General features: G+C 35.0%; 1 protein-coding gene across 1 annotated transcript; it reads left to right on the top strand.

Annotated features, from left to right (window-relative positions):
- Positions 1-19,950: 19,950 nt before the first annotated feature.
- Positions 19,951-53,876, top strand: OSTN (osteocrin). Its single transcript, XM_024556364.3, has 4 exons — positions 19,951-20,049; positions 22,574-22,788; positions 48,390-48,486; positions 52,224-53,876. Exons 1-3 carry the CDS (start codon positions 19,951-19,953, stop codon positions 48,472-48,474), a joined length of 399 nt encoding a protein of 132 aa, XP_024412132.2. The 3' UTR covers positions 48,475-48,486; positions 52,224-53,876.
- The last annotated feature ends 18,213 nt before the right edge of the window (positions 53,877-72,089 follow it).

Consider the following 72,089-nt stretch of genomic DNA (forward strand, 5'->3'; position numbering starts at 1 on the left):
TTAAGCCTGAAGATCCTTTGCAGTGTGAATTCATAGAGGTGAATTTAAGGGATGTGTAATTCAGATACTACTTCTCCTCAATGATGGGAGTTGATGGCCTAAATGCCTCCCAGAAATGTCAGGGACACCCAGCGTTGTCAGGGTGACTTCTCCGTATCATTCGCATGGAACAGCGGAAAGCAGTGATGAGGAAGGTTTACTGAAAAGGTTTGGGGCCGTTTTTCACGCACACAGATCCTAGCTCTCACATTTATACGTGCATGACTTTGAACGCATTCCAAACCTAGTTTCCCCGTGATTTAATTTTGGAGAAGACCTACCTCGTAGATGTTTCTAGGATTAGATGGAGAGAGATAGAGTATTGTTAAAAGCATAGCTTTAAGTTCAGAAAAGTCTGATTGAAATCTTGGCTTTACCATTCACTAGTTTATTGACTTTAGCTAAGTTTCAATTGTTTCTTCTCTAAAATGAACATAGTAATTATAATTTCTCTGTCACTGTATAGAAGTAAGGATTTAATAATAATGCTGTCACATTATAAATTTGCTATGCATGATATTGATTGTCATGGCTGTAAGGAAACCTAATGTAGTACCTGTCTCATAGAAGATAATCAATAAATGATAATTCTCATTATTCAGGGTCTTCCCCTATAATGTCCTCTAACCTTAACTCAAAAGAAATAGCTCCTGACTCAACAGGAGAGAAAAACATACTTGATAAAATAATTGGTGAAAAATTTTCCACAGTATCAGTTATCCATTAGGAAAAGAAACCCTATAAAAATGATGTAAAATAAGAGCAAAACATCGAGGGGTTGTTATCTTCACAGAATAATGTGGAGACCATCCTGGATTTAGTTGCATTTCAACTCTGTCTTCCCTATTAGAATATAAGCTCCGAGAAAGCAGGGTCACAACTTCCAGAGACCCAGCAAGATTTCTTGTTCATCAAATGAGACAGGTAAATATCATCCTTTAAGCATCAGTTTTTTTCTTCTGTATAATGGTGTTATTAATATTGCTCTATTATTTATGGGTACTGTTGTATCAAGAGAACAGTTACTATAGCAGTACTCTAAGTTATAAAGACATTTGTAAATTTGGAAGTGCTATATGTTCATAGGTTATTATTAGATTAATACCTCACCTTGGGCAAATGATGTTTTCCTAGAGGGTCATGTGTGTTTGTGTGTGCCTGTGTGTGTGAGAGAGGGAGGGAGGGAGAGAGAAAATTGAGGAGATATATATATGGCAGTTGATCTTCTAGTGTGGCTTCTGGTGTCCCAGCATTTCCATATTTTTAAACTGATAAAGTCAGTGATTTCAATTGTTAGAATGTAGCAGCTAGAATCCTGTACCTAATGTAACCAATAAGGGTGATCTTAATGAGGGAAGGGTTTAAAGGTTGGAGGTATCAAATGGCAAAGACATTCTATCACGGTTAGCAAACTGTGTAGCTATGAAAACAGTTCTTGAAATAAGGCCAACAAAACTAACTGAGGTGCTAGTCCTATACAGGAAAAAGGAAAGCTAATGTGCTTTGGTCCAAAGGTGACCTGTAAACCTCCAGTGTGCTATGAAATTCTGTCCCCAGCAACTACACAGGCTCAGTGTGCCCTAAACAGTCAACACATCAAAAATGCTACAAAGCCAGAGTTCTACAGAAGTCCAGAGGCAGAAATCAGTTTTCTGACCTGGGAGATCAAAATGAAATGAAAATGTAGCGTTTCAGAGTCCACTTCAGTATAAATACAGTGGAAAATATGAGAAGGTTTATGAATGCAGTTCTTGTACCTCTAAATTCTATTATTAAAGGAATAATTTACACCATTCTCATACCTCTAAATTTCATTATTAGAGGAAAAATATGATGGAAAGGCAGAACTTAGATAAGAGGCATACTTTACATCTTATTTCTACAACGGTAAGTGCTTTCAAATGTATTTTCACATCTACAAAATAGGAATCATAATAAAAACAATATTTTCAGAAAAAACAAAATGGAAAGGGATTACTGAAATATTTTTATACTATAAAACAAGCATAAAAATGTAAGAAAGGAGATTTGTGTTTCCATCTAGCGTGTAAGTTGCAAGACAACATCGCTTTCACAAAGGCATGCAAAGCCTTTTTTTTTTTTTTTTAACCCATCAGGGAGTCGAAGTCAATAAACAACCAGGGGTAGCAAAATCCAAATGGTCACAGCTTATCTTAGGAGAGAGAGGGCACACACATTGTTTCACCTTTGGTAGAACATTTAAGAAAGAGCCCACCGTAAAATTAATTAAGAAAATAAAAAGTTAAAATTCTAACAAATTTTGTAAGTGCAGGTAACTATAAGTTTTAAAAAGGTTTTATGTCATTAAAAATAACCGTGTAAATCAAAAATAGAAAAAAATTGTGGGATGTATAACAAGTAAAATTTAAATGTGTGATAATAATACCATAGGGGATGAGAAGGATTAAACAAAAGCATATTGCCGAAACTCTGTTACATTTCACATGAAGTGAAAAGATATTATTTAAAGGAAGGTTGGCAATATAACAATGCTTACTATAAACTTGTAGCATCATCTTAAAAATAAATAATAATTCAAAATAAAGTACAGTGAAAGGAAATGAAACAGAGCACAGATGAGAACAAAAGAAAATTAAGATGGTAGTCTTAAATACATCAATAATTGCAATGAATGCACATGGCCAAAATACACTAATTGAAATTTAAGGTTAACAGATTGGGGGATAAAAGCAGAACCAGTTCTATGTTCTCTACAGGAACCCATTTCTAATGTAATGGCACAAACTGATTATAAGTAAAAGGATGTGGGGGAAAGATACACCGTGCCAACAATAATCAAAAGAAAGCTATAATAAATGTATTAATGTGAGAAAAAGTAAACTTCAAAACAAAGAATTGTATTAGGAATAAAAAGATAAATTGCATAGTGATGGAGGGCTATATAAAGAGCTTAAACTAATTAATAAGGCAAACACTAATAGAACTGAAAGCAAGAATAAAATTTAACAATTGTTCTTGAAGACATCAGCAATTCTTCCTCAGTAATTGAAAGAACAAGTAGACAAAAATCATTAAAATATAGATTTGATCATTATCAGCCAATTTAACTTCTTTGAGATTTATAGGACACTCCACATAATAACAATAGAATGCACATTATTTTTTAAGTCTACATGAAATTTCACCAAAGTAGACAACTATATTGTCTGCTCTAAAACAAATCTTGACAGATTTAAAATAACTGAACGAATCCAAAGTATGTTTCTTAACTATAAAACAATTAAATTAGAAATCAACAATAGAAAAACATATAGAAAATTACCAAAAATTTGACAATTAAATGATATAATTGCAAATAACCCCTAGTCAAATATTTTAAAGAAAATCAGAAAATGTTCCAAATTATATAAAACATGAAAACAGAGCATGTTAAAATGCATAGGAAATAGCTAGAGCAGTGTTTGGAGGAAAATATATAGCACTAAATGCTTATATGAAGAAATGTCTATAATCAATAATCTAAACATCTATGTTAAAAAAATTGAAAAAGGTCAACAAATTAAATCCAAATCATATAAAAGGAAGGAAACAATACAAAATAGAAATCAGTAAAATAAAATGACAAAAATAGTAGAGAAAATCAATGAAACCAACTGTTAATTATTTGAACAGATAAATAAAGTTGATAAAATTCTAGAATGACTGACCAAGAAAAAGGATTGGAAAAAAAAGAATTCCAGAATTGGTAATGAATTTGGAATGTCACCATAGATCATACAAATATTAGAAAGAAAAAGAGAGAGTAGTACAATTTTAATTTAATAATTTATTGAAATGGACATATTATTTGAAAGATGCCAGCTATTAGAATTCACTTGGAAAAAATAGCTAAAATGATTAACCCTGTATCTATAAAAGAACTTGAAGTTTTAGTTAAAAACTTTCCCACTAAGGTAATTAATGGCATGGGTAACTTCCCTGGTAAATTCTATCAAACATTTCAGGAGGAAATAATACAAATTCTACACAAATTCTTGAGAAAATAGATGTGGGTCATTATAGATTGAATATTGTGCCTGCCAAATTAATGTGTTGATGTTCTCCTCCTGGATGTGATGGTTTACCAAGATCACAGAATACAAGATCAATATACAATAATCAATTTATTTTTATATACTCAGAATGTTCAGTCAGGAATTTAAGTTTTAAAAAATACCATTTATCACAGCATCAAAAAATAATTACATATAAATTTAACAAAATATGTGCAAGACTTATATCTTTTGAAAATGAAAATATTGTTAATAGAAATCAAAGATCTAAGTAAAAGAGCAATGAATATCCTGTGTTCGCACATCAGAAGACTCAATACTCCTGATGTCAATTTCCTCTAAATTGATCTTTAGATTTACTGAAATTTCAATAAAATCTCAGTAAGCTCTTTTGTGTACAGTGACAAGCTGGTCCTAAAGTTTATATAAAGCCAAAAGAATTTTGAAAAGCTCATAGAAGGGAACATAAGAGAATATTTTTGCAAACTTTGGTGAGGGAATGATTTTTGTGTCCTTTTTCTGAGGACACAGAAATCGTGGTCCATTTTTTAAAAAATGGCTAATGGGACTTCATCAAAATTAAAAATGCCTATTCCGTGAAAGAAACGGTTATGAGAATGAAAAGACACATCACAGTGTTGAAAAAATTACAAAACACAAGTCTTATAAAAATCTTTTATCCAGAATATTTCAATAAAGCATTTTCACAACTGGATATTAGAGGAAGATCTGAACAGACACTTCACCAAAGATATACGGATGGGAAACAAGGACATAAATAGATTCTCAACATCGTTAATCATTAGGAAAAAGCAAATCAAAACACGGCAAAGTAACAATATACATTTCTTAGAATGGCAAAATTTTTGAAAATGGTAATGAATGTCAAATGCTAGCAAGGATGCCTAACTCCCATTCATTTCAGGTGGGAATGCAAAATGGTAGAGCCGTTTCAGAAATCAGTTTTGCTATTTCCTATTAAGCTAACATACAATCACCACATGATCTAAGAATCCCAAATCTATGTATTTTGCCCCAGTGAAATGAAAACATATATCCACTCAAAGACCTCTACGTCAATGGTTATGGCAGCTTTATTCGTAATGACCCCAAACTGGAAAAAACACATTTCCACCAACTGGTGAATGAGTAAGCACATTGTTGTACATCCTTCCAATAGAACACGCTCATTAAAAAGGAATCAAGGTGCTGATACGTTTATCGACAGAGATAAATCTCAGAAGCAGCAATCTAAGTAAAAGAATCCAAACACCAAAGACCACATGCTGTAGAATTCCCTGCTGCCTTCTGGATAAGACAAAATTACAGGGACAGAAATCAGATCAGTAGTTACCAGGACCTAGAGGGTAGGGTAGGGGTTTGACTGCAAAGGGGCATGAAGGAAATTTGGGGTGAGGCCTGTTATGGACATGTTCTATATCTTGATTGCAGTGGAGGCTACATGCTTTGTACATTTGTCAAAGTTTATCAAACTGGACACCTTAAAAGGGTGAATTTTATGTATGTAAATTAAATGTCAATAAACTGGAAAAAAATGTTAGAAAATATGAGATAATAGTACAGATAATTGTACGTGCAGACATGTTGGTCTTGGCACAATTTTGAGTAAATAATGTGCTAGGTGTTTTATCTCCTCCTTTTGAATCCCTTTGTCAGCTGGATTTGACCAAAGGTAAACTTGAAAGGAAATTGCATCAAGGAGGCAGAGTGAAACCTCAGTGTCCCTCCCCTTTAGATCTCTCTTGATTGCCTGTGTTCCTCCGTGAAAGGTCACACTTCTGCCAGCCAACTTTCTCTACACACACACCTCTCTCTGTGTCCTGTAATCAGCTTTAACCCTTCAGGATTCGGTATAGTGGACTATTATTGGTTCAGAGGACCACACTATTCTTTCCAGTTCCTCTACATGCTCCCCACATTAAATTCTCCCCAAATTACTCAGTTTGAATGTGCCATGTCTTTCCTCCCAGAATCCCGACTGAGAGAATAACATCCAACACCTGGTTCCATCATTTTTAAGCTGTGAGCACCTAGACTATCCATTTCACATTTTTGAGCTTTAGTTTTCTTATCTGTTGTGTGTGAATAATAATACCCCTTTGGCAAGATTGTTATGGGAGTGAAATAATGCTATACTAAGTGAAAAACTTTTCCTTAATATTTCTCATCTCATTCTCTCCCATCCGTTACTGTTGTTTCTCTTTCTGTTTCTTCACATGGCTACATTTCTACTCTTTTTTTTTTTTTTTTTTAGATAGCACAGTTTCTCTGTTACATACAAATGCCTAAATAACTTGCATAGAAGTATATAATGTGCAGAAGCCTGTATAAATGGCTTAAATGTACCATGGTTATATTCCTGGAATAAACTGTTGCTATTTCTACTGCTACAGAACAGTTAAGTCAAACTTTTGAATTAGGTCAACAAAATCCACAAATAGGGTGGAATCTTTGGACTGTCTAGGCAGGGACAGATCTGGAATAAATCAGCCACAGATATCACTTGTCAGCATGCTGAGGGAGGCATTTCAAATAAGGGTAGAAGGTACGTCAAGAATATTGGCTTCTGCTAGCGTTATGATGCATCCGTTAAATCTATATTGAGAGTTTTCCATCATGTGGATTCAAGCTAACATAATCGTTTTATGGCAGTAATGTCTAAACAAGAGTCCACAATTAGGCTGTATTTTTATCTTGACTTGTGAACTATCGCTGCCAACTACTCAAATTTCAAGCTTGTTGAGACATATGTTATCCCTGGAAACCCTTCATAAAAATGAAGCATTTTACTGTCCCACCAATTCAAGTGTGCTCTGGTCAGTTCTCCATCTAGATCCAAATTAACCATGTAACTGTTCCTATACTACTGAGTAGTATTTTAAATGGCTTTTAAAGCAAAACCAAAGAGAACAAATTTATTTCTATTTGTGCAAAAACACAATATGGTTTGGATTCTCTTTTCTAGCTTTTTAAATACTGGGGCAGAATGAAGTTGTGGGAAAAGAACTGGATGTGGAATTACGAAGATCTTTATTTGAAATCTGGGTCTGTTACTACTTCTAGCTGTTTGATCTCATAAAGTCACTTATTTTATCTAGCCTCAGTTTCTTTATCTGGCAAATGGGGAGCTATTCATGAAGCAAATGGGCGAATAATGATCTAACAAATTAGCACACTACCTTTAGGACCTAATGACACCATTTTACAATTTGTGTATGCAAAGTTGTCATGATTAGTAGAAAATGAGAACGAGAAAACTTCCAGATAGAGGCAGGAATATTTTGGTTAAAAGGAAATTAAAATACTAGAGAACAAGAGCAAGATAAAAACGATCACAACATCTGCATTTATAGCCTGCATGTCACTCTTCAGTATTTATAGGTTTGTTGGTGACAGCCTTCCCAGGATAGCAATGTTAACTACGAAGGAGCTGTTGGTTCCACGGACACAGAGCTGTTCACCTGACCGCGGCTGGAACCACTCACCATTTCCATAGATGATCATTTAATTTAAGGGTCCAAAAATATACAACAATAAATCAGTTTGGGTTTCTGATTATAATATCACAAAATCTTACTTTGAAATACCCTAGTGATTTTTTTAAAACGAATCTTAGTACCTTTTATTTCCCTAATATGATTTGTAATTATCTGAGCTGGACTAAAACCTCAGAAAGAGGTGATGGGTCTAAGGCTGAACACAATATTAAATGTTTACTTAAATTTTCCAGAGCCCAAAACTCCTGTTTTTACTAAAATGCCATGATCAAAGCAATAGATATAATAAATATGAAGAGAAAGAATAAGAAAGGGCAAGAGAGGGAGAGAGAGAGAGAGGAATATTGAAGAGAGGCTTGGGGAAATGTTCAGTGGAAAATCTGTAGAAATGATGTAAGAGAGAGCAAAGGCAGGGATTGGAGTAAGGGGTGTATAACTGAGACTATAAAAACTCAGAGAGAAAACTCACCATCAGGGCTGAGTTTGAGAGAAACTGTACAGACAGGACTCTAACGTTAGAATCTCCTGATTTTTCACAAGGTAAGTTAAATATAAAAGCTGATAACAATTTAGTATTTTTCCTTTTAACTATTTTTATACATTTTTACATACTTTTAATGTTTTAGTTGTATTTTGATTTTGTTAAATTTAGAAATGCTTTTGGGAGGTAATATTTCCATCTCTAAAATGAGTAGAAAACCTAAGAAGATGATTTTGTAATGCAAACTATGGGCGCAGCTAATTGTTTACTCAGACATTTCATATTTATTACATTATTTTTTAGCTGTTATTTTCCATTCCAAAACAAAGATGATGATTCTATATGTGTATTAATAGCATTAGTTTACTTCAATCAAAGATGATCAATGTGAAAAAAGTTGTTAATGTACAAAAGAGATCCACTTATGAAAACCTAGGTAGGAAGGAAAGTTTTCCTATCTTTATTTCTATCAAAATTGGAGCCAAAGAGCATCCTAAATTAATCCAATGCTATGTTCTTTAAATCTAAATTATCCTGTTTTTCTTCTTATGAAACTCAAATATGCAAGTATGATATTAATAACAGTTTATACGGATCATATTCTTTGGTATTTAATGAAGTGCTTTTGCTGTTAAATGATTGAATTGAAAGTTAATCTGAAACATAGATTTGAGTTCTGTTTAAGAACAAATTTAATATTTTGTTTCAGGTTTTGTTCTGTGGAAAGAGGGTACACTCAATAAATCCAGCTTAGCAAGTGAATATTGTTCCTTTGAGTTACAACAATAAATTCTATCAATTTAGAACTGTGATTACTTTTTCTGACTTATTTTCCTAGAAATTAAATAATTTTAACAATGATTTATGATTATTTTAATGCCCACTTAGGCTATAGAATTGAAAAGGTTATATTAATTTTCTCCCCCCAAACCAGGCACATTTTGTGTCTCTTCTTTAGGTTGGTGCTTATCCTTCATCAATCACAGAATTTTTCTGTGATTGCTTTATACCTTCTCCCTTCTGGCAGCCTCATCAACTCAGACCTCAGCACCAAGCACTGGCTCCCCCTGCTCCCTCTCCCTCTTCATCCATTTTATATCTCCCTTTCCTCTCCTCTCGGACAAGTTAATTTTATCCTGTAGCTATGAATTCAAGTCTCCTCTTTGTCAGTGAGTTGCACTATGGTTTCATTCAATAAATTATTTAAGGTTGTTGCTTTCTCCCCCTTATTTCTTAGGGTTTTGAATTGATTCTTCTATACTGAGTCATAGTGGGAAGCGAAACAGTAGAGAAGCAGATATGTTTGGTAGACTTTGGGACATCAGAGCTAAAATTTTACTTTCTTGGTCAAATATCAATGACTTGAACATTTGTATAATAAAATTAGATTAACTGAGCTTGTCTTAAAGGAATAGACTCAAAGCAAGCAGTCCCCAAATATTACCCCAATTCTGTCTCTATGCTGCTGTGCAACTTCAGGCAAGCATCAAGCATAGAGTGCGGTTCAATAATATTCTGTTATCATTGAAAGAGAAGAAAAGAACCAGAAGTGCCAGGGAGACTGAGTGTGTGACTGATCTGGGGAAGCTCCATTCCAGCCATTTTCCTTGTATTAAAAATGGGCACCCAGTATAAGAGTATCTTGTGGCTAATCTTCAGACACCCTCTAATTTAACCTCCTTACCAACATTTCATCTTCAGTGGCCCTTACCCACCAGACAACTTTTGCTTAGATTCAATGGTGCCATCAGAGAACACAAGCTTTGGAGTCAGGGAACCAGACTTCGAACCTCAGTTCTGACTTGAGCAGCTTTCACTCAGCGGAGGAGGGATTCCTTTCTCCCTCAGTACAGGAGGGTACAAGAGGTGAGCCTCAAGTTCTCCCCTAGCCTTGGGTACATCCCTACCTAGGCCAACTCCCTTGTGCCTGAAGATCTCTCTGATTAGAGGCATTTTGAAGCTGAGCCCTCCTCTCCTTTCTCTAAATAACCCTCAGAGTACCTCTCTGCAGCAGGGGTTAGCATCACCTGCCAGTAACTGCCCGTTGGTTTGAACTGGCTGTGGCCCAGCTTACGCCTTCTCCCTTATGGCAGCCTCATCAGCTCAGACCTCAGCACCGAGCACCGGCTCCTCTTCCCCCTTCCCTCTTCATCCATTTTACATCTCCCCTTCACCTCCTCTCCCTTGGGCAAGTTAATTGTCTCTGAGTCTCACTCTCTTTATCTACCGAGGGTTTTAATTTGACAATTGCTAATGAGTGGCCCCTTCCTTTCTAAAGTTCTATATTCCTATAACATAAGTCTGTATATGTGTGGGAAAAAATGCATTTTTAAAATGTCATCCAGCCCACCACTGGCACCTTGGCCGCTGACCTGCCAAGTCACAGCTGCGGCTTCCCATGGACCTCTCCCTGGGCTTCTACAGGCCCCATGGTGGTGGCTGCATTTCCCTGCAAGCTCTGGCTTCTCCGTCCCTGCCAGCACTCTCAGAAAAAGTGACGTCATCTCTTCCCTGACCTTCTTCATAGACCGTCCCTTCCCAGCTGCCTCCTTGCTTCTGTCACCTGTAGCTCCTGTCACAAGGTCCTTAATTTCCATGGCACCCATGGAGGCTCTGCTTCCATGACACACACCTGACTATGCCATACTGTCAGTATTACAAAAATTATGTGAAAAAATCATGATTTTTAACAACAAAAATAGTGACTTCAAAATGAGGTCAATAAAGATATAATGAACTATAAAACAAAAATGTTTTTCATATTATATTAAAATTCAACTAAATATTCATTTTGTTAATTAGAGCTTGAAGAATAATTATGTTCTGAGTATAACTGAGATTTCTCCCCTTTGTTTTCTTCCCATTATGATATTCTTTATAGTTGTATGCTATATTTTCATGGAAATATCATGGCTGAAATTAATGATAATGTGTAGCATATGGTAATATCAAATGTTAGAGTTATTGCCACTTATAAGTCTTTTTAGTGAAATTTCCTTCTCTCACTCAGTATTACTTTATTAAATGTAAATTTCTATCACTCTGCTATAATTCTAGATTCCAAGGACTAATTTTTTTCCTTATAATAAACAAGGATAACAAAGGGGATTTTTTTTCATAAAGATAATATTTTGAAAAATTACCATATTTAGAAGGCAATGCAAGATAATAACTATTATTTATTGAGTAACTATTTTGCACCAGTCACTTTACCTATATTATTTATAATCCTTATAATAAACCTACAAACTAAGTCTTTGCCCCATTTTCCCAATGAAGATATTAAACCAGAGAGGCTAAGTGACATGCTCAGTCAGGAATCATACCCAGGTCTCTATAACTTAAGGGCCAACCAAATTCTTTCTACTAATTCAATTTGTTTTCTTAGAAAGTGTACACACACTACTAGAAGTTAGGAGACCAGAGTTTTAAAGTATCCCAGGTTGTATCAGTTAATCCATTCAAACAATAGAATTATAATATCTTCCATGTAGATTTAACACAACCGTCATTAGGGTGAAAGGAGATGGGTGAATTCATAATAATAAAGTACTTGCAAATGTTAAAATAAAAGGTTATATACAAAAATTGTACTTGAAGGAGATGAAAGCATTCCACAAAGAGTATGCTATGGGTGGACGAAGCTCCTGGCCCGGCAATGGCTGAGGGGCCTCTGTCCCCACCAGGCTGTGAGCACTGCGGACAGGGAGAGTGTCGTACTTACCTTTTCATTGCTGGTATCTGACGGACAGTGTCTGCCTAACGAATGCATCCTGTTGTTGTTATTAAATTTATGTTTTCAGCCCTTTGTTTATATTTTAAAGAGTATTTTTCATTGATGATATTGGCTAGTTTAGCATAATTAAAATTTAAGTCAATATTTAATTAAATGTTATATATAAGTACAAAGTGGGATAAAGGGTGAAGGAAGTGATGATATTCCACATTATCCTGAAGCTTATTATGCCATATTTAACTGCATTTTTCCAACTTAACCTTTCAAAAGCCTTTTAATACCACGTAGAAGTTGCCTGTGCATTAAGTGGCCAAACAGCCTGTCAAGTGCAGCTCTGCCAGCTTTTTCCTGGCCGTAGTTTTAAAGACTCAAACCTGTTATTAAATATTAGAATTAAATAACAAATGCCCTTACCAGAGTTGTATACAATCACAACACAAAGTTCTCTGCTACTTCTAGGTGACAGTAATAATTCAGGGATCTCAACATAAATTAACGTTTGATGAGGATTAACCTTAAGCCATACTGTAATAATTATTGGAGAATATTGATGCAAGTCCCTTGCATTACAATGAGAATCTGAGATGTGAAACTTAATGGACATACTGGAATTTTGCATGATCTTTGGCACATATTGTTGTAGATGTAAAACTTGGGCAAATCTGTCCCCTTCTCTAAGCTTTAGTTTCCATCTCAATAGAAGTGGAATGTTAATATCTGCCCTGCATTTCTATTTACTGCCACGTACTATTTATTGCTCCATGCATTCATTTCAACACATAATGGTGACCCTATGCACATTCTGTTGGGTGCTAAGATACACTGGTAAACGTGACATAATTCCTACCCTCAAGGAGTTTACATTCACAGCTAAATACTTTGTTAAACATACATGCCTAAGCTTTTTAATAATGGGATCTTCCTTTACAGCATCATGTAGCTTTCTGCCTTCTTAAATTTTTGCAAGAAAGATACTAGTAGTATGATTGAAAATTCCAAATAGAAAGAAAACACACAAAATTTTACAATTCTGGAAGGTTATAGTGTCCAGAATAGAATGGAAATGGTGCCAAATAGAAAAAAATCAGTTAACATATATAACAGTAAATTATCATTCTTCCTGATTTGTAGCATTCAGGGAAAGTCATTTGAAAATGCAGGTGTCTTCCACATGAGGAACACCTCACCCATAAATACTTTACTTCTAAGCAATTTGTTTTTGAGATGGAAAGATGTTTTGTACTTCCACAAATAGGTTATACTTGGAGGAGCATGAAACTGAGTGTCTGAAAACGCAAGTTGTTGTTCTGGCTCCTCTAACTGGCTTTGCGACTTTGGAAAACACTACTGTCAACTGAAGAGTAATGAGAAATGGGAAAGAAATCCCTGATCTGTTCATTTTTTTTAAATAGGAAATGTTAAATTTATCAGTGTCAATTTGGACCTTCCATTCAGGATCATACTCAAAACATACAGCAAGATGACTATCACACAATTTACAGAAAATAACACATTTTACAGAGATTTTTAAATAAATTACTAAGCCCCATGATTATTTCTCAGATAGATTTTCATGAGGATGATAGAGGTGATGTACATGTTAGTGCAGAAGATACAAGTTGTAATTCAATGGCTCTTTGAGGAAACCTTCTGTGATTTTAAATTTCTTATTTGCGTTCATGAGGATCTGAAACTAACCCCCCACTTCTAGAGTTCTAAGTGCCATAGCCACATAGTTCTCTTGGTGGTGAGCCGTTCACTAAAGCAGTGGAATAGCAGCGCCAGTGAAGAAGAGACGCGAAACCCTCACCTCTGCTTTCCAGCAGGCAAGTGTCTCGAGCACCTGGTGCTTCACTCATCAAAGAAAACTAGAAACAACTATCTTTCACACCATGTTTAAATGTCATTCATTGAAATACCAAGACTGTCTGTATAATGTCAAATTGTAATGTATCCTCTTGGTTGTTTAACATGTGTTTTGCGGATTGTCTCTATAAATGGCCCCAAATCCCCTAGATGGTTGTTGAGTATAAGCTTTATGTTCCCTGGAAGGACTTGGCTTCAAAGACCAGCCTTCAGCTCAGTAATAATTACTTTTATAACATGTCATTAATCTTTCCACATTGCCTTATAGTTTACAAAATGTGTTCATGCACAATTTAGAGTTCACACTGAAAAGTTTTACCTATGATAAAATAAGAAAAAAGTAGAATGCAGTGTTTTTATACAGATGATGTATATCTTTATATATTTTAGTAAATAATATTAAATATAAATTAAATCTTTTCATTGCTCTTATTTGTAAAACCTAAGCCAAATCCATAATAATTTATGCTAATTATAAATTAATCACATAATTTTAAATTAACTATAATTAATTAATTAAAATTTTGTGAATTCATAAAGTGAGTTTTATTAGATATTTTTAACAGTTTTTGCCTCTTGTTCAAGGTCACCAGACCAGTAAATAGCACAGCAAAGACACTTACCCCTATCCTTCCACTCAATTCTGAGATTTTTTCACCATCACAGAAATAATTTTATGTTGAATACCTACGCATCGACTAAAAGAGCTTTACTTTTAAAGTACTTATTAATTCATCTAAAGAAGTTTTTGGAGTAACATTATCTGTAAAATATATGTACATATGTGGGTATATATGCAATATTGGTGGAGGTTTCAGATAGCTGAAAATTCCTTTTATCAAAAATTCCTATTTTGTATCAACTAATACCATTATTGGTGATTACTGTATAAATATTTAAATGATTATTTTACCTCAATAGACAGACTGTCAACTCTAAGTGCAGGGGAATAGCAATTCAATTAAATCTCTAAAAATTTTAATGTTCTTATGTTCTTTTTAAAATTTTTATGTGATAATATGTTAGTTATTGTTCCATTGTCTTTTTCTTTGAGGGTTACAATTGCACACTGTGACATCTGGCTTCTCAGCTCGAACAAATTTTGTTTTGAAAGTGTGGGAGATTGAGCACAATGACTTAAGCATGATGACAAAAACATGTAACAAGAAGCAAATAAACATTCGAAAATAGATACACCATATTTCATTCATTCTTATGTATATTTCATATTTCTGAAATTAGAATGAGTCTAGTAGAGTCCTACATTTGATAGCATGTCATAATTTAATTGGTAGCACTTTCTTTTCTTAAATTTATTTTTTAAAATGGACTTTCTTACCAAAAATGATATTTTACACTAAAAATTTGGAAGTCCTTTCTTGCCAGGTGGAATATTCAAGAGGAACCTATTTATGTCAAAACCTAGAAGCAATGTTAAACATAGATGCAGCTGATGTGAGGGGCAGCAGAAAGGTCTTCCTAGGTAAACATTCACCTACGATTATCATTACCTATGGTGTCTGCACTTCAAATAGAAAAGAGCCAGATATACCAACAGACTATAAAAAAGCTAGAAGCAACTTTACAGTTAGACCAGCCCCGTTTTGCTCAGTCCACAGCAGAAAATCCCCCTAAAGGCATGCAGTGATACCGCCCCCAAGCCCAGGCAGAGCCCAAGTCTCACAAATCCTAGACTAGGTCTATTCCTATCACAGCATCCCATACAGATTTTGTGTTTAGCATGGTCCCTTCTAAGCCCTCTTTCAAAAAAAAAAAATTACAATCACTCTGTTATCTACTATTCCTATTGCTTTTCTCTATTGTCAAAAAGGGCCCCGGGTGGCTGGAACTTTTGGAACAGGGTAAAGGGTACACTGAAGAACATACTTTGTTTTACAGATTTAGTTAAGGGCCAAGCTGACTTAACTCTTGTGTAGAAAGCCACCCTCATGTCTGGAGAAGGAAGGTTGTGGGCGGTGTTGTGGGCAGGCATACACAGCCGTTCCCTCGGGTCTGAACTTGGAACCATTCGTGACACGTCTCACTCAAATGTCTCTGCTCTGCCAAAGTGCGAAGAGGAGATAAAAAACATTTTATATTACTTTTAAAGTCTTTTATTGATAAGCTCTTTATTTTTAATTTTTGGTGAACATAGGAGTGAGTAGATTCTATTTTGAATATTTACGATCAAGAAATTAGAGAAAATAATTCCAGAAGTTATCAAGACTCACCCCCAAAATTAAATCTTCTTTTGAGGGTGTCTAATGGTTGGATCTATCTTTAAGTCACATACTGTTGAAGAGAAATTTCCTTAATCACCTGAGTAGTTTGTTTTTCTTCAACACCAGCCTTTGAAGACAGATAGTTTAATAATTTTTAGTCCAAAAATGCATTAGATCATATACTGGCTAATAATGCTTCTCTTTTTTAGCTTAATCCTCTTACTCTAACACCTCCCCTCATCCCCCTTTGTTCTTTTGTTTTTAGATCAGTGATTCTCCACCTTTTATTTTTCACCCCAACCCCCTTAACAGATTTGTTTTTACTACAACGATGACTTATTTGCAGCACTGATTCTCAATAATGCAAACGTCTTTCCCCATTTTCACAGACCTCTCCGTGAACGCTGCTTTAAATAAAACGGCATCAATTCCTTTACTACTGAACTTTCAGAGTCGATCTTAAATGTCAGTACACTGTCAGTGTTCTAAAGGGATATTCATGTCCGTTGTTTCCCGAACTTACGTGATCAAACTCCTCACCTCCCCGCTTGCTCCCTCCACCATCACCACCCCAGTCACAGTTTGGAGGATCCTTTCAAGTACAATGAGTTCTTAAATGTGAAAAATCTTTGACACAAAGGTTGTTGTTATACAGTGTAAGATGTTTGTTTATTCAGCATTATTATTTAAAAAGTGAAAATGCATGCCCATCATAGACCAATTGCTTAAAAAATTAATAAAGTGCACACCATATTTTATAAGGAAGATCTCATGCCCACTCCACTGTCTCTTTTGAAACTCCTCACTATTGAAAGAAATAATATCCCAATATTACTCAATAAAAATTATTGGCGTACTGAAAAACTCTCAAACACCTCCACTTTGGTATGCTCACACAATGAACATCCTTTGAGTGTTTATTCTGTGATCTGGAGTGTACATGGGACTGAGCAGATTTTTAAATCATGGGCTATATTTATCCACTATCAACAAAATAGGGAAATGGAGCTGAACCTGGTCTTTTCCTTCCCTCCCTATAATTTCCTCTGTTTCTAATTTGGTAGCAATCAAGTTTCAACTAGTTAATCAAATGTCTTTTGTGCGGCAGGTGCCAGGGTGTTTGTTTTCATTAGTGTACCAAATGCCATATTTAGGAACTTGGCCTTTTGGTTAACTGGCTACAAGCATGACTTTAAACCATTAAATGTGTGTATTTAAACTCTGCATTTATTTTTACATCTCCCTCTCCAAATAATCAGGATGTGGTTATCTGTAAGATGATACATTATGACTTTTTTCCTATATACACCCAAGTACAAAAATATATGCCTCAGACATAATCATCAATATTGTAAACACCCATCATCCTGTGCCATTTATAAGATCGCAGAGACGGAGAAACCTGGTTTAAGAAAATGTGCGTAAAAATAGTTAAAGGAAATCCACATGGAAAGTCTTATAAAATAGGGCAATTTTATACTTTGTAACCTGTTTTTAACATGATAAAAAACGAGGAAGGAAAACATCACAATTGTGGTTTATCTTTGATTGAATGAGAGAACTATTTTAAAGAGAGCGAGAGATGCCAAAAATATAAAACAATTCTTAAATAGTAATGTTTTTAATATATCTTCCTTTTTATTGAGGAAAATGAAAGACACATCAACAAAATAAGATAGAAAAATATGATTCAGTGGCTGATTTTTCTCAACGATAGGTAATGGAGTCTTGGGTTGGTATTTTTTTTAACACGTAATGTTGCATTCTTTCTTATTTTTCTACTGTGTCAATATAAAGGCATAATTATAATTTATTGTTTTTTGATAATTACCAAAAAACTAAGTTCAAATATCCATTTGTCAGGAAGAGGACACAGAATTTACTGACCCCTTCCACAAAGAGCAGAATACAGAGGAGCAGTTGTAACTAACATTATGTAGCAAGATCCCCAAAAAGATCCATTAGAGATGTAGTGGAGAGCTAATTTAGACTACACTGCATGAGAATTAAGATTATATATGATAAATAAATGTTAAAGGCAATGTTAAAATATTTTCTCTTCATTTTAACTATAAATACTTTGTCTATATAAAACATTTATTTGTCTATTTTCTAGAAGATAGCATTTATTACTAAAATCTCCACTGAGGTTTCATAATAACACTATTTTAAGGAATTATAGTATTAATTCTAAGGAATTCTCATTTAAAGAATTAAGTATTATAAAGAGAATCTTGGGTCGCACCAAAGAGAATATAATTACTGTAGAAATATTTGGTAATGTCTCATATATGTTCTTTCACTAACAAATTAGAAATACTATATGAGATAAAGAAGACATACATAGATGAGCTCAACCCTCTCAAAGCTCCTTTGAGGTGAGAATTATGCCTCACTTCACAAATATGGAAAATAAAGCTAAATTCAGGTTGAATTGTACACACCAAGGTCACACTAACACGGAAGCAAAAGCGAGACACAAATCCAGTTCCTCAGGTCCATCCTAGAACCCCTTCCTTTTTGCTCCCAGCAGGCTTCCCAATGATTTTTAAGGGAAATAGAAGTTTACTAAGACCTCGCATTCATAAGGGTGGACTGCGGGACTTCCCAATGCCATACTAGATGGAGAACTCCAGCCTGTTCTGTTGGAACTCACAGCTTGTGATGTCCCTCCCCCTGTACCAGTGGCCAGGCTGGCAGCCAGTGGGCCTGATGCAGATCACAGATGGGCTTTAATGGGCTGTGTAGTGGTTTTCCAAGTAAAAAAATAAGTGTATAAATGACCTATCTTTCTGCTTACCACACTGAATTAACAAACGTGATTTTGACATATTTGGTGTGTGTGTGTGTGTGTGTGTGTAAAGAGAGAGAGAGAAAGAGAATGAGAGAGAGACCCTTATGTTTCCTCCATGATTTTATTTGCTTCCCACTCTCCAGAGAGGCAATCAGAGTCATGATCAAGGACCATTGGTTTATATGATCAAGTGCCACATACTTTAATTATATGTATAGATTTCTTAGATTTCTAAATGTATGGAATTGCTTTGTGTATTTCCAATTTAGGTAAATGGTAGTATGCTATCTGTAATGCTCTAGAAAATCTAATTTGCCCCAAAACTGTTTTTTTTAAATCCATGTTTATAAATACATATAACATTTAGGTCATTTGTTTTAACAGTATGTACATATATTTAAGTCATTTGCTCTAAGTCTATGGTACGAATATACCTCAGATGATATAACTGTTTCTTCTTGAGCAGGTTAGTTGGGTTGATTCTAATGTTTTACTATGATAAACAAGGAGGCTATGAACTTTCAGATACATGTCTCTGTATAAACTTGGGCCCATTTGTACTTGTGTGTCTAGTTTTTAAATTCTTGTCGGTTTTTTAAATTTTCCAAGTGATTATCTTTTCATTTTACATGTATTGGATATATATTCCATTCTCTAATTTGTTTTATATTTTGTTTATTCTATCTGATCATACAGAATTTTTTAATTTTAATATAATGAAATCTTACAGAATTTTCTATAAGGGGTACACTTTTTGAATCTTGCTGAAGAAACCCTTATATATCACAAGGACATAAAGACATTCTCCTACTGGATCTGTGGTGTCTTTGACATTTTGAACTTGAAGGATTGTGGACACAGCACATTCTCTCTGCTTCGCCGTAGACCTCATCAGGCTTTATTCTCTCACACTTGACCAGTTTCACGCATTTCTCCTCAGGTACAGGAGGCCGCATTCCTGGATTAGACAAACAATAAAGTTGCACAAACGAGATTTCTCAGACTTGGTTTCCTTTGAATTAAATTATTATACTGTGGAACTCCAATCTACATTTCCTTGGAAATGAGGCTTTGATAGAATTAATTCTGGGAGATGGACAGCTTCTATGAACTATTATTTGATTTGCAAAGCTGTACTCCAATATACAGAAGCTGAATAATTTGATTTATCACCTGTATATAATAAGCTTTATAGGAGTTTTGTTTTCTATCTTTATATGCCAAACTAACAACGTTAACCCTGGTGTATGTGGCCCTTAGATGCTGGACTGGAGACTGGCAAGTGCACATGTTATCCTGGCCGTGACATTGATGCTGTGGGGCTCAGGAGAGGTGCTCTCAGTGGATGTAGCAACAGAGGTAATGGGAACTAGCTTAAGGGATTATTTATGAATGTAAGCCAGTTCTACTAATATTTATGAATGTAAGCCAGTTCTACTAATATCAGAAGCAATGGATGCTGACAAATAGGGGAATGCCTTGAAAACACAAAATCAAGGAAATTAGCATTTTTTTCTATGTCTTGTCCTCACTGTCCATTCAGAGAAAGCCAGGTATCTAAACATTAAAAGGAAAAAAAACTGGAATAAGCAATATTTGTATTCCTTGAACAAAAATTATGAGAGAAACTTTATCATTTCAGCCTCGTGTATAATTACATTAAATACAAGTGGTTTTATGTGAAATTTGAAGGTTTTTATATGGCAAAATTGACTAGTTTTGGCCAAACTTGTTATTACTATACAAATGTTTTCTTCTTGCTAAAGTACAAAGGAAAAAAAAATGAGAACACATCTTCACAGAAAGGCAAGTTAATTCAGCTTATATGAATTTATTAGAAACAAATATTCTTCGTACTTAAACAAAGTGAAGAGTCTGAAATGCATCTTACCAAAGAGCAAGTTTTTTATGAGTTCTATGATTTTTTTGAAGATTAAGAATATCTTTTCCCTGGCTGGTGTGGCTCAGTGGTTTGAGTGCTGGCCTGCCAACCAAAGAGTCGTCAGTTCTGTTCCCAGTCAGAGCGCATGCCTGCGTTGCAGGCCATGACCCTAGTGTGGGGCACTCGAGAGGCAACCATACATCGAGGCTTCTCTCCCTCTCTCTCCCTCCATTCCCCTCTCTAAAATTAAATAGATTAAATCTTTATTTTTTAAAAGAATATCTTTAAAAATAAACAAAACTCTATTGTGCATATGTCAGTTGGAAGAATAAAAACATATTTTTTGGAAGATGCTCAGAGATAATGAAATATCTCCCATTTTTTCCCCTTTTGAATATTTGTCTCCTGCTCTTTAGAATTTCTTTCTCATGATTACAGAATTTTTCTCCTCTCCAGTTTCTATGTTGTCATACTTACATAGGGAAAGGATAGACGTTGAGATTTTAAGAGGAGATTAGAACAATATTGCAGACTGCACTGTAAGTAACAAAGAGCTCTGAGCAATTTTTAATTCTTTATACAATGGAAAGGTGTTGGAGATAATTAACTTCATGGCAGAATTCAGGATAGAATAGAAAAAAGAGGGAGATAAAAGAAAAAAATTATAAGACAATAAGCAGTGAAGAGGACCTGATATGGGAATCATGAAGAGCAGAGGGAAGAGAGGTTTTCCAGGAGGAACCAGACTTAGTTACTGTAACATAACAATTAAGATCGACCCAACAGCGTTGAGTCTGGGCGTCAGACTATAAGAATTTCCAAGACAGTTTCTGAAGTCAAGGATAAAAAGGCTTGGAAAATGCTACTCTGCTGTTTTATTGAAGAAAATAAAAGAGAATGGAAGAAATAACTCAACAAGGACAACCAGAAGTAAAGGAAAACTGTCTTGCCTAGATCAAGAATCTGACACATGAAAGAATGTGATTAAAAGACAGAGATCCTTGGAGCTAAGTTTCTTCCCATAGGGAAATATTCTCAGGCTCTTGGAAAAGACGTACTATGTGCTAGACTACACAGTGACTTGAGTTTGTTAACAGGAGCATTTTAAAAATGCTGTGATTGGGCCTTGGAAAGGAAAAGACAGAATTCACAAACTAGACACCCATACTTTTATGACTTGGATGAACTACAAAAGGGCGGTATGTGCAACAGACAAATAAATAAGAAATTTTACATGGGGCAATAAAGTCATTGAGAAAGATCTGAGTCATTGCAGACATGCCTTAATATGTGTTAATAAATTGCATGATAAAAATGGTAAGCCCCCTGAGGGCAGAGACAGCTAGATTTTGTTCATTGTTGTATCCCTTAAGTCCAATTGCAGAACCTGGTACATAATGAATGTGTAGTGGCTTGAATCAATAAAGAATGAATGAATGGTGAAAACAATAGCATAAAGTTCAGTGTTTTTCAGAATTAATTCAGTAAATATTTATCAGAAATGAATTGAGTACTAACTATAAGCAAAGTACTGGGATAGGCATTTAATAGAGCAAATAAAGGACTAATTAGGCATCATCACAGCCCTCAAGGTGCAATACAATGTGCAATACAAATATATTGTAATCAATCTAATACAAACGAAAATGCAATGAGTGCAAGGATCAAAGAAATATAGCTACTGTGCTATGGGAATGCCAATGAAGGATACAGTTGTTATTGGGAAAGAATCTGAAAGAATGGTCAGTTAATATACTAAATTTGAGAGGCAGGCATGGAGTTCTCTTTTGGGGTATGTGTGTGTGTGTGCGTGTGTATTTTGTCTTTAATTTCTGCTCAGTGTCTGTCACCACTATGTGTTTTGTCCCTAAAAGTCTCTCTGCGTCATAACTCCTCAAGAAATCAAGTTTCATGACAAGCATGTCAGCTAAACTTAGCAAAAGCCAAATGCAAGGATTGCACATATTTGAGGTGAATGGGATCACCTTTCTTGCCCAGCAGGCTTTGGATGCTGAAATCAGAGATGTGCAGTCGCCACCCACAGCTAGGGAAGAGAAATCAGCAGCTGACCTGGCAGCAAAACTCATGCTTCTTGATGAACTGGTATCGCTGGAGAATGATGTAATTGAAACAAAGAAGAAAAGGAGCTTCTCTGGATTTGGGTCTCCCCTGGACAGACTCTCAGCTGGCTCTATGGATCACAAAGGTAAACAGAGGTAAGTGAACACTTGGAGAAGGAACATTTTCATTTTCTCCTTCTTCTACTCTGGGTTCAGAAAAACAGAATTCCACAGGGAAAAAAAAATACAATGAAAGCCTTGTACATAAACAGATTCGACAGCATGTTAGCTAACTTGTGAGTTTCATAGTATGATTTTGGATATAACTGTTGGAGGAGCAAAGTGATGCTACAGTATGTATGCTTCCACGCTTCTGTCATGAAGTTTCCTGAGGGCGATGCAGTTGCTTGTGGTTATAAAATACCTACAGTAAGACATCGCTGCATTTGGAAAGTGAGCTATGAGATAAATATTACTGTTAATTGAGTTTTCTATTTATTAGAGGTAACTAGAATACCATTTTTTTAAACCAATGATACAAAGCTTCCTAAGTTATGTGAAGAATTCAACTCCTCTATACACAAAGGTAGTGATTTCTTAGGACTTTGAGTCAGAACATGTGTATTTAAGTCAAATTTCTCATCATTTCCAGCAATGTAACTTGTATAAGAGTCTTATCCTATGTGATCCTCACATCAATTATCTGTGAAAAGGGGAGAATCACTTATCTTTGTAAAAAATCAAATGAGCATATTTTTTGCATGCTTTTTTAAACATTTTTATATATTTTATTTATCATGCTATTGCAGTTGTCCCAATTTTCCCTTTTGCCCCCCTCCACCCAGTGACCCCCATTCCCTCTGGCAATTCCCTCCTTAGTTCATGTCCATGGGTCACACATTTGTTGGCTACTCCATTTCCTGTACTATTCTTAATATCCCCTTGGCTATTCTGTACCAACCAATCTGTACTTCTTAATTCCCGAACCTTTTCTCCCATTCTCCCCATTCTCCCTCTCAACTGATAAACCTACAAATGATCTCCACAGACAACAATGAGGTCTGTTCTGCTTGGTGCTCGGTTTGTTTTTTAGATTCAATTGTTGATAGTTGTGAATTTGTTGCCTTTTTAACATTCATAATTTTGATCTTGTTTTTCTTAAATGAGCCCCTTTAACATTTCATGTAATAATGGCTTGATGATGAAGAACTGCTTTAGCTTTAACTTGTCTGGGAAGCACTTTATCTATCCTTTGATTCTAAATGATAGCTTTCCTGATACAGTAATCTAGGTTGTAGGTCCTTGCTTTTCATCACTTTGAAAACTTCTTGCCAATCCTTTCTAGCCTGCAAAGTTTCTTTTGAGAAATCAACTGACATTGTTATGGGAGCTCCTTTGTAGGTAACTACCTGCTTTTCCCTTGCTGCTTTTAAGATTTTCTCTTTAATCTTTGGCATTTTAATTATGATGTGTCTTGGTGTGGTCCTCTTTGGGTACATCTTGTTTGGGATTCTCTGTGCTTTCTGGACTTGCATGTCTATTTCCTTCACCAAATTAGGGAAGTTTTTGTTCATTATTTTTTCAAATAAGCTTTTAATTTTTTGTTCTTTCTCTTCTCCTTCCAGCATCCCTATGATTCAAATGTTGGTATGTTTGATGCTGTTCCAGAGGCTCCTTAACTTATCCTCATTTTTTTTGTATTATTTTTCTTCTTGCTGTTCTTTTTTAAAGTGTATTTTATTGATTATGCTATTATATTTGTCCCATTTTTTCTCCCCTTTATCCCCTTCTGTCCGATATCCCCATTCCCTCCAGCATCCCCCGTTAGTTCATGTCCATGGGTCATACATATAAGTTCTTTGGCTTCTCCATTTCCTATACTATTCTTAACCTCCTCCTGTCTATTTTGTAACTACCAATTATACTTCTTATTCCCAGTACGTTTCCCATTCTTCCCCTTTCTCCTCCCTCCTCACTGATAACCCTCCAGGTGATCTCCATTTCTGTGATTCTATTCCTGTTCTAGTTGTTTGCTTAGTGTGTTTTTGTTTGCTAGGTTTAGTTGTTGATAGTTGTGAGTTTATTGTCATTTTACTATCCATAGTTTTGATCTTCTCCTTTTTCTTAGATAAGTTCCTTTAACATTTCACATAATAAGGACTTGATGATGATGAACTTCTTTAACTTTCCCGTATCTGGAAAGAACTTTATTGGCCTTTCCATTCTAAATGATAGCCTTGCTGGATAGAATAATCTTGGGTGTAGGTCCTTGCTTTTCATGAATCTATGCTGATTGAGGATTGTATTTTATCCTCATTTTTTTGTATTCTTTTATCTTCTTGCTGTTCTGATGTATTTCTCCTATGTTCCAAATCATTGATTTGATTTTCAGCTTCATCTATTCCACTGTTGATTCTTTGTAAATTTTTCTTTATTTCACTTAGTGTATCTTTCATGGCTGCCTTGGTCTTTTTTATGCTGTTTAAGTACCCAATGAGTTTCTTGAGCATCCTAATAACCAGTATTTTGAACTCTGTAGCTCATAGGTTGCTTATCTCCATTTTGTTTAGTTATTTTTCTGGAGTTTTGTTCTATTCTTTCATTTGGGCCATATTTCTTTGTCCCCTCGTTTTGGCAGCCTTGTGTTTGTTTCTATGTATTGGGTAGAGCTGCTTTGATTCCCTGTCTTAGTAGCATGGTCTATTGCAGAAAAGCGTACCTGTAAGTTGGATGGGGCAGAGCCTTAGGTAATCACTAGGGCAGGGCAACCCATGTGAACCAGGTTGATGGAGTCTCAGATATGGTGCCTCCACTTCATGGCTCCGTGTGAGGGAGGGCTCAGAAAGAGGACTATGGCCTCTGCCTGGCCTCTGGAGTTTTGTCCAGGAAGAAGCTGTCCCCCAGCACTTGTCCTGATGCCAGACACCTCTGTTTCTCCCTGTGTGCCACTGGTGCCCTTGTAGCTCCTCTCCCAGTGCTAGAGCCCAGAGGGAGTGAGTCTGATTAAGACCTAAGTCTATTGCAGGCCCTTGAAGAGGAGATACCTGAGAATTCCGCAGTTTCTTCCACCACCCTGTCACTGATTTTCACAGCTAGAAGTTATGGTAACTTGTCTTCCTGGCACTGAAACGCTAGGCTGGGTGGTCTGGTGTGGGGTTGGGATCCCTCACTCCTGAGGTATCTCTCCTGATTTTTATCCACCACTCATGGGAGTGGGGCTGCATGTTCCACATCTCCATGTCTCCACACCTCCTGTCTGTCTGGATGATTATGATTCTTTAATTCCTTGGTTGTCAGACTTCCATACAGCTCAATTTTCTGACAATTCTGGGTGATGTTTATTTTGTAGTTTAGTTGTAATTTTTGCTGAGGTTGTGCAGGAAGCTGAGCCACATTTACCTATGCCTCCATCTTGACTGCCAAATGCATACTTTTTAAGCTGTGAATTATTATAACAGAATTAGAGTAATTAAATCTCCCTTTATTCATTGATTACTGTCAGTACTTTAAAACAGTCACCCCAAACACTTCATTTCTGTCTCCTTAATATCTGTTCCTCATGCCATAAATTTCACGTAACAATGGCACAAGAAACCACTCAATTACCAAAGTCTGGTTTTTTTTGTTTTGTTTTCCTCTTTTTTCTTTTTTTTTTCCAAAGTCTGGTATTTGGGGAATTTACAGTAATTCCTTTTTCTCAGCAGGATTCATTTTGCTCACTCTAAACACTCCATTTTTCACTAAATTCTCTAAATAATATTTGTTTTATGTGTTAAATATCTCAGAATTTTCATATTCACTAAGACCTTATTAATTCTGGCCTAAATTATCCTTTTCAGATATTTTATTTCTTTAGTCATTTTTCATCTTCACTTCCACCACCATCACCATCCATTTACCTCCCATGCACTTTTTATTCTTCTGTGGGGGGATCATCTAATGCAAAAATCTTTTTGTGAAACATCTCTATTGCTTACAAGATAAACACAAACTTCTTAATGAAATCCCATAAAGGATTTCACAGTCTGGCACCTCATTTCTTTGTGCACTTATCGTCCTATCCTTCGCTCCAGTCTTGCCTAGTTACCTGGAGCTCTAGGACATGCCATGCCTGTTCGCGGACCCATGAGGTGGTGTGCTCAGTGACGCCCAGCATACAGGATGAAATTTGCTAGCCTCCTGTTCTGAAAGATTCTCAAAGCTCTGCTAGGAAATAAAATCACCTCTTGGGGACTCTCATTTACCCCACCTATACTTGAGAAATAATCTCACATCTGCATTTTGAAATTCAGACCCTATTTTAAAGAAACAAATACAAATGAGCTCTAGTTACGCTCTAGGCACTGTGTTGGTATATGGTGGAAACGAGGAGGAAAATCTAGTTTCCTTTCCTCAAAGAAGCCACATACTAATAAGAAACATAACAATGTTTATAACAAATTATAACACAAAGCAAGAAAATATATGTGTAAAGAGCAATTTATAAATGGAAGTTCAAGGGATAAGTGGAGAGAATATTGTACCCTCTAGTAAATACTATTTCTTTGAATCCTGGGCCTTGCAACTTCTAAATAATTTGAAAATTAATACATAAATGTTATAGGTAAATATTTATATCTGAATTTATAATAACATATATACCGTATGTATTGCATAAATAGTATATTTATGATATATAAGTATATAATGTATATTTATGATATAAATATATTACATTGAGTTTTCATCATAATATCTTTAAGAAGTGTCATAAACAGAGACTTTATTAGGAGATAAACTCTATCTACCTAACATTGTTCAGCTTGCAAGAGGTAAACTGAAATTAGCAAGAATTTAATTACCATATGAGCAGATTTTTACATATAAAGGCTAAAAATAAACTATTATAAAAAATAAAAAACATTGTTCTCCTGAGCACTTCCTGAGGAAGCTACTAAATGAGTTCTTTCAGGCAACCAAAATGACTGGGGAAACACCATTGTGAGGATTGGTGCGAGCATAACTTTGGAATTAAAGTAAATGATGGTTGCAAGAAAACAGTGTCACGTGTTATACAATTTGATAGAACAAAGTTTCAAATGCTTCAGAGACAATAATGAAAACACATAAAATTTAAAATGAGTTTTTTATTGCTTCATGGCTATTAACTAGGAATCAAAGGATTTTGCAACAGTTTCTTGGGGACATACAGAAGAAAGAGAAAAGATTGCCAAGTAGATTACTAACTAAATTTAATGAATCTATTACAAAAGAATAAAAGACAAAAACAGAAAAGAGAGATAACCAAGGTTTTTATATTAAAATTACTATAAAAATAACCATACGAATAAAAATGAAAATTCCTCTGTTAAAAAAGAAAGCACAATAAAATAGAACACAGTAAAACTTTATATAAAGACTCATACATATAAATATTACTTTTAAAACATAATAAATCCAAAAGTATTGACATATAAGTAAGTGTAGATGGATGTAACTTACCTGTTATTCTACAGGTTATTTCACATTGACTCACAAAGTAAAATTTAACACTTTTTGGTGTATGAGACACAACTAAAAATAAGAAGATTTTAAAAGGTTGACAATAAAAGAATGGACAAATTTTGCAGGGAAAAAGAATAAAAATTAAAGTGTACAAAATATATTTTAAAGAGAAGCCACAGGGAATGTTAGGAAATAGAAAGATATTAATGATAGGTTACTTTGCTTCATTTTTAAAAATCCAAGACAGATTATCTATTGAAAATTTATAGAAGACATACAACATAATTCATAAAACAGAAGTTAATAATCTGTTTTGAACTCTGAAATTCAATAACAGAAAATACAATTTTTTCTCAAGTACATATGGAATGTTTACAAACATTTATCTGAGGTGATAAATACCCTCAAGAAAATTCAAAAAAATAGATGGATCACAAAAGTATCCACTACCAGAAATGCAATAAAAATAGAACTGCATCATAAAACCAGAAAGCAAGAAGGCACTTTTACCTAGAAGTATAAACCATGTCATTAAATAAGCTGTTAGGTCAAAGAGGAATACAGAATAATTTACATGCTTGATTGAAAATAGTAATAGTGGTAGTGCAATATGATGGGGCAGATAAAGAAAATACCAGGTAAAAATTATCATTTTAGTAATAAAAATAAAGTTAAACTATGGAGCAAAAATCGAGAAGGAACAGCAAAGCCACGAAAAGCAAGGGCGGAAAAGTTGAACAATGATAAAAGTTGAAATCTAAAAGTTTGTAAAGCAAAGCAGAATATAATAAATAAATGCTAAGCTGTTTTTTAAATAACAAAAGGACAAGCCACTAGCTAGCCTAATTAAGAAAAATTAGACAACAAATTCACAAAATTAGAAATGATAAGACAGAAATAAACATGATAAACCCTCAAAACAGAAGAACTTTTTAAAAAGAATAGGAAACCACTTTGCTCAACTGAAGTCCTAGAAAATAATAGGTAACTTTTAGAAAAATATAATTTACAAGCATTGACTCCCACAAAAAGACAAAAACCGTTCAATTACCATGAAGAATTCTTTTTGGTCTGGAGGAAAGCACCACATCTAGATATTTTCACAGGAGCACTTTACTAAAACTTATCAGATAATCTCAGCATTATTTTAAATTTTAGAACATAATAAAAAAGTAAACTTTCCAAGTTTATTCCCTGAAATATAATATTGACCCCCCAATCAAAACTATTACATTTTAAATATAAAACTTTAGACATCTCATATGTTAACATCAATGCACTAATTCATATATAAGATGTTAGCAAATGTAATACCACAGCATTTAAAAAATATAACATGTCTCAACCAGTGGGTTTCCTTCCAAGAAAGTAAGTATGATTCAATATTAGGAATTCCTTTCGTGTAATCCATCGTGTTAAAAGAACAATAGAGAAAAAGCCTATGATCACATCCATAGATGTTAGGAAAAGTATTTGATGAAGTCTAACATTTACTCATATTTTTTAAAAAGTAAAGTAAGAAATGACAAATACTTTCTTAACGTGGTTTGTGTGTGTGTGTGTGTGTGTGTGTACACCTCAGCCCAAAAGTCAGTATTTTACTCAGTGGTGAAATATACTGGAAGTTTTACTAAAATGAGGAACAAAAAGAAATGCCCATTATTTACATTACATTTTAGAGATGCATTTAGACAACAAAAATACAAAAATTATAAAAGTAAGAAGTGGTTATGTTTATTTACAAATGACAAGTTGGAAAACCAAGATAGTGGAAAACTAAAATGATGAAACTATTTGTATACAAAGAAGTCCATAAACATATAAAGCTAATAGCCCTTTTATGTACAAACAGAAATCAGGTGGAAGATAGAAGACCTCATTTACAATAGCATAAAGAAGGGAAAATACCTATACAAAAAGCTAACAAAGAATGTCCAAACAACATATAAGAAAAACTACAAAAATAATGCTAAAATAGAAAAAGTAGACTTGAACAAATGGAGACACATATTATGATCTTGGATCAGACTCAAAAATAGAAAGACATCATTTACACAATGGAATACTATGCAGCAGAAAGAAAGAAGGAGCTCCCACCCTTTGCAACACAATGGATAGATCTGGAGAGTATTATGCTAAGTGAAATAAGCCAGGCAGTGAAAGACAAATACCATTTGATTTCACCTGTAGTGGAACCTAATCAACAAAATAAACAAGCAAGTAAAACATAACCAGAGACATTGAAATAAAGAACAAACTGACAGTAAACAGAGGGAAGGGGTGAAGATTAATGGGAGAAAGAAGGGGAAGGTCCTCAAGGAACACCTATAAAAGACCCAAGGACAAAGCCAAAGGGGAGGTAGGATTGAGTGTGGGAGATGGGATGTGAGAGTGGATTTGGCCAGGGATGTTGGTGGGGGGAATATGGGGACAACTTTAGTTGAACAACAATAAAAAAAGAAAAAAATAGAAAGACATCAGCTCTTCCTAAACTAAATTACAAACAACATGATTCCAATAAAATACAACATTTCTTTGAATTCAAGAAGTTATTGTAAAGGTCATCTGCAATAAATGAAAACTAGTATAGCCAAGAAAACCCTAACAAAAGAAGACAGACGAGCACTAACAAATAGTTTTAAATATTTTATTTTCCCTTGTTTTTAATACATATTATCAGCCCACAAATAAACCAAAACAAAACAATAAGTAAACCCAATTACATATGTATCATTAAGAGTAGCACTCTAGAGGAAAGCATTGGTGAAGTTCTGTATAGAGAAATAGGTAAATTCTTTCACACTGTGATACAAATTTCAAAAAAATTTCAGAAAAATAAGAAAAAAATATTTCATTTTTTAGAAGTTCCCATGGCAAATGATACCATAAAGGAAAGAGAAAAAAGAATTGGAAAGATCTTTGTAACTCATATAAAAGATTAAATGTTAACTTATACCTTTAATATATAAAGAACTTTTAAAATAGAGGAGAAAAAGGACAAAGCTATTAAAAATGAAGTAAAAAATATTTCACGGAAAAAAGAAATGCAAATGACTCTTAAGCACTGGGTAAGATGCCAAGCATTCTCAGAATGAGAAAAAAGCATATTAAACTTTATTGACATGCTGATTTTTGTAGGTTAAAATGGCAAAACTCCATAAAAAAAGGAAAAATAATTAATGAGGCTATGAGGAAAAGACATTCCCATATGTTGCCGATTAGAATATAAAATGGAGCCGAGGTGGAGGGGAATGTGGCCATACCCAGCAATATTAGATGTGTGCTTACCATTTAGCCCAGCATTCCCACTTCTAAAAATCTCACAGGCAAAAACAGTAAAAAACACATTGTGTATAAGCTATTCATTTTAGAATTATCTGTAACAACAAAACACACGAATCCATAAGGGATGGGTTGAACCAACTATGACACAAAAGTGAAGTATTACTGTCAGCTATAAAAAAGAACGAGGGCTACCTCTATCTACTACTATAGAGTGAGATTTATGACACCGGTAATTAGTGATGGCAAAACGCATACATATGACCGTGGTGTGTCACTATTAAAACTGGCAATACAAGTACAAAATACTTAGAAAAGCAAAAGGATAAATATAAAATATTTTTAATGCTTATCTATAATAAAAGATAGAAACAGTGTAAAGGGATCAAAAGTAAAAGCTAGACTTATTTGAATACACTCTGTATTGTCTTTGGAACCATTTAAATATTTTACATATGATGTAACAGCAAATATTAACATTTTATACCTAAGTAATAAAAATAACTGAAACAACATAACATATTCTAGTTAATGGTATTGCTGCACAATGAAGATTCATTGCAAGTGGTGAAATAAAATACTTTGACTGTATGTCCCTAGTGAAATATATGAGGAAAAAAAGTAGGTGAAAGAAACCTTAAAATTATTTTTGAGAAATTATATTGTTGGTAGTACTATGGGTCTTGCTAGCTAAAATGCCTGATTGTGTTTTGTAAGACAATCAAATAAGCATTTTTTAAAATATTTTATTTATTTATTTTTAGAGAGAAGGGAAGGGAGGGAGAGAGAGAAGGATAGAAGCATCAATGTGTGGTTGCTCCTCATGTGTCCCCTACTGGGGACCTGGCCTGCAACCCAGGCATGTGCCCTCACTGGGAATCGAACCAGCGACCCTTTGTTTCACAGGCCCGTGCTCAGTCCAGTAAGCTACACTATCCAGGGCTTTTGGTATTCTAATTTTGTCATTTCCAGAGCTAATAAGAACTGGGTTACACAACATGGAATAAAAATGACAGTTGATGTTTTACTCCTTCAGATTAAATTCTAAGGGCATTTCCTACATAAGTTTTCTTAAGGATTCATATTTTTATGCAGGTATTCCTGTTCTTGGTCTTAAAACAAATGTTAATTTTTTGTATAAGACAGTGAGACATAAGAAATAACTATTGCATAAAATATTTTTATACACATCTTTGAATTTTAATAGAAAAATAATTTTAGATTTCTTTCAAAGTATAATGGTAACTCAAAGTTTAAGATTAAATTTTCTATTATCTGTTAAAAGATATTTCAGCATTATTTAAATATATATAATAAAATCACAGGACTAAAGTAAAATATTTCACATATTTAGTAGGAAGAATGTACAGTTTAGGGCTTTGCAATTATTTTGTAAAAAGGAGGTTCATAAAAATTATAGTAATTTTGTTTGGGAAAGCTGGACCCAAGCTTATTTGCTGCTCTATTATCACATCACATGAGATAGGAGTTTTGATCATTTAGTCTAGAAAGCTTTACTTCTTTATTTATTTTTGAATTCCTAACAAAGCCAGGAATTATCTTGTTACCTTAATGTGAATGAATGTACAAAACATTTTCTCTGTTGTTTATAAACATCTGTGACTTTCATGTACATGCCATCGATCTTTCTCCTTCTCAGGCATGCATTTCCTGTCTTCCCATACTCACCACTAGAAGGTTATGTTCTCAGATCCAGTCGCCACATTGGAACTCTAAAGATCTCACCCATCACTAAATCCAGAGATTCATAAGCTTTTCTATGTGTGTCTTGGACCCTTTGCCACTCGGTGAAACCTATGAATCCCTTATAAAATATTGTTCTTAACTGGATAAAACTGATAAGAGTTCAAAGATTACCAATATATAAAACAGAATTATGAACATATTTTAAAATTGATTATAATATAACAATATATGCTTCTTTATTAACATATGAAATAATAAGATCTAAAAGATGGGTCTAAAAAACAACTATAATTTCAAGTAGTGTTGAACTAGAAAACAATTTCAAACTATCTACAGTCACTAAAATGTGATCTAAATGCACATGTGATTTTCATTAGTGACAAAGATCTAGGTATTACTAATACTATTGTGATTTGTTCTGTACATTCATAAGTGAAGCAAATGTTATATTTCAATTAGAGGGTAATTAAACTAAAGATATAATATTTTCTCAACCACACTTAAGGATCCCTGAATTATAATGGCACATGACTCCAGATTTTAAAACTCTGAGTTTCAAGCATATGAAAAACATTATTTTCTTTTCAATTACTATAAAATAATCAGAAAAAAAATTTTGAACTCTGCTTTCGATAAGGTCCATAAGAGATGATATGGAAGAAGGAATGTAAAGTTGGGGAAAAATAAAAATGAAAACGAATATAAAAGGTTAAATAGGGCACGCATAGTCTATGTCACATCACATTAAAATGAAGCAAAAAGCAAGTTATTGGAAGGGGCCGCAGTTGACTAACTGGTTTTTGTTTTATCTTACATGTATTGACACTAGCTTTGATTTCAGATGGACGTGCAAATTAATTCTCAGAGCAAATCACCTCAGCTATGCTTCAAAGTCCAAAATATTGTCTTCATTCACTTCACTTGATTAAAATCTGAAAGTAAATGAATGGTTAGTTCATTTAAGCAAATAAAAAAAGCAGCTATGATGGTATTTCTGGCAATATTATCTGGATGACTATTTAATATTAAAAGATATTAGTGATTTGCCTTAAATTTTTCTATAGGATGGTTTCCCCCAGTCCTTCACACAATAGTAAAAATACCTTACAAAAAAAATAACAGTAATACTCTATATTTGAATTTCATTACTATAAACATTTTACAACTGTAATTGCTTTAATTCTCTCATTAATATTCTGAGATCAGCAAAGTGGATAATGTCATTTTGTCAGTTAGTGTTCCTAGAGGAAACAAACAGTCCATTTGAAATAGAAAAATTTGAGAAGGGTTTATTCATGGCAAGACTATTTGCAAAAAAAGAAAAAACGGGTACAGACAAATGCTGATGCATGGCACAGCCTTGTGGGGCCCTGGTCTGAGGAGTCAGATGCCTCCAGCAGATCACTGACCTTCAGTCAGAGGGAAGTGATCTTGCAAAGAGGGAGCCAGGTGGAATTTATTCTGATCTCACCCTCACCTCCTCTCTCCTTTTAGTCTTTCCAGCCAAGGCCACCATTTACCTGCCCCAAACCAAAGTCAGAAAGCACAGGAACCTTTTTCTGTGATGCAAAAGGATCACAGAAAACCTTCCCAGACTGAAAGCAGGGTGAGAGAAAGCACAAGGTGGATCTGGAGAGCTGATAGAAGATGCCCGGCGCAAATACACACGGTCTATAGATTCCGGTCAATAAACACTTTGCTTCATAACATTGTTATTATAACTACTAAATTGAGAGAGGAGGACTTGTTCAGACAAAATCAGAACACAGTTTTAAACCCCACCCACGTGCATTCAAACCCATTCCAGTAGTCACTGTTTCCTGCCTGTTTCTTGCATACAAACAAAAGCAGGTACCATGTAACTAACTCTATTGGTCACATTGAAATAATGCATATCTCTTTGGTCCCTTTTGTTAGAAAAGCAACCATATTTCAGTACTTAAAATAATCATTCTTATGTCTTAGCCCAAATCACAAATATTATGAAGGTTTCTCCTTTTCAAAGTGGAGAGCTGCAGTGGGAAGGGGCTGCAAGTCAGTTTACCCTCCTCTCTTCCTCTATCACAGGGAGCTAGCTGCCTCTGCACCCCTCCTGTGTTGGGGATGGGGTGCAGAGAGGTAAAGGAAAGTCTTACTTGACTGGTACTACCATGACCTTTAGTACTCTCTGGCTTCCGGAAATGCTCAAAGCTGACTCCTTATCTCGGAATGTCTTTGTAGGGTCATTGCATAACCCTATTGGAAACGATGATGTAAATTAGTGAATATCCTTGCCCCCAGGCATGCTTCTCTTTCAGCAGGGCAATGTTGCTTCTCATCATCATCCTACCCTCTAAAATCATTTGTCACCACCACCAGCGTCCTGCTGAAGTTGCCTTATGCATAACCCCTGGCAGAAGGCCCTTGGGAAAGGTTCTTTTTATCATTAACCTAGGTCAACTCTTCCCACATGCTTTCTTGACATCAGCTCCACAGAAAACCCACATCCATGACTCTGGTCACTGAAAGTGAGCTGTTGTTTTTTATGTGTCCATCTCCTCACTCTGGCAGACAGCCGATTCTCACAGCTTCTTGCCTCTTAGATTTCACAGACTTTGTTCTATCAGGTCTGCCTTGCTTCAACAGGTATGTGTATGAAGCTCTCTGAGTAGTTTTCTTAAAGCCCTTCCTCTATATAAATGAGGAAGGAAAATGCTGGTGTTGCCTAACAACTTACTCCAGAGAAATTCTCTTTCTTTACCTATTCAACACCAATCCTTTTATGGGATTAAAGTTGGAAGAAAACAGTTTGTAGCAACCTCCTTTGCAAATACTGTGTAAGTCTAGCACTTTTCTTTGGAATGCAAGAGGAAATAATACTTTTTCCCCCTACTCTTTTTAGGCCACACTCAAACAGAGATAACCAAACAGAGGTAGAAAGAATCCCACTTTAACATTTTGGTACAGTTTTTATTTAATCTCTACAATAACCTAGGAACATATTACCTCATTTTATTGGTATGTTTTCAGAGAGACAAAATTATTTCCCTAGCTAGAATGTCAGGTTGCTTAACTCTAATTCCAATGACTTACACTTAAGTGAGCTGCTCTGATAAAGAAATTAATGTTCTGTGTGAATAAGGCATCTGTTCAAGTCCAGGAACAGTGAGGTTCATGACAATGTACGCATTGAATAAATATTTTTGGAAAAACTATACTAATGATAAATGAGTTTCGATCCTAAGCCAGACATGAAGTTCAGACAGAAGTTGAGAATAGCAATTTTAGCTTTACTTTGTCAATTATGATTGCCCTTCTTGATGACAGCCCCAAAGAGTAAAAGCAAAAGTCCTAACATATCATTTCCTTTCCAATTCACTGTGAAGCAATGCCACAGACCAAGGCCAAGCTAGGTACCTCATGAGGTTTGCTATTTCTTTCCAGTTCTTATTTGGTAATGCCGAGAGGGAGTAGTTCAAAATGGGCCCCATTTCAGAGTAAGAAACACTGAAAAAGGATTCAAAGTGCAGTGCCCTATTTCCACACTTCCTTCCTCCTCCTCACTGAAAACCCTGGCTGCACCATAGGAAATTCTCTTGGGGGAAACGATCTTGGGCCTTTTATTCGCAGTAATAGTCCTTGCAAGCCTCTCCGCACCCCAGCACGCCACCACAGAATGAGAAAGTCCCTTTGCTTTTTCTCCCTACCCTGACTCATATATAAAGGTTTTAGACTTTCCCCTAAAAGAGATAATACTTGATTCCATATACAGGCTCTGAAATGTGAGTTACCCACTTCCCTTCACCCTCCCCCCTTAAAAATTCCAGAAGACATTTTTGTATAAATCCATTTGCTGGACAGAAGTTTCAAACATTTCATTAGACCCTCAAAGAAGTTTGTGAGCCCAGCAAATGAAGATTTCCCTTGCCCTCTCCTTTAGCTCTACAGCAGTTTTTAGGTTAACCAGGCCTGGGTTATTTTACACTAAACACTGTCAGTCTCATCGTTTGATTCCCGTGCTCATGGTTTGCTTCAGAATGCCTGTGCCTATGGCCCATTGCTTGGAATAAAACTCTGGAAGCTGATGTCATGCCTAGTCCGCACCATCACCATACATTTAATAGAATCTCTTTTTAAAATTGAATTACCACTTTTGAGATAGAAGTTCCAACGTCAAAAGTCAACTTTCCCCTTATCAAGGAGCACTTCCTTTCCTCATTCTAAATGTGTCCCATTTATTAAGTCATATGTCCCAGCCTCATGTTTCCATGTAACCGAACTTCAGTTAGGGAAAGACAGGACCCTGCCCCACCTTCTCACTCCCTGATTCCCAAAGGAGAAGTACTCATTTATCTGATAGGCCAGGTTGCGAGAAGTAGTTAAGCATGTCCAGCTCAACCCCTCCCTTCCTGTTTTTATTGGATAACTATGAATACTTTTGTAAATCTGTCTAATCCAGGGAGGAAATATAAGGAAATCTTTTAAAATGCAGATTAAAGTCATATTCTACATTCAGCTTGATCAAAATGGCATTTTGATTTCTATGCATTGATCATTCGTGTCTTATTTCTCTGTTGTTTCTCAATGTAGACTTGAGATCACAAGACAATATACACTGGCCCCCAAAGCTACATCATCACTCAGACTTAATGCAGTCTGTCCTCATCCCAACATTCTGCAACTTGAATTTAAACATTACTCTGTGGACTTTGATGATTTCCTTTTTCATTCTTTTCTTTTCTTTTTTTTTAAAGAACAGTGATATTTTTAGTTATTTAAATTATATTTATTTATTTTTAGAGTGAGGGGAAGGGAGGGAGAAAGACAGGGAGAGAAACATCAATGTGTGGTTGCCTCTCACATGACCCCCACTGGGGACCTGGCCCACAACCCAGGCATGTGCCTTGATTGGGAATCGAACCGGCAACCCTTTGATTCTCAGCCTGCACTCAGTCCACTGAACTATACCAGCCAGGGCTCCTTTTTCATTCTTTACAGGGCCGTGCTGAGTCCTTTTCAGTCTGTCCTCACACATCTGTCCTTCTAAGCGCATATATTCTGTCTTCTGATAGTCATTTCTTAATTCTATAATTTAATTTTAAATTAAGACAATCAAGATTGCAGGATTCAGGGGTCACTACTTGTTTAATTATTTCTACATGCTCCATAAAATTTTCCTGGAACCCCCAAATTGGCTGCAATTTCTTCTCCTGTGGAATCCCACAGCACTTTGAATGTCGCTGTGTTAATATCTACCGCTGTGCAAACAAGTTGACCAGAAATTAGGAGCCTAAGACAAAAATAAGCACTTAATGTCCTCACAGTTTCTGTGCATCAGAAATCCATTGAAAAATGTGCTGGGTGCTTCTGGCTCAGGGTCTGTCCAACATTACAGTGAAAATGTTGGCCAAGGCTGTGGTTGTCTGCAGGCTATACCTGAGCTGAGGGTATCCGTTGCCACCGTGGCCCGCTCAAGGCGCACAGCAGGGAGTCTCAGTTCCTCACTAGCTGTTGGCAGGAGGCCTTAGTTCACTGCCACATAAACCTCTCCATAGGACTATGAAAGTGTTTTTAGGAAATGACAGCTGATTTCCCCTAGAGTGACAGATCCAACAAAGCAAGGCAGAAGCTGCAATATATTTTATTTCTTAGGCTTGGAAGTCACACATCCTCATTCCCACAACTTACTATTGGTTACAGAGAACATCCCTGTTTAAATGTGAAAGGAGACTGCATTAAGGTAAAATTATTGGAGCTTGGCCACTATACTTATCTAAACTTTAAAGAATAATAATTTAATTTCATATTTCACTAATCTAAATTACTAAACTATTTAAAAGAACATCTTTCATTATCATTACCATATTCTCTCCTTTTGCATATAACTCACCATTGATGAAGCTGTATGCCTTTCTTAAAAAGGGGCAAGTATTATATTGCCCCTTTAAGATGTAGCAGCAAAACAGATGATTTGTTTAGGGTACACTCTCCATACCCTAATTTCTAGGTTTCTTTCTTTGAAACTCAAAATTATAAACAAGATAAATAAAAGTTGGGATGTATCGAACCATTGGGAAAAAAGTGTTTAAGTTCACGTGAAACACTTATTAAAATTAATAAAGTTCCTAACCACAAATAATCCTTAATTTTGTTTGCTCTTCCCTTCTACCCCCTCACCCAGTCTCTCCTCCCCGTAACAGCTGTCAGCCTACCCTCCATCTATGAGTCTGTCTTTATTTTGCTCATTACTTCAGTTTGTTCCTTAGATTCCACATATGTGTGAAATCATATGGTATTTGTCTTTCTTTGACTGGCTTATTTAACTTCGTATAATGTTCTCCAGGTCCATCCACACTGTTCTCCTTTTTTGTGGCCCAGTAGTATTCCACTCTGTAAATGTCCCATACTTGCTTTATCCACTCATCTACTGATAGACACTTGGACTGCTTCCAAATTTTGTTGAGGTAAATAACACTGCAATAAACATAGGAGTACTTATTTTCTTCCAAATTAGTGCTTCAGGTTTCTTTGGAAAAATTCCCAGAAGTGGAATCTCTGGGTCATAAGGCAGTTCCATTTTTAATTTTTTGAGGTATCTCCATACTGCTTTCTACAGTGACTGCACCAACCTGCACTTCCAACAACAGTGCAAAAGTGTTCCCTTTCTTATTTTTAAAGGTTTAACTTATTTAGTTTTAGAAAGAGGGTAAGGGAGGGAGACAGAGAGGGAGAGAAACATCAATGTGTGGTTGCCTCTTGAGTGCCCCTATTGGAGACCTGACCTGCAACCCATGCATGTGCCCTGACTGGGAATCCTTTCATTCACAGGCTGGCACTCAATCCACTAAGCCACACCAGCCAGGGGAGAGTTCCCCTTTCTCCACACCCTTGTCAGCACTTGTTTGTTGATTTATTGATGATTGCCATTCTGACAGGTGTGAGATGATATCTCATTGTGGTTTTAATTTGCATTTATGTGATGATTAGTGATGTCGAGTAATCCTTTCGTGTGTCTACTGGCCATCTGTATGTCCTCTTTGAAGAAGTGTCTATTCAGGTCCTTTGCCTGTTTTTAATTGGATTGTTTGGGTTTTTTTGGTGTTGAGTTCTACAAGGTTTTAATAAATTTGGGATATTAACCACTTATCCAATGTATCATTGGCAAATATGTTCTCCCATTCTGTGGGTTGTCTTTTCATTTTGTTAATGATTTCCTTTGCTGTGCAAAAGCCTTTTAGTTTGATGTAGTCCCATTTATTTTTTCTTTTGTCTCCTTTGCCTGAGAAGATATATCAGAAAAAATACCACTATGAGCAAAGTCTGAGATTTTGCCACCTGTGTTTTCTTCTACTATTTTTATGGTCTCAGGTCTAACATTTAAGACCTTAATCCATTTTGAGTTTAATCTTGTGTGTAGCATAAGAAGGGTCTACTTTCATTTTTTTTTAATTATCTGTTCAATTTTCCCAATACCATTTACTGAACAAACTATCTTTAGCCCATTGTGTGTGCTGGCTTCCTCTTTTGAATATTAATTTACTATAAACACATGGGTTTATTTATGGACTCTCTACTCTGTTCCATTGATTGATGTGTCTGTTTTTATGCCAGTGCCATACTGTTTTGATTACAATGGCCTTATAATATAGTTTGATATTAACTAGCATGATTCCTCCAACTTTGTTCTTTCTTAAGATTGCTGTTGGCATTGGGGGTCTTTTTTAGTTCCATATACATTTTTGAAATATTTGGTCTAGTTCTGTGAAATATGTCATTGGTAATTTGATAAGAATTGCTTTGTATCTATAGATTGCTTTGGGTGGTATGGACATTTTAATAATGTTAATTCTTCCTATCCACGAACATGTTATGTGCTCCCACTTATTTGTATCTTCTTCAGTTTCCTCCTTCAATGTCTTATAATTTTCTGAGTCAAGGTCTTTTACATCCTTTGTTAGATTTATTCTTAGGTATTTTATTCTTTCTGAGGCAACTGTGAATGGGATTGTTTTCTTAATTTCCCTTTCTGGTAGTTCATTATTGGCATATAAAAATGAAACTGATTTCTGGATGTTAATTTTGTATCTCACTACTTTACTGAATTATTTATCAGTTCTAGGAATTCATGGTGGAATTTCTGGTATTCTCTATACACAGTATCATGTCATCTGCAAATAAAGTCAGTTTTACTTCTTCCTTTCCAAGTTGGATGCCTTTCATTTCTTCTCCTTGCCTGATTGCTATGGCCAGGACTTCCAGTACTGTGTTTAATAAGAGAGGTGAAAGCACACATCCCTGTATTGCCCCCCAATCTTAGGAGGAATGCTTATAGTTTTTCCCCATTGAGTATGATGCTGGCAGTGGGTTTGTTAAGGTATGTTCCCTTTATTACTACTTTGCTGAGAGCTTTTATCATAAATCTATGCTGGAGTCTTAGTTATCATATGGATTTACATATTCTCGCATCATGATGTAATTAAATAAAAGAAAGCATAACCAGAAGAGAAGGTATGACCCTTAATTAATTTCTTTAGAATAGCATTATCTAAATACCAAAACCATACAAAGAGAAAACAAGAAAATTATAGTACAGCTTTATTAATAACTATAGATACAAATTCCTACCAAAAGAATTTGTAGAACAATTTCAGTAATGTATTAAAAAGATCATATACCATTATAATGCTGGGTTTAACACAAAAGTAGAGTATAGGGTGACTTGCCTTTCAGAAAGTCAATAACTTTAACAAATTAAAGAAATAAAGCTATATTATCTGAATAGATTCTGGAAAAGCATTAAAAAATATTAAACATTGACTAATGATCAAAATCACCAGTAAACTAATAATAAAAGGGAACGCTTTTTAACCAAGTAAGGGACACTTACTAGAAAAACTTACAACATACTATTAAATGATATCACTTACAAGAAAATAATCCAAGGAACTATGGAAGGTATTTATGGGGAAAATTGTTAAAATGCATAAGAAAGCAAAATATAACCTAAATAAATTATCTTGGGTAGTAAGATTCAATACCATAAAGGTTTCAGTTCTCTCTAAAATGACTTATACTTTAGATTCAATACAATTCCAGGTAAAATTGCAAAAAGGATGCTCCATAAATCTTGATGAAGTAATCTAAAATTTATAAATAATTAGGTATGAATATAGGGAAGAAAAGGAACATATGTCACCTATCTCATCCCATTAATAAAAAATAAAATGGCTTCAAGAGAATTAAAAATATATATGTGAAAGGCAAAACTACAAAAGGATTTTAGGATAACATAGGAGAATATTTTCACAATGTTAGAGCAGAAATGACTTAACAAACACAATAGTGATAAAGTTGGGGTGCTGAGTGACCAAAGAGAAGGGGCTAAGCCAAAACAAGAAACAGCAACTCATAGCAACTGACAACAAGATGGTGGCTACAAGAGAGAAAGGGAGCGTGAGGGGAGGTAAAGGGTGAAGGGGAGATAAATGGTGATGGAAGGAGACTTGAGTTCAGTTGGGGAACACACAATACGATATACAGATGATGTGTGATAGAGTCGTACACCTGAAACCTACATAATATTATTAACCAATGTCACCCTGGTAAGTTGAAAATAACTTAAATGTAAAATAAAAGTGAAACAGCATTAAAGATTTTCATGAAAAACACAATTAAGAAGACTAACCGCAAATGGGAAAGGATATTTGCATATAACTGACAGTCTAATATTCACAGTTTATAAAACCCTCCTAAAATTAATATTTAAAAGAAAAATAAAACAATAAAGAAACAGCAGCAGACTTGAACAGGCACTTCCAAAAGAAGAAATTCAAGTGGTCATTAAACAAATAAAAAGGGGAGCAACTTCATTTGTATTGAGCAAAGACAAGTAAAACCACAATGGGATATGATTATAGAAGCATGAAACTGGAAAAATTTAAAATCGACAGTAAAAGGGTTGGCATAAATTTAAAACATTAAGAATAGTCTTACACTGCTCTTGGACACATACATTGGTACAACTTTGGAAAAGTCTGGTGCTGGGTAATAAAATTCTATATGGGCATAGCTAGTAATTCCATTAAAAATATACACTATAGAGAAATCCGTAAGTGGGCACTACAGGTGGGCATAGCAACATTTTCAGCTGAACATTACATGGCAATAATAACAGAAAATACCTCAAACTTTCATCCACCATGGAATGCATAAATAAACTATTGTATATTCATACAGTAAAACATTATACAATTAAAATAAAGCAACAGTAGCTATGCATGTCAACACAGACTAATCTCAAAACATAATATTTACTGGAAGAAGTCAAGAAGACTTCTAAATGCATACCTTATAAATTAAATATCGGAACAATCTCACCTACAGAGTTTTGAAAATCACCTATGGATTATAAGGAAAATCAAAGGAATTATTAGGCCAAAATTGAGTCTACAGGTTGTCTCTGGAAGTTTGAATACAATATTTATAACTTGTTTTTGGATATAAAACATTTTCAGTAATTGAATTATCAAAGAATATAAATGTTAAAAAATCATATTTGGAACAGGAAGTCTATATTTTAGTGTGAAGTTTAAAGTTATATTTAAAATAAACAGTCCATTCTTTTCTATTCATTTGGTAGATATTCTTTATCCTTAAATTACTTTCAGAATATTTTTAGAATGGAAAACATGGATTGGGTTAAATGGATAAACTATATGTATTCATATATACATATATACAGATATATACATATATACATATACACACACATATATAACATGTCATACCAGTATTTTGTCACAAGAGGGACTACATAGTCAGAAAGTACAGTTTTCTCTTTTGGCCTTAAGAGTATTTCTCTGTCTTAACGTTTATGTTTTACACTGTGTATTCTTGTCAGTTTATTATGTCACTGCTATATATATTTCATATCAACAAAAATTTTAAGATAAATACTATCTTAAAATAGTTTGTCATTTTAATTCTTAATGGATACAAGACTGTTCAGAAACTATTTAACTTACTGAGCTATGACCTTTTTTGGGTTTGTCTGCTTTATGGCAATAATTTCCTTTTTCGATTAGTGCTTAACACTTTAAATATCAAATGGATTTTTTCATATCTATTTGTTTTATTTATTTTTTCTTACTTGATTTCAAGATACAAGTAAGCATTTGCGACCAACCCAAAATTTGCTGGTTAAAGTAATTATGGATCTATTACTAAAAGAAAATCATTCACGATCTAGGTCTCTGTCCACTTGACCAGTGGGTTTCAAACTCTGCGGGGAGGACCCTAAGTGTTCCTGGCAACTCTTTCAGAGTCACAGTATTTGGGGGAGGTGGGGCACTCCTCTACTGAGACAATTCTTCACTTAACTTCCTAGATATTGCTCTCTTTTACAAGGCTTTTATTTGTAGACATGGTAAGCTTCAAATACTTTGAAAGTCACTCGACTAGATGACAGGATAGTAAAATCAGTTAAAGTGTATAAAATATTTTCCAGTGTGTTACCTCATTAGCTTGTTTCAAGTAAAATGTGAGCTCTACTAGCTAATACACGTCTTCTTCACCACTGTACCCAGTGCAGAGAACAAATTGCACATGATTATGCATAAAACAATTAAAATAATGAACAAATGTGTTAAATGAATAAACAACTCCCAGAAGACAGGCAGAGCAGGTATTCCTTGGTTTTCATTAAAAAGGAAAGAGAAGCTCAGAATGATAACAGGCTTATACACATAATCCAAGATTACCCCTCCTGGTTCCTAATACTTTTGGGATCAAACCTGGGAAAAGAAGGGAAGGAAAGAACAGGGGACAAGGAAAGAAGGAAAGAAGAAGAGAATTTATTTTGCGTTTCTCTATCCCACAAACGCCTCTCATATACTTGAGCAAAAAAGGACTAACTGTAGTAAAGAGAGAAAATGTTATTTTCATTTATTTTACCTTCATTTTTGAACAAAAATAGATTGGCAGTATGGACTAATAAATGTTATGTTCTAATTAATAATGGTGCGTGGGGCCATCATACTTCTCTTTCATACAGTAAGAAGATTCTTCTTCATGGCACCACTCATTTTACAGGAGCTTTGGGTGGTGAGCACTTGTTTGAAGCGCTGCTCTTTTCTCCAGGTGCCATTGCCTTCCTCTTCTCCCCGGTCCTTTAACCATCTGGAAGGGGCCGGTTTCTCAGTTCCTCTCTCTGTTGGTCTGGGATTCCCCTGAGTACTCTCCTCCATCCCCAGGTGGCTCCTGTCTTACCCTTCCCTGGAGTTAGGATGGTGGTAGTCAGTGAAGGAATTTAAGGGTTCAAAGAATAACAACCACATCAGATTTGGTTTGGTTTTGTTTTTTACATATTAACCACGTTACACTTAGACATCAACCCTAAACCTTATAGACATATGTGTTCTTTTTTTATTTCTATGGTATTAAATTACCACAAACCTCTGGACTTAAAACAGCACGAATTTATTATTGTGTAGGTCAGAAGTCCAGTATATCCTCACCAGTCACTGCACATCACTCTAGAAAACCTTTTTCAGTCTTCTTCTGAATTAGGTGCAGCCACACGTTTGATTGGCAGCCAGTGGGTGTCCCCTAACCACCCCCCTGCATGCAGCTCTGTGCTCTCTCTCTCTTTGGCCTTGTTTGCCTGCAAGACACAGAGAAGTTGAGAGGTCGTGCTCCTTCTTGGAATTTATTTCCTGCTCATTCAGGTCATTGGCAGAATTCAGTTTCTTTCAGTTACAGAACTAAAGTCCCCATTTTCTTTAAGAACTCAGAGGCCACAGCATTCCTTCATTCCTGACTCTTTCCTCAATCGTCCAGCGCGACAATGGTGGGTTAAGTCCTCAGATTGCACTCTCTGGCCCACTCTTCTTCAGTCGCTGTCCACTTTTAAGGACTCCTGTGACTAGACTGGACCCACCCACATAGTCCAGGATAATTTTTCATCTCATGGTCTTCAATAACCTATCTGTAATGTCCTTTTACCTAGCAAAGGGATATATTAAAGATTCTGTGAATTATGACATGGGCATCCCTTGAGGAATCCTTATTGTGACTACCACAAGGAAAACAAATGTTAAAGAGTCTATAAATTTACTTATGTGAATGAAAATAAGAAAATAGATAAAGACATTTTTCTCTTTCTCAACAGTCATCATTTATAACTACATTGAAAGACCTAAAGCACAACTGATATGCATAGCTTCTTGTAACTCTTGGCCATTACTTTTATGCCCATTTCCAGATAACGTATTTTCTATTAGATTATCAAGTTAAAAAATACATAGTTATTTAATATCAAGAAGTCCAGAAGTACAATAAATAGGCACCAGAAGGTGTGTCTTTCAGAAATCTGAAGAATGAAGGCAGAGGTACGGATAGGTTAAGGATAAGCACTAATTTTTATTTCCAGATTCCCCCCCACACCAGACTTCTTTAGGAGACAGTCACATAAGATCATACATACAATGTACCTGCATTGACTAACAAAGCTAAGAGCCAACCTAAAAGGGAAGATGCATGTGAATCAGCAGAAAAGAAGGCTAAATTAAGAAAAACAAAAACCAAAAAAACCATATATAACATGACCCCATTCCTACAAAATCATTTGAGAGTAGTGTCCATATCAGGTTCAATGCCGACTTTTATCCCTCTTGTACACACAGCACTAAGCACAGTGACTGGCCGATAGAAAGTATTAAGTAAATATTAATTACCTTCAAATTAATTGTTTTGATTAGAGTTAAGCAATGTTTATAGAATTTTCTGTGTAAGATGCAGTCATAAAAATCAGTCATTTTTTCATTGTTCTCTATAATTTTAAGAGATTTAAAATAAATTATTTACCAAATAGTGATATGTGGAATATTGATAAGACCTGGTAGTTAAGGTAAACAATTTATATGGAAAAAAACAAGAGTATTTTTTTCTCTACTATTTACATTAAATCATTACCAGTCTGACAGTACTTAATTATAGGTTTTTGCGTAAAGGCTTATTTCTGACTTAATGAGCCCCCCAAAAGTACCCTTTACATAGGTGCATAGTAAATGATAATAGGAAAAAAATCTTAGGTGTTGTGGTTTTCATTCATGTTTAGTGTTTAAATACTGTGGAATATATTGATAATGTAATACAAGTGATTAGTAAAGAACTGCAGCTATCAAAAAATCCTGCAACAAATCTTGTTTAACTCTTTAAACTGTTGAAAATCAAGTTGTCCTGTGAGGTACTGACGCTTCATCTCTGAGATCTTCAAGTGATAAGCTGTATCATTGCTAGTCCAAGAATCGAAGCAGAGTTCTGACATTTGGTGGGAGAATAACTGCTAAGACTCCCATTTTAAAAGTGTTTGCTGACAATGTTCTGTTTCTTGATCTGGGTACTTACTGCACTTGTGATCTTATGTCTAGTACTGTTCACTTATAACATGTGCTCTTGTGAGCATGTCTATTGTTTCAGTAAAAACTCTAACAAATCTGTAAGTCAATTACCTTTAACTGTGAGACAGGTCAGTTGTTTACATAGGCTTCTTAGCTTTTTATACCCATCTCTACCTTCCTTAAGTAAACATAAAACTTCTCTTAACTCCAAGTCAGTGAACAGCATTCACTCAAAGTTCTGAGACCTCTCCTGTTAGAATTTTGATTTGATAGTACTACCTGATTGTAGTAACAAATCAGCTTAAAATGTTTCTTCTTTTTGAAGAACTAATTTATAGAATATACAAACTATAAGGCCTCCTATGGGAGTTTTTAAACTTCATTTCAATAATCAAGTTACTTTTTCCCAAACAATATTTGACACAGAGACTGTACGATGAACTTACACCATCACATACAAAGCTTCTCTAGGTAAAATCTCCCAGAAGAACTGGTCTGAGGCAGAAGCTGGGGGAAATCACTGACCTGGTGCAATCTTCCGCAATTAACAGAAAATACACCCAAATCTGGAGACAGCAAGGGTCTCACCCAAACTAAACTCTTAAAAAGTTGGTATGCTGATAAGACCTAACTTTTCATCTGGACTATTTGATTTTGGATAATCTATTTAATTTCTCTAAGCCTCAGTTTCTTCAGATGTAAAACGGAGGTAGTAATACCTACTTCCATGATGCGGAAACAATACGAGACAGTGTCTGACACAGAGTGGATGTTGATGACTGGTAACTGTCATAGTTATTCCAACTCTGGTAAAAAAGCACCCAGCCCTGCATAAAATAAAAGAACAAAAGTAACAGTTGATAACTTGGACTTTAGTTTAAAAGTGTTCTCCTTGGTTTGTTTCAGGAAGGTAGTAGATCATCCAAAAAGGCGATTTGGTATCCCCATGGATCGGATTGGTGGAAACCGGCTTTCAAATTCCAGAGGCTAATTGATTCCAATTGTAAGTACAATTTGAATATGTAACAATACATACAAGCTTTTGATTAATATTCCGCAATGGACTAATTGATCCATCTTTGTTTATAAATCCCTCTTTTGATTTCCTAGCTTATAAATTCACATTTTTAAACATTTCCATACTCAGTTAAACATATTGATGCTAAATAATTTAAATGATGTTACAGAATTAAAAGAATGTCCTTCACCATGAAAATGATTTAGGTATTGTCACAGACTCCTATATAATTATTGAATATTAATATGCAACCAAAGTTTAAGATTCTAATTAGCATAATAAATTACCTTCACAAATATACATAAGTACCAATCCTTCTATTATAGAGACATATTCCAGTGTCATACACCAATTTATTGCAAATAACATCACCAGAATGATGATAACATGAAACGTAGGAGAGAGAGTGGTGTAGCAGAAAGAGTACTAGCCATGGAATCAGAGCACCTAATCCAAATCCTGGTTCTACCATTCATTCATTATCTTGTTTCCACTAAGACAATTTACTTCTCTATAGCTTGAAAATTTAAATAATAACACAGTGGTGTTGTGAAGATTAAATTAGATGCTAGAAGGTATTAGGCATGTAATACATACATATGGTAACAGCTTACAAAACAGTTCTGAAAACTTACTTTGTGCTGGACCCTATACTTAGTGCTAAACATGCGTTGCTTCAGTTAGTCATCTTGTTCCATAGGTACTATTACTATCTCCAGTATCTCTAGTAGTAGTACAATAAAAGGGGTAAAATGCCAGCTAGGGAGGTCAGGCTTTGTGGGTTAAATTCCAGGCCATTGAATCCCAGGTCATCGGTTAGATGTGAGACCTTTTTTAAATTCTGAAGTCCTCCTCCATAAAATAAGAATTACAGGAGTTTCTAATCCATTACAAAATGGATATTGACAAAATGAATTGATATACATTAACCACTTAGAATAGTGCCTGACATGTATTAAGTAATGAATAATCATTAGTTATTATTATACAAATAAGTGGAAAGCGTAACTATATTAACTCACAATGCCACATAGCTAGTAAGTGATACAAGTAGAATTCAAATCCAGAAGGCTTAAATCCTGAGCTTTATTTTAAACAATATATTTAATCATACATAGCGTATGTTTTAAACACTAAATGTGTGTTAAATATAAAATCTAGTCTAGGAATTTTGTGCCACTAGAGCTTAGAGAGGGTGCCTCTTCCCTCCCAAACAGATGAGACAACCTGGAACTGCTCTGACAACTGCAAGGTGCAGAAGAGAAAATTCTGCCTTTTGCTTTTCTCAAGAAAATCCTCAGATCAGGGATGCAGAGGCCCAAGAAGCATCTCATTAGGCCTGACCTAATTTAAACCATGCTATTGTATTTCTCATTAAATGCTCTAAACCACAATAAGTCAGTATTTTACCTCAACTTTCTTGTTTTCAGAATGACTAAGTTAAAATATTTTTTCTTTATAGGGTCACTGATCAAGGAAATTATGAAGTTACTGTATGTTTTCATAAATATGTGAGGACTGAGCGAATACTAACTTCTGCCAAGAACACTAACTTCTGAGCAGGACCATCTCCAAATCTCATATTTAACTTTGTATTTAGTAATATACAAAATATGGTCACTCTTCAAGGGCCGTTAAAGTCCACACCATATTTGAGCAGGAACTAATTGTTACTAAAAATCAAGTAACTCCTTGAAACCAGAGCCACAATCTTCCAGTTTCTTGATATATTGGGAATGTTATGACACTTGGGATTAAAATAATTAGGTCTGATTGGTTTCCACATGTACCCTATCACCTTAGCCACCCTTGATCACCACCCATTTCAGTATTTCTGAGCTCAACCAAAACAGGTGATGATAAGAAAAAAACATCCAGGGAATTAATTTTTATATAAATTTTCATGTGAAGTTTTAGGCCATAAAAACTCCAGATAGCTACTGAACTATTAAAAGGGATGTTTACAGAATCACTGTTGTGTAAAATTCAAATGACTCTATTCTATCCTTCACTTAACAGACTTTGTGGGGTGTTGTGACAACCACTGTCTTTATTAATAAAATCTCGAGATAGTGATGACATGCAAAATAAGCTCAGGAAGGAGCTGAACGTCATGTGCTTTCCTTCCATGTTGTTAGTTGCCGTGGGCTCAGCTGCTCAGCCATTACATTTCAATCCTTTGTTTCCTGCTGCTATCACCAAGCTTCCTCGGATATTCTTTGACTTCCTCATGTGAAGTTTCATGTTTTATAGCTCACGGATAATAAAAGACATGAAATATATATTGCTAATTTCCATTCAACTTTTTTGGTATACTACTTTCTTTTGTCACAATATTCTTTTGGATTAAATAGGAGATGTAATGTCTGTATCTTCTAATAGATAACTTAAGAGTCATTATCATAATCTCTAATGACTTAGTTGTGAAATGAAGTCATTAGAGATTCAAGAACATGAATCCAATTTTAATCCAATTTTTTTTCTTTTCAACAAATGAGAACACAGGGACTATGAGAGGAAATTGATTTGCCACAAATTTTACAGACACTTAGAGCAAGATCCGGAAGCAGGTCGCTGGCCTTCTAGGCCAGCATTCTCTTTACGACCCATCAGGTCTTGTGGGTGCTACAGTGTCATTGCTATGCTAATATCACTGGTTATACATTTCTAAAACAAACAGAAACAGACTATCCCAGACCTTGTGAAAATCTTGGCTTCACTTCTGTGGGTGAAGATGTATGCCCTTTCAGAGCAGGTTTATTCATGGGTTTTCACCTTCTGGGTTTCACTGTAAGTGTTCACACTAAAAGTGAAACTAGTACTAATCGTGGAAGTTTTGCTTCGTTAGAGGTCAAGTCTAGAAACAACTGATGTGTGTTATCTAGTTTTCAGAAAAAAAATGCTGATCTCTTCCCTGATAGGTGTTTTAGAAAGGACAATAACCTAGTATTTACACAATAGTCTCCTCAAATCAATCTATTGGACTAAAGATTTGAAAGTGTAATAGGCCTCAGTTCTAAGTAACTCAGATTAGAGAGGTATTTTGTCTTGGGTTCACGAATTCTGTACATGCAAATAGCAAGTTCTCAAGGTCTTTGCTACTGAAATCAGGATGCTACTTGATGAAATTTGGTAGAAATATGACCAGTAATTGTGCCCTTGGCTGCCACATGCATTAAAACTTAATAATGTGAGGCATATGTTGCTGTATTATACTGGCAATTTTTATTTTAGAACAATATCAATATGTCATCATTCAAATAAATTAACATACCTCAAATAACAAAGACCATGTTATAATGCCACTATTTGGTTGGATTCTTAACACAGAGCAAAATGTACTACAAATATCAACATGTTATCATAACAATAAACACATAGTAGTCAGATTTTCTTACCTTTCTTTTGTTTGTCTTGGCAGCATCCTTTGAACCAAGATTAAAATCTCTAAAGGAATAGAGTACATCAGGTGCCCAAGTAAAGGAAGTGTGGCTTGAGCACAAGCGCCTAGCTTATATATTAAATTCGCTCTTTTTTAATGCATTTGGCCAGAAATTATCATTTTTCATATTGTTTTTTGCAATAAAAATATGCCACATAAGTAAAAGCCATAACGAAACATCAAGAAGTAGAGTTTTAGCCCTTCCAAACTGCCACTGATGGATTTCCCCTATCTACAGAGTTCTCCTTATCTTTAACCATTTCAACTTTCATTTTTACAGATGTGACTTCCTTGGGTGAAATGTCACAGAAACATGGAAGATGCTTCCTTTAATCATCCTTAATGATTAAACTTGTAAGGAACTGACCTTCTGCGAATTCTTTCCGAAGCTTGAACTTAGGTCCATCACATCACAGTATTATTACAGCTTCAAGAAAATTTTGCAGATCATTTCAAAGCATGAATATTTTAAAAATATGTTTTAGTTGTTCAGGAATGGTTACTTGGCCCCAAACCTTACTTTTTTAAAGAAGCAATCAAAAACCATGATGCAGTGAAATGCTTTCTGTATGCAGTTACCTTTTACATTTATGCAGTTGAAAAATAACTGAAGACTAATTTGTTCCTGTAAAATGTAGGCACAATCTCTTTATTATCGGGGAACAAGGAAAAAGACAACGCTGTGTGTTTCTCTTAAATGCTTTCACTTCTTTCTTATCCTTTGTCTGTGGGCCTCTTGGGTAATAATTATGAAATTGGACTTCTTATATTCAAATTTCAGTTATTTTCAACAAAAAAAATACTCAGCCCCAGTTCTAGAAATGAGTGAAAAAAGATCTCTGAGCAAAGAAAAAACAGCAGTAATTAAGTCCATAAATTTTAGCCTCCCAAAGAACTGAGCAAGTACCTGCAAGTCAGGACATATTGACTTGGAGTAGGAAGTGAAGATGTTACTCATTGATCAAGCTTGTATATCTTCTATCCTCTAATAACTTTCCATGTCCTCAATTACAACTGACTGTTAATAAAGAGCCACAGTGGCTGATTATAAGCAGAAAAACTACACACAGAAGTAACAGATCAAAGTATTGGAAAGTCAAAGAAGATCAAGTAGTAGACCACCAGAGCAGTGTGGGGCCGGTTAAGTGCACATAGTTGTAGCTCAGTAAATTTTAACATAGTACAATAAGCGATCTTTTTGATGTTACTGGCTCACCCAAGACACTGTTTTATTTCGTACACTGTGTTTAATAAGGCATTAAAGAGTGTAATGGATTTGAGAGTGGTTTCTTTAAAATGATCCAAGTTATTTTTAATTGCCCTATCAAGGCATGAAGTTTGGTATTCTAGAAAGCTCAATTCGCAGCAACACGTGACTGTACTTTAAGCATTGTGCATTGGGTATCCTTTCAGAACACAAAGATAACTTATTCACGGACCAGAGATTTAGTGTAAGTTTGGAGAAGTTTGTAAATTCTCTGGAAAACACTTCTTTAAACCCTGGTAATCACTGCCAAAGAGACCTTGATATGAGGGAGGAAAAATGTTTGGCCAGGAGAGCAGAGTTTATTTTAGCATAAAATAAAGAGTGTTATGAGACGTTATATTCATACTGAGAGAAGAGGAGAGAAATGGGTCACTGTTAATCTTCACTAAAAATGAGTAAATGTATGATCCAAGGACTAAAATGAACTAAGAGAAACATAGAAGTGAACATACTATTACTTAGAATACAGAATTGTTTTTATATATAATTTCCTAATTTTAGAGATGATTTTCCAACTGCGAAAGCCTTTAAGTTTAGGAAAAAAACCAATAAATGAATGATTCTTTTAATTGTGATAGAGGGGCTAGAGCAAAGAAAAATGAATTTTGAAAAAGCTCACCAATTCTGGTTTTCATGCACTTGCATTAGAGAATCAGCAGGGTTACAGGGCAAATATCCCACAGAAATCATTATTTGAAAGAATTATTTAAGAAGTTATCATTTTTCTTGCCCACCTGTCCTCAACCTTCTAAAGAATTATAGAAATGTGTCCTATTTCTTTGAAGTGCTTTATTTTCTCTTTCCCCCATTTGAGAATTTGTAAGCTTCCAATCCAACTGGGTACAAGTGCTTCATGCTTTGACAAAATGTTTCCAAACCTAATTTAGTCTAAAAATTTCTCATAGTGAAGATTTAAGTTGTATTAAACCAATTGATTTTCTATTTTTTTATTTTTTAATTCAAAATTATGCTTATGGCATCCAATTTAATTAACGTAGGTGGTCACAATATATTGATTTATACTCTCTATTCCAGTGTGTAATGCATTTGTCTTATAATATAATATATATGTAAGACTTCCATGAAGAAAAAAAAAATGTTTTCTTTACTTGTAACTATTTTATTTCATATTTTAATTTTCACCCCTACTTTACACAAAGCAGAAAAATAAGTCAGTAGTATACTAGTTTAAAATAGGGCATTCTGTTAGCATAGCAGAAAATTAAGACATTAATTTCTATTAAGACTACGACGAGTCATCTCATTTATATATTGTATATTACTAATCCAGCTATATTTCATTGAAAAATCATTAGAAGGGACTTTTCATTTAGTTTCAAAGAAATGCATTACCTTTTTCTTCTCTTTTTGTTCCTGTGTGAAGTATCATAGAGCAAATTGTGAATATAGATTTCTGGGTTCCGGCATCAATTGCATAATCATTTTTTAATGATAAGATGTTGACTCCTGGCTATATTGTCTTACAATTTACACTACAAAAAGTTTGGCAAGTTCTACCTGTAGTCTACAGATAGCTTTAGGAAATTAAATTTCTCAAAGCAAATTATTAAAAGGTAACAATGGAATCTTCTCGAAGGAAGAAGTGTCCATTACTTTTTGAATGGTATCACCTCAAAGGCTCAAAATGCTTGAATGTTGTTCAGCTGCTCCGAGGTTAATAAACATGAGATGATGAAAACAGGAGTTTTGTCTTTCTTTCTGATAGTACGTGTGTGTTCACAACTGGTATAAATAAACAGGGGTGTTCAGGCACTACTGAGCAACTAATCCTCACGTACTTTGAGTGGCTCCTAACAAGTACACATAGCAATACAAACATATTACTCAGATTTGTCTATGTTCTTGGTTTTGTTTTTGTTTTTTTCACTTTAAGCCACTTGTTCATTTTGTCTGATGGGATACTTTTACCTTTAAGCAACACATGATTAATGAAGTAAGGGAATGTGTATAGGCTCATCTGGTCATCTATTTTAGTCATTAATATTCTTTCATTATAAAGTTACTTTGACAATGTTTCTGTGCCAGCACAGGAGGCAGACAGAGCAATCCAAGATTGAATTCCCAGTCTTGGATTGATGAAATAAGCCTGTACATATGTAAGCAAGAGAAGTTTAATATAAAATTGTGTGTGAGAGAAATAAACAGTCAAGGAAAAGCCAATGAGTTTTTGTTTTGTGTGTTGTTCTCAGCACACCGAGTCTAGTTCCTTCCATACATGCTGAAAGTCTCAAGTAGTTTCTGATGTTGTGGAGGAGGCAGAAATGAGAATTAAGAAACCAAAGAGTGCATTGTTTTGTAAGAAAGTTGTCTTAATATCTATCTCTGAGACATCTAATACTACTTTCTTAAGAGTCTAATAAATGGTATATTTCTGTTCCTTAAAAATGTATGTATTTAGTTGTAGTGGTCTCAGTGATAATTGTCCAAACTGACAGAAAAGAGATAGTATAAATAGCCAGCACAATCATAAAAGAGAGAATATTTTCTACATAAGTTAAGACAATATAATTTATTTTAATTTCCCAGGATGCATTGATAGTGTAACAGTATATAGTCATCACCAGACAACACTGCATGCAGCCAAAGGACTCGTGGGAAGCACACCATAGATATGGCACTTTCGACTCCAGCTCTACAAAGCTGTTTTGATAGGCCCATGCCATTCAAACTGCAAATGATCTGTCATCAGTCACAACATAAACCTTAGGCATCTAATATGTAAAATAAATGCCACAGTTTCTTTATGCTTAAATAGCTATAATCTTTAAGCAGTAGAATAAGGAGATATATGTCTTGTCCTAATGTTCATATCTTTTTTGGATCTAGAGAACAAATTTTAGACATAGCATTTCCAAAAGCAAGCTAAAAAAGAAAACAAAACAACTTCTTCATTAGGAGGATAGTTGATAAAAATTTAATTTGATTATGTTCCAGTTAAAGGTGAGATCATATGGTATTTGTCCCTCACCGCCTAGCTTATTTCACTTAGCATAATGCTCTCCAGTTCCATCCATGCTGTGGCAAAGGGTAGGAGCTCCTTCTTTCTCTCCGCTGTGTAGAATTCCATTGTGTAAATGTACCATAGTTTTTTGATCCACTCATTTGGTGATGGGCACTTAGGTTGCTTCCAGTACTTGGCTATTGTAAATTGTGCTGCTATGAACATTGGGGTCCATAGGTTCTTTTGGATGGGTGTTTCAGGGTTCTTAGGGTATAATCCCAGCAGCGGAATTGCTGGTCACCTTTAACTGGAACATAATCAACAAAAGAAAAAAGCAAACAAAATATAACCAGAGACATCGAAATTAAGAACAATCTAACAATAGCCAGAGGGGAGTGGGGAGGGGATAGTGGGGAGAGGGGTCTACAGGAGCTACTATAAAGGACACATGGATAAAATCAAGGGGGAGGGTGGAGGTGGGGGAGGGAGGTGGGTTTGGCTGGGGTGGGGTGGGGGGATAGGGAGAAAATGCAGACAACTGTAATTGAATAACAATAAAAATTTAAAAAAAAAAACTAAAAATCAAGACAGTGTTGGTTATTGTCTTCTAGGGAGGCAGGACAGAGTGATAAATATTCTCTGCCTCATAGAAACACAGCCCAGCCTTTATACATTCAGAAAGAAAACTGAGACTCTTCTGTGAAAATGTTAAGATATAATTTCTGTATAAAAAATAAAAAAATCTATTGAAATTAAAAAAATTAATTTAAATATAATAGTTTTATATGTGCCTGAGTATGAGAAAGTTATATAAAAGAGATGTTCAATATGGTATTTATCAGCCTCATGTAGATCTTTCAATTAATTAGAATGAAATAAAATTTGGAAATTCAGCTTCTCCATCACACTTGCTGCATTTCAAGGGCATAATGGTGACTTGTAGCTAGTCACTACCATAATGGGCAGTGCAAATTAGAGAATGGTCCCATCATCACATAAAGTTCTGCTGGACAGCACTGTTATATTCTAATAGTGTAATATGCATTGTATTGCATGCAATGCAGTTCAGAGAATACGGTAGGTTGTCCTAGTAGGTGCATTTTATAGTTGGGGGTAACTGAAGTCTCAAAAGAAAGTCACATAAGTAAGCAGTGATATGTATGCTTCTATTTATTAGGGAAAGAAGAAGTAAGAGAGTTTAAAGTTCCCTTTGCAAACCACCAAATGATATTTAAGTAATTTGATTGCCACATTGAGTCTTCACATTCTGATCATAAAGCGATGTTTCAGAAAATTCAAAGCAACTGTAACAGTGTTTTAATCTTTAAATGCATGAATAAGTCATTAAAAATCTTCTGTAGGTTTTTTCCAATCAATTGCTTGACACTGTAGCTTCATTTAACTAATTATAATTTTAAAAAATTTTCTTTAATCTAAATGGTTTGTGAAATTAAGACCTCAGGGACATGGGTGTTTGATTCACCATGGATTAATGGGATGCACAATGAAAGAGTTTTCAGGAGACTCATGGTACAGTTAAGACACTGAAATAAATGATACAGTATCTATCCTCCCAGGTTTCCCTCCCAAACTCTACTCACTCTGTAGACCGTCAGCCTTTGCTTACAACCATCACGCACACAGAGCTGTGATAGCACTCGGAGTCGACTTTTCATTTCTTTAAGAGCCACACTTCCCTTTAAACAAAACCACATTTGAATTCTGTGAAAGGAGAAGTTTATTTTTAGCCATTAAATTGAGGAGCTTGGCCCCTTTAATCCAATCTCCTTTTTATAGTGTGCTTTGGAAAGTTGTCATCACTGCCTTTTCTCTCCCTTTGGATATCTTTGAATATGTCAGTCTGGCAGCTCAAATAAGTATGCAATGAAATACAGTTTAGAAAAAATTTTAAACCTGGTTGGTGGGAGCTGTCCTGAATAGTATCACCAGTCGAGCCAATCGTTTATGTGAAGGAAAAGCCTAGCCAGCATTCGGGCGGCACTTCATGTCTGTCTCGTTCACTCCTAATTCCTGTTTTTAGCATAATACTAGGTGTTAGCTATATTTTTAACAAATGGGAGAATTTAGCAAGTATTTATCAACTGCATATTAAATAATTAAGTAAAATTACAATATTTCACAGTAAGCAAAAGTTACTATTGCTTTAAGCTCAATCTCTGGATCCATTTAACCTTCATAAATTATTACTCACGGTAGACAGTTTCCTGTTATGCGAATAGAACCACACTTCAGACATAACATGGATGGTTTCTGTGATCTAATCTGGGCATCCAATTCATCTGTTTATCGTCACAAATACTTACGTTGTGAGCACTACACACAGATATGTTTTAATTTCTCCTTGCTTAAAAACAACAAAAGCTTCCTTGACCCCCTCCAACTCCTCAAGCTAATATCCCAAGTTGTTTTTTTCTTCCCTTTAGAACAAAATTCCTCAAAGTAGCAGTCCATTGTCAGTGGTTTCTATTGTTTTACCACGCACTGTTTAATCAAAAGTCCATCAGACTGCTCCTGTCAATGCCATTAATAACCTCTACATTGATGTTCGGAGGGAAAGTCTCAGTTCTCGCCTCACTGGACCTAGGATAGCTTCAGATACGGTTGGGCTACTTTTGCCTGGAAACAGTTTTTGATTGGACTTCTGGGGCATTCCTTTCTTTGTCTCTCTTCCTACACATTCTCCTTTGCTGATGCTTATCTGCCCATTCTCTGACCTTGGAGTGACCTGAGTCTCAGCCTTGGATGTTTTCTCTTTCTTATCCAGAGTTGTTCCCTAAATGGTGTCATCACAATACTGAGCAATATGGATCTGCTGAAAACTGTCAAATTTATATTTCCAAACGGGGCTGCTTCCCTAAACTCCAAATTTACATATTTAATGGTCTACTCAAATCACTATTGGGAAGATTTTGTTACACATGTCATAACAAGCCCAGAATATCTGTGGTAAGGATGGGACTTTCCAACTAAACCCTGTGAGCCTCTATATTTCCCAGGTATTTCCCTGACCCTGCCGAGTTCAATTGAGGTCATGTGCCTAACGTTGGCATTTAAGAGTGTGCTCACCTCCGTCTCTCTTATTCTGTTCCAGGGACATATGGTGTAGGCACAAAGAGAAAGAAAATGCTAATGTAAATAAGGCTTCATGTAAACACAAAATAGATATTAAAGCAAGTTACATCACCAAGATTATAACATTATTTTGTTAATGTTGCTTGCCTAATTTATCCCAAAATACAGGTTGGTAACCTGAAGTAGAGGGCTGCTCTAAGAAGAACCCAAATTATGGCACAATCTCAGCAGCTGGCAGATAAGGAAACTGATATGACTGGCTGTGAAAATGAAGAGACATTTGATGAAGTAGCAAAATATGTGGTACAACTGACATCTGCCACAGTTCAGAGGTAGATGTGTTTCTCTTGAACATATGGAAGGAAAGATTGGAAAAGAGAATATTGGCAATATTTTTATGTTGATGTAGGGCACAGGCAGCAAAGTATTACAAGAAACTGACGAGTGTAGGAAGAAAATGACATCTTGGCAAACAAACAAAAGAGACGAGCGTTCAGAAATAGAAAATCTTGAACTGTTCAAAGAGCTATCTACTTTTAGATCCCAAATACTATAAAATAAAATTTAAAATGCCTAACTGAGAGAGGCTCAGTATATATTTTGGAATAAAGGGCATAATTCAGATTCAGTATGTAGTCTTTAAGGTATGTTCCAGATACTGTAAAGGCAATTACTACTAAGTTGGGGAGTGAGGATGCAAAATAATCAAAATGTTTTTTTTTAATCTTTGTGTGTAGCAAATAGTTTAGAAGCTTTCCAAATTTTTAAAATGACATCATTGCCAAAGAAATGCTGGTTGAAAAACGTCTGACATTTTGAGACAAAATAAACTTTGAGCCTCCAACTTTATGAGAGTAGAATAGATCTGAAAAAAACATTCAATCTTCAGGGAGGAAATATTACCCAAGGAGTCCCTAGCTGTGTCCAAGAATAATAATGAAAAAGCAAAAACTTCAGAAAGGGTGGAGCCAGCAGAAACAATACAGTGGGCAAAGGACTCCTCCTAGACCTTCATAGCCCTGATCAAGAAACCCGTCTCCATCCCCAGGGTAGAAGATCGTTATAACATCTACCCAGTGGGATTTCAGAACTGCTGGAGGTCAGCATTTTAGATGTTGTATGTTTCTGGTTCTTTTCATTTATCAGTGGGGATACTGATGATGGTTATTCTGTCCCTGTTCCCCTGCCAGTTATTGAATTTGTGTGGTATGAATAACTTGTCCTTTAAAGTGACAGGTCTGTGAATGAAGAGGAGTCACACTCCATCTGATAAAGACAAGTCAGTATCTCTTGGAGAGCCTGTTCTGTTCTGGACGCAGTCAGTGGAAGGGATTGAACATTGTCTCTAACGGGACTCAGTTGAGTAGAGCCTACGTGTTTAAGAAGAGATTAAAGGATTGACTTCCGGAGAGGGAGCACTCCCCAAGTACAATATGTACTTCCTAACAGTTAGATATCCAGCCTATCTTGCCAATATTTTGGTGGCAGTACAAGTGACTAATTCTGGCAAAAGGACTTCAGTAGAAGTGATGCCTATCACTTGTGAACTGAGGCAGTTGAGAACTAGGCTGTGTCCTCTTCTGTCTTGGCAACTTTGGAAACAAGCAAGATACAGCAACATCCAGATGGTGTAGCCAAAATAGTAGAGGGTTGTGATAGCTGAGTTAAATTTAATGTTTGGGTTTTATTATATTAAGCCTCTGAAATTTGGATTAAAATTGGCATCATCAAAGCCTAGCCCAAACTGACTGCGGACAGGCATAACAGATTTCTATTCCGACCCCTCCAACACCAAACTGTCTCCTCCGGCCATAGCTGGCTCAATAAATAGAAATTACCCTTTTCACCTCATTGCCCAGAACAAACACCTTGGAGTCATTTTCGAACCTTGCCTTTTTTTTTTTTTACACTGTATATAATATTAAAGAACATTTTGTGGACATTTTGTCCAGAATCAGATTCCTACTTATCAATTCATTCCCACCACTGTAATCCAAACTGGCACCGTTTATCATCTGGAATATTAAAGTTGCCTAATGAAAGATTTTTTCTACTTCCACCTTTGTCCTTCTTTGGCAGTGTATTCTACACAAAGCATCAAGAATGCTTTAATATGCTTTAAAGTAAGCATTAAAGCTTACTTCATATTATTCACTTGCTCATAACTTTCCAATGATTTCCCATATGATACCCAGTGAAAACTAAAGTCCTTTTAAAAATCCTGAAGATTCCCTCCCTTCCACCTTCCATTTCATCTTCTTCCATTCTCCTTCAAGCACTAGCTAAGTCACTTAGCAATTTGGTTATTTTCAGTATATAATTTAACCTCTCTAAGTTATAATTTTCTCACCTATAAAATAGGCCTAGTGATAGCTATCTTATGGTATGTGTGTGAGAATAAAATAATAATTATAGAAATAATGATTAAAGTGATAAAAAAATAAGTTAAGCTTAAATACTACTTACTATATGTCAAGTATTAGTCTAAATGACTTTCATATATTAGCTAAATTCTCCCAGCACTCTCATAAACATTATTATTATCCTTTGAATTGGGGAGGGGGCAAAGAAAATGAAGCACAGGAATGTATATAATGGCCCAAGTTTCCTTAGGTAGGACATACCAAACTTAAGATTTTAACCCAGGTAGTCTAGCTCTAGAGTTAATATGCTTTGTGACATTTTGAGATATTAAAATACAAAATGTCTGGTATACGCTAAGTGATTAAATAATATTAGCCCATCCTCTATCCTCTTAGTAACATTGTAAAAATAAGTTTTTGCAGAAGTTATACACAAATCTGGGAGGAGGAGAACAAGTAAAAATAAAATATGCCTTAGGGAATCTCACTTCATTACCTGAATAGAGAAACACATAATTTTTTTTCCGAACATGAGAACTAATTCAGCGAGAAACAAAAATTTCCCAGGAAATGTTATGAAATGTTAGAGGTATACAACAGATGAGTCATTCTAAAGTTAAATGTTATGAATCAAACCTTGGTCCTAACATTAAGCAATGGGGTTTCTCCTTTTTTATATGAAATGTTCTAAAATTCTAAATTGATTTAAAACTTTATGATTTCTACTCCTAGTTCCACTGTTTATGCCAAAATAGCAAGAGTAGGCCACAGTCTTAAACAGTAAGGGCCTATTTCCCTTTAACCTGAAATATATGACCTTGCTACCCATTGCTACCATGGCAAGGATCAGATACACCCACAGAGGAATACTTTCACTGGAATCTTTTTTAAAAATATGAGCCTTGATCTGGATCACCACTATAGGATTAAGAAATGTGAACTTAATCTCCTCACCCTCAGAAATAATTGCAAAGTAATCTTTTAGAAGTCAATTATAAACTTCAAAATGAAAAGTTACCTTGTTTATTAGGATGGGAAGAAGTCAGGCAGTCTATAGGCCATCTCAACATCCTTTGCCTCCATGGGTTGCTGTTTCAGCTTTCCCAGCTGTTAAAAATTAAATATAGTAAGTATTAGTCTTTAATAGCAACCATGCTGTTTTCTGGTGAAGAAGAGGAAGGTGAAAGCAAGATAAAGAGAAGATGAAAGGAAGGAGAAAAATGAACAGAAAAGGAAAGAAAGTTAATAAAGGAAAATAAACAAAAATAATTAAATAGAAGAAAAGGATTTTTTTTCTTGTATTTAGAGACTGGCTGGGAGAAGTGCATGACTCAACAGGAAATCAGAAAAAAACAGAGTTAGGGTGCAGGAAGTCAGCGCTGAGAGTAAATAAAGGGGAGCCTGGAAACACCACCTGTGTAGCTGGACTTGATAATGAGCAGTCCTATTCAAGGAGCTCCAAAGGGTAATGTGAATAGTTGGAGTTCCTGAAATATTTGTCCCTTCTAACAGGAAGGGAGAAGTATTTTTAAACCCTAGGGTTTCTACTCAGAGTGCAATCTATGTTAACTTTTGGTAATCTCTCTGACCGTGTAAGGCCTGAAGACCTAACAACCAAAGGAGCGTTTGGCCCGGGCTACCACTTTGTGAACCCTTGCCCTGGCTGCTCAGGAGGGAGTGATGGGCTGCACGTCTTTCTCCCAAACAGCCGGTTGCATTCAAAAGAGTTTAGAACTAAAAAGAGGTCTTTTTCATATGATTTGAAATCACCCACCCACCACTAATATAAAGTCTCCAATAATTTTTATAATGTCTATAATATTGAACTGTAATCACTTAGGTCATGAGAAAATATCTAATTTCCAACAATAAGCACAAAGTTTTCTAAAATAGACCATAATGACAACAGGAACTCTTATTTAGAAATAAACTATTTATTTTACTGACATGAGACATTTTCACAAAACATATTGAGTGGAAAAAAAAAAGCAGACCACAACTCTTACTGATATAATTTAATTGAGAAGAAAATTCCCCGAAATATTAAATAGGAACTACTTCTGCATTTTACAATTTGAGAATGAATTTTCTATTTTTAAAATTTCATTCACTTTCTTCAATAGGAATATCTTAATTTTAATTTTAAATCCCTGTATTTTTAAAAGTATTTATTAGGGTATTATTCTGACCGGTACATTGTCCCACGGGTGGACATTTTTTAAGAGGACTTCAGATGTTTCCTGAAAGGGTACCATGTTGCCCTATGCCACATTTTCTATTAGACTAAATTTTTTAAGTTTCTGACAGTATCTGTCATTTCTTGGAGACCAGCAGTCTGATGCACAGTTGTACATCGTATTCTCCTGATCCTCAAAGTAAAAAACATCTCAGTAAAAAACATCTCAGTAAAAACACCTCATTTTTCAATGGTTTCTAATCCAACCATTTTCCAAATTGAAAAAATTTTGCTTTAAAAGATTGCTAATTTAGCTGTCACAAATTGCAGTTAATTTTTGAAATTTTTAGTTGAAATTTGTGAACAGATTTGAAGTATTTAGTAATACTCTTGAAATATTTAGTAAAAAAATAATAATAACTGTACCAGTGGGGAGTTCTATATGTGAGAAAAGATAACTGTTTTGTAACTGGATGGCTATTGATTCTATTAGGACTTTCTACCTGAAAAAAAAAATAGGATACTAATATTTTTAATAAGTACATTCCTTTTAGCATGACTATAAAACAAAAACATATATGCTTTCAATGCAGCATTAAGGGAGTAGTTATTATTTTATTTAATATAAATTAATGTTTAGAAAAAAACAGCTCAGAAGACAGAATAAATTCTATTATTTCCTTTTAATAAATCAAGTTTTACTTCATTCTTAACTCACCAATGTTGAATGTCTTTGGAAATCAAAAATTTTATTCAATAGAGCCAGCAATAGTTCCTGTTGATTTGTATCTTATTTATCTAGAAACAATTCATTACCTGTAATGATCGACTTCATGTAATGAAACTTCCACTTTCAATCTGTGTCACTGAAAGTGTTTCTAATGAAATAGGTTTTACAGGTACCTATTAATCTGTATATTCATCAATAAAAGGAGTTGTAGAGAGAGATGTGTAATGCAAAGAGATGGGCTGTTTTAAAGATCATTGAATGTACATAAACACAAAAAGGAGAGATTGTACGAGAGACATGTAGACAGAGAATATGATGCCTAGAAGGTTACACCTTGAAGTTAATGTACGATGATTTCTGGGTAGTAAAGTTGCAGGTAAATTTTACTTTCTTCTTTTTCATCTTTGTTTTTGAAATTCTCTGCTATTGTAGTTTTTAATTGAATATTTTATTGATGTTCTATTGCAGTTGTCCCAGTTTTCCCCCATTGCTTTCCCTTGCCCGGCCCACCCGCATACCCCCAACTCCCACAGTCAATCCCTACCCTCTTGTCCATGTCTGTGGGTCATTCATACACGTTCCTTGACTAGTTCTTTCCCCTTCTTTCTCCCCTTCTCCTCCTCCCTCCTCCCCTCTGGTCTCTGTCAGTCTGTTCCTTGTTTCCACGCCCCTGGTTCTATTTTGTTCATTTGTTTTGTTCATTAAGTTCCACTTATAGGTGAGATCATATGGTATTTGTCTTTCACCACCTGGCTTATTTCACTTAGCATAATATTTTCCAGTTCCATCCATGCTATCATGAAAGGTAGGAGCTCCTTCTTTCTTTCCTATGTAGTACTCCATTGTATAAATGTACCACAGTTTGATCCACTCATTTACAGATGGGACACTTAGGCTGTTTCTAGCACTTGGCTATTATAAATAACGCTGCTATGAATACAGGGTTGTTTGCATAGGTTCTTTGGAATTGGTGTTTCAGGATTCTTAGGGTATAATCCCAGCAGTAGAATTGTGGGGTCTAAAGACATTTCCATTTTTAGTTTTTTTAGGAAATTCCATTCTGTTTTCCACAGCGGCTGTACCAGTCTGCATTCCCACCAACAGTGCACTAGGGTTCCCTTTTCTCCATTCTCCACAACCTCACCAGTATTTGTTGTTTGTTGATTTGTTAATGATGGCCATTCTGACTGATGTGAGGTGTATCTCATTGTGGTTTTAATTTGCATCTCTCTAATGGCTAGTGATGTTGGGCATCCTTTCATATGTCTCTGGGCCCTCTGTATGTCCTCCTTGGAGAAGGGTCTGTTCAGGTATTTTGCTCATTTTTTAATTGGATTGTTTGTCATCCTGGAGTGGAGTCCTGTGAGTGCTTCATATATCTTGGAGATCAAACCCTTTCTGAGGTATCATTGGCAAATATGTTTTCTCATATGGTTGGAATCCTTTTTCATTTTGACTATGTTTTCTTTAGCCATGAAGAAGCTTTTTATTTTGATGTAGTCCCATTTGTTTATTTTTTCCTTTATTTCTCTTGCCCTAGGAGATACATTGCTGAAAATATTGCTGTGTGGGATATCTGAAATTTTCCTTCCTATGTTCTCCTCTAGGACCTTTATGGTGTCACAGTTTATATTTAAGTCTTTTATTCATCTTAAGTTTATTCTGGTGTACGGTGTATGTTGGTGGTTTAGTTTCATTTTTTTTGCATGTACCCATCTTTATTTAAAAAATAAATTTAAAGTTATTTTAATAGAAAAACATAAATAACATTTGATTTTGAGATTTTATTTGATATACACATGTAAATATGAGCCATTTTCTGTTCTGGGGATGGCTTTTAAACCATCTAAGGAAATCTTCTGGAAGAAGTAGGATACCTATCTTTTTTACCTGTGTCTATTTACCTCACAACCCATTCATTGATCATATACAAAACTCTATTGGCACTCTAAAAACAGAAATATCACTCAAATTTTCCTAAACATATTTATTCTGGAGTAGAGATGAAAGCAATAGATTTTATTCATGTTATAAGACATGAAGGTTCAGTAAGCTATTAACAAATAATACAATAGAAATGATAATTCATTTACTACAAACAAGTTTATTTCACATTTTTGTGAAATGGCCTGAAAAAATGAAACTTTTATTATATAAGTTTATCTAATCATTCTTCCCTCTTTTTATTTCCTTGTACCAACTGATGGAGTGTAGGCAGAAGACAGATGAGTGAGATAGATGTTTAGGAATGAGAATGTTGTGGTTTCAGCTAGAGAAATGGCTTGTAATTTTACTAGATTCTTTGCTTAAATCATTTCTCTTTCTCTTTGTCTACAAAATGTCACTTAATGAACTTAAGTAGCTAATTAAAGTAATGAAAGTGTTGCTGAGGAAAAAAATGGATGACTTGGGGCATTTTTCTACACTGAACAAACACACTTAATTGTTTCTCAGTTCTTAAATACCCTTTACTTTGTAGACATAGAAATTATCTGTGAAATTCAGTTTTTTTCTTCTGTTGAGTAATTGTAATGTTAATAGAATATCAATACAACTTTTGCTTAAAATCAATTATACAGAGACCCTCCATTCATTTTAAGATAAAAATATAACGTGCAATAATATAATTTTATTATAGTTGTATATTAAACTGTTAAATTATATTTAAAGTGTTTTCCGTGAAATGATAAGGTACATTTTATTGCCAGATGATAATGTATATTTGTTTTAGAAAGAGAACTTCTACAAGAGAAACAGATTTATTGCCCTGAATTTATAAGACTAGGAAGAAGGTAATTAGGAAAGTGTCGATATGAAGCTTTTATTTACTTAATTCATAGTCCACTTCTCTGCATATTTAAGTGGAAGATTTTTCAAAAAGTAAATTAGTACATATGCCTTTCATTACTATTTTGTTTCCAGTGATTATACCTACATAACTCTCCTCAGAAATTTTCATCACTATTTTTAAGAAAGCCATTTTTATGGGAATCTCTGAAGAAAAGTTTTTAAAGAATTTTAGAAATCTTTTAGTTTTTTTTTTAGTTCAAAATGTCAGCATTTGTTCTTTCACCAAAGATGACATTTATTAATTAAAAATATTTTTTCAAACTGCTTTAGCTACAGAGTATATTTCACTTAAATGTAAACATTTAGAGTCCACTGGGGATTTTTACAGGGCCCCACATAGCTGTGCTACATTATTATGATGTAACATAAATATGTTTTCTAACATCAGTGTGTGTTTTCTAAAGTAAGACATTGGCTAATCAAAATAATAGAAAAAATCTTCTTTTCTTGTTTTCACTTCTGGTTTTAAAAAAGGTACCGCTTTGAAAGAAAAGACCACATGTAGTTTAAATATGTTTCTATCTTTAAACTAAAAGTTACTATTGATCAAGGAAATATTTGAATAAAAAATACCTAAGTTAGGAGCACCTTTAGAACAGGAGATAGCAAAGAGTGATTGCTTTTGCAAATACACACAAAAGATACTAATTCATTACTACTTAAAATACTGAATCTTAAAAAACTTAGTTTTCTCCTTGCTCATCATTCAAATATGATGCTTTTTACTGGATATAGACAAGAAATTTTGCCAGAAAGAAACCCACCCCCCAAACTATAATATACCCCAAAATAAAATCTCCGTAGTTGCCTTGGTCATGATATTTGCTCTTCCACATTTTGTGGTAGGCAGTTTGCCCATCTTCAAGATTACTCACGGAGGCATTCTTTTCTATTACCAGCCAAATAAAAGCTGGCACATTGTACATTTGTCTTGCATATTGTCTGACATAGAGGAAGCTGGTGACCCCAACTTTGTTGTCAGCTGATAGACAAATTCATATTTAAAAATATGCTTAAAGACTAATACAAGTCAAGCATTTGCTTACTTTGAAATATGCGTACATGGAGAGAAGTTCACACTAATTTTGGACAATTTAGATCGGAAAATAACCTTACTACTAATAATAATTCACTCTTCCCCATTTACATATAATAAAACTGAGATCAAAGCGGTCCCAGAAAGAAACCTTTCCAATGCGCTGCCAGCGATGTGTGCATATCAGTGTGCGGCCCGCTCTGGGTCGGAGGTGTTATTTAATTGTAACCTAGGAAAATGCTTCGGAGATAGATTTTTCTGTGTTTTCTATGCACAGAAATCAGAAGTTAACTTTATCATTAATCAACATCACAGTTTTGCAAAACCCTCAGTGAATGACCACATGGTTCCTCACACACTTAAACTGTGTTAAGAACATTGAAAAATCTCATTCTTTTACAGGAAGAGCAACAGAAACCCACCAAGAGCAATGATTTTGACTAGTCAAAGACAAAATGTGAGTGAGGGCCATGGATAAAATCCAAACTGATTGATTCCCGGGCTTGTACTTAGGTTTTTCAGACAATTTGTGTTTCAATGGGAAAATCCTTATAAATAAATAACAAGGGACTATACCACTGACTTCCACTGCCAAAAGAACTGCTTTAATTTTCATTGACTTTTAAAGCCACACTTGAGACAACACGGTCTAGTAAAGTTGAATTAGATTCAAAAGCAGGAAACTAGATCTCTTTTCTTGACCCGGTGGCATATAAACAGTATTACATTCTATGTTGGTTCTTTTACCCAACACAAAAATAAAAGGTAACTCCCTATCCTGACAAAGAGGTCAGTTGGATGATAGATAGCTCTAAAATTTCAAACTGGCGTAAATAGTGGAGAGTACTATTTTAAGTTACTATTTTTACAATGTAAAGCAATCTATACAAGTTTCAATGAGGTTAAGCTGCTTGCCTAAGAGGCAGCATTGTATGAATCTAGCTCCAGTGATTCTGATTGAGTTATTTTTACTACAGAATGCATTGAACATTTTAAAGAAAGATAAATATAATATTACAAGAATAGAAACTTATTTTCTCTGACTTTCCAGGTATAAATTTGTAGATGTTAGGGATTAAATTATTTCATTTTACATAAATCCCCACATATGTTAGAAATGTGATAAATACAGTCAATGCCTAATGTGTGTGTTGGCATCGTCCTTCTGGAAGGACTGGATAGACATCCCCTTGCATTACTACCCTCCAATTTCTTTAAACACAAGTTTTTATCTTGATGTGTCTCTCTGAGCCACTCTTCTTTCACAGGTAATTTACTAACACATTCGTTGGATTAAAATTGTATTGTTCTTTCCCCAAGATATACTTTTGAAATGTGCAGAGATCGTGTGATTGACTGTATTACTATTTATGCATCCCCCATCTTTGGTCATAGAATAGACATGAGAATTAAGTACTCCCTAATTAGAAAAAATAAATTGTAGTTGAAATTAATTTAGTACAATGTTGGCTAAAGTTAATGTGCTTGAAAAGATCAGCATCACAAATTACATTTAATTTAAAACAGCAACTACTGAAGGGATGTATGATGATTGACATACATAATGTCTTCGAACATTATTGCAATAATGGCAGAAAAATCAAAGTAATGAAAACAGGAAGATCAGGATTAATTTACTCACCCGTAGGATTTTAAATTCATATGTATGTACCTTGGATAAGATATGGCCATACACGCACTGATCTGAAAGACTATTACAGATAATAAGGTTGGGAGTCTAAAACAAAAAGTGGTTGAAAAGCTCTTGTTCATACTAAAAATCTTCTGTGCCAGCAGATGTTACTGGACTAAAGGAGTCCATTTGTCTGTGAGTACCAAAGCCCAGTAAGACATGAACAGAAGTTTGCAACAAAATAAGTGGGTTTTTTAGCAAGTGGACCATACCTGGAGACAGGTGAGCTCCCCAAATGGCTTCCAGGGGATGGGTTATATAATGGAAAAATCATTAATAATGGTGACTAAGGGAGTTAGGGTCATGGTCAGGTGTTGGTCCCTACTGGTTGATTGGCACTAGGGTAGAGGGTCATTGAACATTGTATCAGGTTCAGATGTTAGCCCTGGCGCCACTTCATGTGGTTTTGCTGCTTTTCTGGGCATGGAGCTGAAACACAACTGAGGCCTAGATCTTATCGCTAGTTTGACCAAAATTTGTCTCTGTGGTCCTCAGATCAAAGGCTTTGTTCCTAAGATTATTTGATGCTGGGTCCTGAGGGCTCAATGATGTAAGGGAGTGGACAGGCAAGGGAGAAGGAGGCAGATGAGTCAGGGTGCTGGATGAGGCCAGTTTGAATCAAAAGCAATTAAAAGAGAAAAGTTCAAATTAAAGAAGTAAAGTTTCTGCACAGTTACACAGAGCAAAATTTACTATCCAGGTCAAGATGAATATGTTAATGGCAGGGGAATGTTGCAGAGCTCACTTTTAAATGGTGGCAAATGTGCTTAAATTACAAAATAGAACCAGAGACATGGAAATAAAGAACAAATGGACAGTGACCAGAGGGGAGGGTGGAGGGGCATAACGGGGGAAAGAAGGTGCAGGGGCAAACAAAGGAACATGAATAGAGGACTCATGGACACGGACAGTGGAGGGGATTGACTGTGGGAGTAGGGTCATGGGGTAGGGGTGAGCAATGGGGAAAAAGGCGAGACAACTATAACTGAACAATAATAACTAAAAAATTACAAATGATCTGTACAAAGAAAAATTTATGAAATATAATGCATTCTGTCAACAAGATTCACTACTTGGGGAAGTGACAGTGCTGCTCAATGACAGGAAGAACTTAATCTATATATTTATATCTATTATCTATATACCTATATATCTATATATTATACCTGCTCATTTTATTAAAAGCAGGCATTCGTAGGCATGCCCATGCACTCAGACACATACATAAGCATAAAGCAGAAGCTAGGAATGTAGAATCTTTTGGTTAGATTTTCATAATTTGTTGTTTAACTTCCTGATTCCAGGAGTAATTATCCTCAAACCTATTAATACTAAGACTAAGTGCATACAAGGCAGGTGAAAATGGGAACAATACCTTTCATCTGACTAATTCAGAGCCAGATGGAGGTCTTCCTGACTGTGATGTTATTTGCAACCATCACTTCCTCTTAAACAACCAAATAGATTAGAGTTGGGAAGAGCTCAAATTTGAAATGGGCAATAATGGGAACATTAATGTCTTACTATATTGGAGAAGGATGGTTTTATTTTGCTGCAACCAGCACTTTTAAAAATTAAAGCTAAATCCAATTAATTCAAAGTTGGCAAATGACCAATTACTCTCTTTAATACTTGCTTTAATTGTGGTGGTTTTCTTTTTTAAGTCAAATCCTCAGTATATCTCCAATTCCAATTTTATGGCTCTGAAGATGTGCCAGTGACCTCTGGCCTTGGCATTTACTTTTCCCCAAAGATTTTAAATGCATTAGTTGTGATACTGACTCAGTTCCAAATGCATAAGCTGCAGCACAGGCTGATGTTAAAGAGGTGCAATGACTAAACTTTTCACTAACCCATTCCTTTAATAAATTCCATGAATAATAATCACTTCTTGGCCTTTTGGCTAAGATCAAGTGTAATAAATTCCATGAATAAAACCTAAACTACTTAGAATGATACTCAGGCTTGTTTCTCCC

This window comes from Desmodus rotundus, chromosome 2 (genome assembly GCF_022682495.2).
Source record: "Desmodus rotundus isolate HL8 chromosome 2, HLdesRot8A.1, whole genome shotgun sequence".
NCBI lineage: Eukaryota > Metazoa > Chordata > Mammalia > Chiroptera > Phyllostomidae > Desmodus > Desmodus rotundus.

Bases quoted from the DNA above. Each gene is read 5' to 3' on its own strand.
- OSTN (XM_024556364.3), top strand. From the start codon at position 19,951: ATGCTGGACTGGAGACTGGCAAGTGCACATGTTATCCTGGCCGTGACA. The intron at 20,050-22,573 runs GTAATGGGAACT...CTTGCCCAGCAG, and splicing joins CAGTGGATGTAGCAACAGAG to GCTTTGGATGCTGAAATCAG. The intron at 22,789-48,389 runs GTAAGTGAACAC...GGTTTGTTTCAG, and splicing joins GATCACAAAGGTAAACAGAG to GAAGGTAGTAGATCATCCAA.